Here is a 72,089-nt window from a genome sequence, read left to right on the forward strand (position 1 = left end):
TCTTTTTGTTCCAATACTATAGGCACGATCCAATTGAGAAATACGTCTGGTCCATTCCGTTGACATACCTTCCATTCTTATATAGTCGTATACTTTCTTTGCCAACCTGGTTTGTGGTAGGAATTTCAATCTTCCCAAGAAACAGATTTTACTTCGTGCTTCTCGCGTTTTCATTTGTGACCAACCCATTTCCCCTTGCACGGCACTACTGGCAGCGAAAGGGTCTGCATTCAGCATTGTTATGCCAACGTTCCTTTGGATACTCTCAGTGGCATCGATCACCTTTTTAGATAGCTGTAGAGGTATTTAGAGAGTTTTGACGCGTAAATAATGTCTCTCTTAAAATTTACTAGGATGTCTCAAAATCCGGAGCCGGCATTCTCGACAAAGACTTGAGCGGAGCGTGGGCGCTACGATAATCGTGAATTATTAGTTAAATCTTTTTACCTCTCCGAGGGGACAAAGTCCCCTAGGAGGGGTTATACAACGACCGTGTCTGTCTGTGGGTCTGTGGGTGGGTCTGTGGGTGGGTCTGTCTGTGGGTCTGTCAGGCCTGCGAACGCGTTCGCATTTTCGGTGCAAAGTGTAATCACTGCGTACGCAGTTTCTCAAAGGGTTGGCAAAACACCGTGTGACGGTGAGCGTTAACGGATGCATTTGCGGTTTGGTTTGGATGGTGTTTTTTCGCTCACCGTCGTGACGGTTTGGTGTATTTCGTTTTAGTAATGTTTATGCGTAGGTTGTGAGTGTTGAAATTGTTGTGTTTGTGTTCTGATGGTTGTGCATGTTGAGCCTTTTGTGTTTATATGGGCGTTTTCTCTCCAACTTCTTCTTAATGACTTTGGGACGGACCGAGTGCTGAGTGTAATGCTACCTCTCAACGTCCAATGGCAGGGTTTCCACCAGTTGTACACGGTTTTCGTCTTAGTATCAATTTGCGATCGCATCGGGCGGGATATGAACCCGAGACCTCCTGATTGACCGGCGGACGTTCTACCACAGAACCACCGACACTTGTTACGCCTTATTGAAAATTAGACCTTCAGCTTTATCGGAAGCGTATTTAATAGAGTACGAAATTTTGGTTTAATTGAAATAGAATTGAAATTGAAATTATTGCATCGAAGAAATTCTAATTTAGCGTTTCTCTATTGATTATAAAACAAATGCGCCACCCAGGTTTCGAACCCAGACCATTCGGCTTGGCAGTCGAGCGCTCTATCACAGAACCACCGATAGCTGCTTAGATTCACTGAAATTAAGACAGGCATCGTAAGCATAATAGGTAATAAAGTCTTTTTTATTAATGAATTTATGAAGGCCTAATCTGGTATTTTTTAAAGGTTAAATCTTGTTTTAGCGCAGTCAGCCGAGATTAGAGGGTTAAAGGGTAGACCCGGTGGGTGGTCCACTTTCTTAACGACCTATATATAGTTCTGTTAATTCAAAGGAGATAATTTAACGTTAATTGCTTTAAGAGCTGGCGGTTAGTCAAGTGGCTCTCTGTGCTTTGTTGATGGTAAGGTTTTTGCTTCTTGTAAATACATTTGGTGTGGATATTTGGATATCTACGATTTCTAACGCAGTCAATGATTTCTTGGGTGTGCGAGTCATTATATGATATTGGAAATTGGACGGCATTGGTCTTTTTCATGTGGTATGTGTCACAACGTCAACAGGAAGTGAACGAGTCGTCCACTACCAGATATCTACGGTATCTTCATCAAGGGCGAGTGTTGAAATAAAATGAGCGTTAAAGATGCGGCAAGTATTTCGTAAGCGAGTAATTCCAAAAAGCCTCTGTAGATATTTCTTTCATTAAAATTTGCTTCGTATTATATTTAACTGATAAACTTGTTCTGTAAAAGGGTTTAATTCAATTGTGCATTGTTATAGTACGTCTAACTTACTGTTGTAACTACTTAACTTATGATATTCTGAATAAATTAAAATTGGTCGTTTCGTCTCAATTATTTTAATTATAATTAAAATTTTATACCGGGCGGGATAGAACTGGGATAGCATTTTTAACAAATAACTCTAAATTGCGGAGATATGTCTTTAAGGGTTATCTCGAGAAATTAATACTGAACCCGGGCCGTTCAGTTAGGCCGTCGAGCGCTCTACCACAGAACCAACGATAACTTCAAGCTATACTGCAAATAAAACACTCATTGTAAGCATAATAGTTAACAAAGTCTTGAATTTTTTTACGAATGAAATTGTGAAGGCCTAATGTGGTTTTTTTACGAAAAAATTATAAAGACTTAATCTTGTTTAATATAATAAGTTGCTTTATTTCAATTTGATACTTTTATTTAGTGTTTTTTTAATGAATGGAGTTAAAGATTTTTTTCTTCTATTATTTGACGTTTTATTTTAATGAATGGAGTTTAAGATTGTTTCTTCTATTATTTGATGTTTTATTTTTGCGGTTGTATATTTGTTTTATCTTTTATTCTTTTAAAATTATTTACTTCTTCCGCAAACTGGTTCATTTTTTGGAGGAACCTTTTTACTTATTTTTTGTGTATTAATGTTTTGAGAACCTTTACGTTTGGGAAAGGATAATTTTTGACGGAACCTTCAAAGTGTATACGTCGCATTTTCAAAAAATTTAATGGTCAAATCTTGTTTTAGCGCAGTCAGCAGATAAGATAAAGGGTAGAACCCGTTAGTTTTTTGTAATTTGTTTAGTTTTTTCAGTCGTATATTCTTATCTATTAGGTTTAGCGTATTGGTTTTCAAGCTTAATAATTCATTTATTAACAACATATCGAGTTGGTCTGGTTTTCAGCTCGGTCGTAATTTATTTTAAACGTTTTCTCGGCTGATTAAGATGTTTAATGCAGTTCATCAATTGGGTTCGTTTGTGTTTATTTATAAAGAACCCTAACTATTCCCTCTACGGTCATTTATTGATATACGTTTAGTCAAGTGGCTTTCTGTGCTTTGTGAATGGTAAGTTTTTCGCTTCTTGTTAATAAGTTTTTTGTTGGTGTGGATATTTGGATATCTACGATTCCTAATGCAGTCATTGATATCCTGGGTGTGCGAGTCATTATATGATATTGGAAATTGGACGGTTTTGGTCTTTTTCATGCGGTATGTGTCACAACGTCAACAGGTTCCGATAGTCTACGAGTCGTCCACTACCAGATATCTACGGTATCTTGATCGGGCGAACGTTGAAATAAAATGAGCGTTAACTATGCGGCAAGTATTTCGTAAGCGACAAAAATACAAATACCCTCTGTAGATATTTCTTTCATTAAAATTGGCTTCGTATTATATTTAACTGCTAAACTTGTACCGTAAATAGGGTTAAAGTCAATTGTGCATTGTTTTAGTACGTCTAACTCACTGTTGTAACTACTTAATTTATAATATTCTGAATAAATTAATCTCGGCTGTTTCGTCTCAATTATTTTAATTCAAATTAAAATTTTATACCGGGCGGGATTGAACGGGGATTACGTTATTAGTAAATAACTTTGAATTGGGGAGATATAACTTAAAGGGTCATCTCGAGAAACTAATACCACTAGGAACAATGCTTCCGAGGAGAGGTATATTTTGGCTTGCCAACTTGTTTATAATTTATAATAAGTCCACTCTTTATTAAAAGTGGAAAAAATAGAAAAATAATACGGTAAAGAATACGGGCGAAAAGCTAAACTCGCTAACTTTCAATGCGCGAACGAATACCGAAAAATAATACGGTAAAAAATATTTGTTGGCCCGAGACTATTTAGCGGCTGCGGGAGGGCGAAAACGAAGAGGGACAACCGGAACGGGTTCAAGAGAGAGCGAGAGACCGAGAGCGAGGGGGGAGAAAACTGGGGGGCGGTCGTCTACCGCGAATTTCCTTCTCTTTTCTCCGTCTCGTTCAGAGTCCCTTTCTCTTCTCCCCCCAAGTGCGACACACACACATACCCACACACACACAGCCAACTTTCCCATTGAAGTCACCACAGTGAGAACTCCACTCACTCGCTTCGCTCGTTCGCTCCGCTCAATAAATCTTTAATAATAACAAATCTTTATTAATAGTATATATACAGGGTCTTTTTTTTGCTCGGAAAAGTGTTTTTTTTTCAAAAACTATTTATAGTACCGATTTCAAATTTGGAAGGTCAATTCTCTATACCGGGGGACATCAGTTTGAGAAATTTGAGCGTTTTCGGTAATGTTTTTCACCAATTTTGAAAAATTATTTTTCGACCACTAGGTGCGAGATAAAAAATTTCTATTATAAAGTTGTAGGCCGTCATCGAAAACCCTTAAAAATTGTTCACTCGACGAAAAACAATTTATTTATCAGTGAAAATTCGAGCTTGAAAAATTTACAAGTTGGTGAAGCCAAATTACGATTGTTTGAAACTATAATTGAAACCGAATTACCTAATCCAGTTGAAACTTTGGTTAAAAAAACGACCGGATTTAAAAAACACGAGGCTATAGGTCAATCCTAAACATGCATTGGGTATTTAAAGGAAAACTTTGGGAGATTATTATCAGTGTTTGATAATATTTCGAACAATGCCTCGTTATTCAGTAGCTGAGCGTACCGAGATAGTTGCCATTTACTATGGAGAAGCAGCGCAAAACCTTAGAAGAGTGACTGAAATCTTCGCAGAAAGACATCCAAATGGAGCACCATCTGTAAATACAGTAAGACGAGCAATTCACGATTTCAATCAATTTGGTAACTTGCAACCTAGGTTTCGCGGATTGGGTCAACCGAATTTAGACTTCGAGAACAATGTACTCGCGTACTTTGTGGCATATCCTCGTCACAGTTGCGCTAACGCCGCTGCTGATTTGGGTTGTTCTGCAAATCGTGTGTGGAAAATTCTTCGTAAGAATCGCTATCACCCATACAGAGCTACGCTCCACCAAGGACTAATTGACGGAGACCATCAAAGACGTTATGAATTTAGCAACTGGTTACTAAATGCTGTCCAAGAAGATAGACAATTTTTGCGCCATGTTTTGTTCTCCGACGAAGCGTCATTTTCTAGAGATGGGCCCTTTAATCATCAAAACAGCCATCTTTTGTCTGACATCAACCCACATTGGGGTTTTGAATATCATCACCAGGTTCAATTTGAACGGGTCAATGTTTGGGTTGGACTTGTTGGAAACCGTTTGATTGGTCCCTTTTTCCTGCCGACGAACCTCAACGGCCAAAGGTATTTACATTTTCTACAGAACGAACTGAGTGACGCAATCGACGACCTTCCATTGGCTGAAAGACGTCAGTTGTGGTTTCAGCAAGATGGCGCCCCTCCGCATTTTTCCCGGCAAGTAACTGAGCACCTCAACAACGAGTTTCCTGAAAGGTGGATAGGGAGAAATGGTCCAATGCATTGGCCAGCAAGGTCACCTGACCTAACACCGCTGGATTATTTTCTCTGGGGATTCGTTAAAGCAAAGGTATACGCCACGCCCATTGAAACTAGGGAGGAACTCATTAGACGAATAATCAGTGCTTGCCGAGACGTCACACCAGAAATGGTAGAGAAAGCGTTTGAGAACTTAATTGTCCGCGCACAAACCTGTGTTGCAGCCAATGGTGATATTATTGAAAATGTTTTGTAAAAATTTATGTGAATAAAATATCTGCATTTAAAAACCAAACGTGTACATTTTTTCAAGTGTGAAAACTCTACTACGTTTGTATTAGACTTGTTCCCTTTTCAATTATCGTTTCAAACAATCGTAATTTGGCTTCACCAACTTGTAAATTTTTCAAGCTCGAATTTTCACTGATAAATAAGTTGTTTTTCGTCGAGTGAACAATTTTTAAGGGTTTTCGATGACGGCCTACAACTTTATAATAGAAATTTTTTATCTCGCACCTAGTGGTCGAAAAATAATTTTTCAAAATTGGTGAAAAACATTACCGAAAACGCTCAAATTTCTCAAACTGATGTCCCCCGGTATAGAGAATTGACCTTCCAAATTTGAAATCGGTACTATAAATAGTTTTTGAAAAAAAACACTTTTCCGAGCAAAAAAAAAGACCCTGTATATAGCAAATTCACGAGTTTATAACCGTTCTTAGGTAGTATTTTCTGTAAATCTAATTAGTTTTAAGAGTAAGAATCTTAAAACTAATATAATTGAAGATAAAAGATGCTTAGGTATGGCTCGGGGATTGGTAAAATTTTATCCATAAATAAAATTTTCCATATTATCCGATAAATTATTATTTGAATAAAGCTGTTCGTATTATTCGATTAATTTTATCCGAATAATTAACCACTTCATATTTTGATTAATTTTATCACCGTTTATTAATCGTTTAATACTTTTGTTTATCTAAGGAATTCTATAGTCGTAATTAAAAGTTATTTATGTCAATATTTTTTTACAGTTAATTTTTGAACCAAATGAAAACTAATGTGTAAATTTATTTTATTTCGTAAATTAAATGAACTGTTTTATGATTTTCCGTCAAGTTCTTTAGTTAGATAATATAGCTATTTTTCGATAAAAAGAAACGGCAATCGTACAAAAATTATATAAATTAGCTTTTGTCGATAAAAAGGACTTTTGAACTTTTGTTACTTATAACCTTTCTAAAATCCGAAATTCGAACAATTTAACTACATTTGTCAAACGCCAGAATTATTTAGTTTTCGGCAATTAACTGCGCGTTACGATGGCGGAAGCTTCGGTTCAAGATATAAATAAAGCTACTGAGGAAATGGGCCGCAACCTGGTTTCTTCAAACAGTACAAGTACCACCTGGTTTCTTCAACGGTACAAGTACCACCTGGTTTCTTCAACGGTACAAGTACCACCTGGTTTCTTCAACGGTACAAGTACCACCTGGTTTCTTCAACGGTACAAGTACCACCTGGTTTCTTCAACCGGTACAAGGACCACCTGGTTTCTTCAACCGGTACAAGGACCACCTGGTTTCTTCAACCGGTACAAGGACCACCTGGTTTCTTCAACCGGTACAAGGACCACCTGGTTTCTTCAACCGGTACAAGGACCACCTGGTTTCTTCAACCGGTACAAGGACCACCTGGTTTCTTCAACCGGTACAAGGACCACCTGGTTTCTTCAACCGGTACAAGGACCACCTGGTTTCTTCAACCGGTACAAGGACCACCTGGTTTCTTCAACCGGTACAAGGACCACCTGGTTTCTTCAACCGGTACAAGGACCACCTGGTTTCTTCAACCGGTACAAGGACCACCTGGTTTCTTCAACCGGTACAAGGACCACCTGGTTTCTTCAACCGGTACAAGGACCACCTGGTTTCTTCAACCGGTACAAGGACCACCTGGTTTCTTCAACCGGTACAAGGACCACCTGGTTTCTTCAACCGGTACAAGGACCACCTGGTTTCTTCAACCGGTACAAGGACCACCTGGTTTCTTCAACCGGTACAAGGACCACCTGGTTTCTTCAACCGGTACAAGGACCACCTGGTTTCTTCAACCGGTACAAGGACCACCTGGTTTCTTCAACCGGTACAAGGACCACCTGGTTTCTTCAACCGGTACAAGGACCACCTGGTTTCTTCAACCGGTACAAGGACCACCTGGTTTCTTCAACCGGTACAAGGACCACCTGGTTTCTTCAACCGGTACAAGGACCACCTGGTTTCTTCAACCGGTACAAGGACCACCTGGTTTCTTCAACCGGTACAAGGACCACCTGGTTTCTTCAACCGGTACAAGGACCACCTGGTTTCTTCAACCGGTACAAGGACCACCTGGTTTCTTCAACCGGTACAAGGACCACCTGGTTTCTTCAACCGGTACAAGGACCACCTGGTTTCTTCAACCGTACAAGGACCACCTGGTTTCTTCAACCGTACAAGGACCACCTGGTTTCTTCAACAGTACAAGGACCACCTGGTTTCTTCAACAGTACAAGGACCACCTGGTTTCTTCAACAGTACAAGGACCACCTGGTTTCTTCAACAGTACAAGGACCACCTGGTTTCTTCAACAGTACAAGGACCACCTGGTTTCTTCAACAGTACAAGGACCACCTGGTTTCTTCAACAGTACAAGGACCACCTGGTTTCTTCAACAGTACAAAGACCACCTGGTTTCTTCAACAGTACAAGTACCACCTAGTTTTTTCAACAGTACAAGTACCACCTGGTTTCTTCAACAGTACAAGTTATCTTTGACTCCAGGCCCTAGGCTATGATAGGGTCTCTAATTTTCTGGTCTGCAGATCTTCAACACCAGTTCAGCCACTTTAGCGCGACACCTGCTTTATTGATTTGGTGGGTGTGTCAGTATTTAAAACTTTAGAAAGTTCTAATGTCTCCAAAGACTTCGTTTTCATAACACGATATTTAAGGATAATGTGTCAAGTTCATACATCTTATTTCATTTCTAGCCTTTCTAATTGGAATTTAAGTCTGTTATTTGCTTTGAGCCGAAGAATATTGAATTTAGATCTAGTATTATTACCCGAATTATACGATATAATTGAAATAAATTTAGTCGAGTAATACAGAATTTGGATAATTACATATGTTTTGTTGTTCGTTTAAAATAGCATTCTTTCTATTTGATTTGAAAAATATTTTTGATTAATTAATGACGGTAAAATTTGTTCAAAAAGACGATGTTTTCTTTTCTCGAAAATATGTTCAATTTCTTTCTATTACGAACCTATAATCTGTATGGTTATTTCTAAAAAATAAAATAACAGTTACAAAATAAAATTGCTAAAGCTCTTCGTGGTTTTTCGGGTAAAATATATTTTTGAAAACATAGGCAATGGTAAACTTATTATGTTTAAAAAACCAGTTATGTGTATATACATAAAAACTTAATCAGCTAAGCAATATGAAATTTATTTGAACTAAAATGTCATCGTAGAAACGTGCGATAGATTTATTCGGAAAATTATCTGTAAATTGTCCGATTATTTATAGTTCACTGAATTTTTCGATCGAAATTATCAGAAAACCCCGAGCCCTATGCTTAGGTACATCTTTGGAACTAAATAGGTAAAAGATAGATGGTCTTCAGCCTGCATTTCAAGGAGGATGATTTCTGTTCAGGTTTGTACCTTTATTATGCAAATAAATTTCAGTCAGATAAAATTACAAACCGGCCTTTTCTAAATATACAATATTATTCTAGGTTTAAAAAGATGAAAGCTTAAAACTTGTTGAAACCTAAAATTAAAATTTATTGCGCTTATAATATATTTTAACTTAATATTATTTAATAAAAAATGTTAAAATAATATATTTACCCTGAAGTTACATTGAATCTTCTTTTCACTTTTTGTTTTATTTATTTATTTACATGTGTTTCAAGTATTAAACAATAATACTATGTTGCTGGCAGCATCTAGAGGATGTTCTTGGTTTCTGTTTAACCCTTTTATAATTTATAAACACCGTTAAAAAATTTGAATCATGAAAATAATATTATACTATTAGTTAAATATTAGCCTACATTCGGTTTAATTCAATGTTCTTTTAAATTTATTTAAAAATAATTGTTTTTTGTGGATTTTTCTATCTGACTAACGTTAAATTTTGGTCGTAGCGAAAGCCTGGTGGGAAAATATATACACGGTAAATTCAGGCGCGGTACGCGTGATCGAAGTTGGCCGTGGGCCAACAATAATAATAATTTTATTCATCGTGTATAAAAAGCTATACACTTATTGTACAACGCGAATACAAGCGATTAATACACATACATTGGGAATATTTATTTAGTAGGGTAATTAAGACAATGTTAAGTTAAAAGGAACCACTTATGGACTGCTTTATTTAGTTTTTCAATCTATTTGGTCCGAGTTTCGCACCTTTTTGTTTGCTCGAAGAGGTATTAGTAAGTTTTTAAATTTCTTCAAATTTGTTTAGGGTTTAGCTTTAATATCCCTTTTCTTAATGGACTAATCTACTTATTCACTAATTAAGACAATAAAGACTAAAATAAGATAGGATTGACATAAACTGGTAATGGGGCAGGTCAGTGGCGTAGCTAGGGGGGGGGGGTGAAATTGGCCATTATACGTTTTTGTTTAAATATAACTTAATTATAGTCAAGGGGGTCTCGATCAAGAAGATGTTTGAAAAATATCTGTACGAGTTAAAATTGATGACGTCATCCAGATGAGACTCCGTTGATTTTCAATACGATCTCATCTGGGTGACGTCACGATTTTACATAGCAACGCAAAACCCGTAATATTTTGATAAAAAAACGATGCGATCGAGGCAACCTTATAGTCCCTTTTTTTACGAACCTTGGGTTCTAGTCATGGTTTTTTTTATTTTTTTATTCGTAATTGTAACGTGTGGGACAATTCAGTCCGCTCGTCCACCTGATTAATTAACGGCCACGCCAACGGGGGTATACGCGGGGACACCCATGGCGGAAGTATTCCGACCACCCGTTGGGGGATTGGTGGTCGTCCTCACACGGCCATCCTCTAATTCTGCCTCCTAGACGCTTTTGATTACAGGAGAACGCCCGGGCTTCTAGTCATGGTTAGGTCATGGGGTCATGAATCTCGTGATCACAAAACTCGACTACCCGAGAAAGAAGTCATAGCCTAGACTTGCAAACCACGGAGCTTCCTCCGTGTACAAACTAAGGTTGGTAAAATCATGGGCAAACTACATTGTAAAATACTGCGTGTTTACAAACAAACTCTATCGCTATGCAATGCACTAGCGCCATCTCTTATCGATAAAAACAGGGATTACATGACAAGGGTGATAAATATTGCTTTCATAAGATGTTTTTATGAAGAGGTCTGTGCACTGACGGGATTTTTGAGCAACTCGTTCCGTTAATTTTAGACCGAGGAAAAACTTCTTACCTAATTGCGCCATCTACAGGGGCGATTTTACCCGTGGGGGAAGTAACATTTTGTATTATAGTCCGTTTTGTTATGTCAAAAAAATCCTTCTCGTGTGCCCGTAAATGGTAGAATATAGCGGAAGGTGTCATTCTCTTCAGAAAAATGAGCTGAATCCGAATATCGATGGTGACAATTCGGGAGGTGCGTCAGAGGGGCGCTAGCGCACCTAATCCTTTTAATTAGAGTTAATTTTTAATTAATCAAGTTTAAGTAAATAAAATATTTCTTTAGCATTTAACTTGCTAATACTAAGTGTTTAATCGACAAAAAAATTAGGCATCTCAAATTGTATATTTCTCCCGCTAGGGGGAACCAAATTCAACCCCGCCCACCCATATTGAAAATATTAAATATTTTCCGAAACAAATGGCAAGTAATGTATCAAACCGAAGCTAAATACCCGTAGAACAACGCTGAATTACCGTATTTAACCAAAAATAACCATAGTAAAACAAAATAATTACATAAAACGTTTAGCAGAAGATATCCGTTCTTTTAAAAAAATATTCAAAAGTAAACAAATTGTGGAAACAAAAAACCTATATAACCTATATATGATATATGATTTTAAAATATATGGGAAAAGACGGGTCGGTTCAAGGTCGGTTTTTACAACCGGGTATGAAACTTCACACGAGTAATTACGCGACAAAGACCAGCTTCGACTTGTGTCAAAGGCGTACCGCCAGGCTTATAGTTCTGGGCAACATGGCTTTAACAGACCAATTAGGTACATTCGCCTATTATTTCGGTGAATATCCCCAGATCGTGGTTATATTTGGATTCACACCAGTCGCGATAGAATACGTTACGGTGATTTTTAGTTCCACATCGATATATATATATCGAAGTGGGACTATTGCTATGGACGGAATGTCGTTAAGTGTTGTTTGTTTGTTTGGCGTCTGTGTGGAAAACGACTACACGGTAGATGGAGCTGCGAAAAATAATTTATATTATTGGCGACACCGGGATTCGAACCCAAATTTCTGGCCGCGTAATCTAAAAAACCAACGCCTCTACCAAGTGAGCCACGCCGTCCTATTTCCTCGACTACTCCCTCTGTCCTTACTCCCTGGTGCGATATCGTACGCCACGAAAATTGTAATACGCCCTAAAAATTGCGATGAAATCATCGCACTGACGCGTCTTCAACTGATTTCCTATTTTCCGCAAAATAAATTCATGGGTATTTTTTTTATGAATTTCCGAATTTACATGACTTTTGGTGCCTAAACTACCCAAATGTTTGATATAAATTTCCTATAATAAACACATTTGAATCCCAGTTTAATAATTTCTTTAAATCTGATTTCCACTAATTTCAATAATTTAAAAGAATTATGTTCGTCGTGTTTTGCTTACCTATTTCACCTTTGATACTTTCCGTCTATCTAAGGATAGGAAATCACCTGGCCTCAACAGCTCTTGTATTGGTTTGCCCACCCGGGTATCCTGAGGGTGGGCGGTGGCCACTCTTTAACATAGGATGGTAAATTATATATCAAACGATAGCAAGGGCGTATTTAAGGGGGGGTTTTGGGGGTTCAAACCCCCCCGAAATGCTGATTGACGGGGGGGGGGTGCATAATAAAAATCAGTGAAACTTCCGTCAGCACCCCCCCCTTGAAATTTTCCCGCAAAAACCCCCCCTGAAATAAAATCCTGGATACGCCCTTGAACGATAGAAACTCACATGGCCTCAACAGCTTTTGTATTGCTTTGCCCACCCGCGTACCTTGAGGGTGGGTGGCGCCCAAGTTTTAATCCTTCAACTTAGGATGGTATTTTATATATCTAACGATAGGTAATCACATGGCCTCAACAGCTTTTGTATTGGTATGCCCACCCGCGTATCCTGAGGGTGGGCGGCATCCACTCTTTAACTTAGGATGGCAATTTATATATCAAACGATAGGAACTCACATGGCCTCAACAGCTTTTGTATTAGTTTGCCTACTAAGGGTGTATGGGTTTGCCCACCCGAATACGCCGATGTGGAACTAAAATTAAGGCCTGGGCCAACTTGTTTAGCCTGGGATTGTTGTTTTAATTTGTGAAATATGTTAAGTGTATTGAAAAGAGAAAATTGCATTTTTTGCAAACAGAAAACTAAGGATAAATTAGTGGAAAATCCGGGTAATCAATCTTTACAGAAAATTTCTCAGTTATTTTTAGAGTTTGCGGCTCTAAAAGATGATAATTGTCAAACATTATTTCTAACTTTGATGAACGACGATGTGTCCGTAGAAAACCTAAAAAAAAATGTTCCTGGCATTTATCATGCTACAAAAGGTTCACTCATGTTAGACATAAACAAAATGTCGAAAGGAACTTTAAAAAATCAATCGAAGAGCAGTCACGTATGGAAAATGTAGTTACCGAACTTTCAAGTTTCGCCACCAGTAGTAGCAAAAGTAATTAGGGGGAGAAAGTCTATCACTGTCTCCAGATTTTACCTTCCACTATGCTTGACACCCTTTTTTAAAGAACTAATGATCACGTGATATTTCTAACCAATAAGGTTTGCACATTACGCGCGAAGTAGTGCATTTGTGGTATTCCGGTCCGCGCTCAAGATGAAAGTTTTAATTTTATTCCCTGGCAACCATGTCACCGTCTCGTGATTTCAAATAGTCTCTCGGTCAAATGCTGACCATTATTTCCTTCGAGAACGGTTGATTTTAATTAATAATTACTATATCAATTGTAAAATAAACAAAAAAAGCTCGTAGCTATAGCTATTATTTCAGTTAAACTTGCAAATTGTTAGGCCTTAACATCGTAGATTTACCAATTAGTCCCGATCTCTGCTCTTAGATGGCGCCACGCTATCCACGATTTAAGTGAGCTTTATTCTAGTTACGGTTTATTTCTTTTCAAAAGTCGTGTTATTATTTTTAAAATGTCGCATTTTAGTTTCTATCATATATCTACTTTATTTAGGAACTAAATTAACCAAATTATCGAAAGCAAAAGTTTAATATTCACGTATTTTATAGAGAACTATTTTTCATCGTGGCGGAGTACAACCGATACCTTTGTGTCCCTGTAAAGAGGCGAGGGGGAAGTCATTTCCGAAGCCCAAAAATTTTAACCCTCAAATTAGACGTCGTGCGGTTGGACCCAAGTGCCGTACTTTCTCCCCCTATTTACTTTTGGTAGTAGTGGAGCATCATCATTTACTAGAAGCAAAACTACCAAGTGCGTAAAAACTCAATGTTTTTTCTGCGATGAAAAGGGTTCAACAAAATATCCTTTGCTTATAATATCTTATGATCGAAGCGGGGACAATTTGAAGCAAGCGGTTGACTTGAGCGATAATGACATTTGGCGAAAGCGCTTAAGCGAATGCATAAGTGAGACGGACGCACACGCGCTAGATATTATGTACCATGTAGGGGATTTTCTACTAAACCCAAGTCGCTATTCCTAGCGTAAAGGAAACCCGGCTACCAAACCTACATTCAAACAGGGTTGCCACAAAATTTTCAGATTCAAATTCTTTTTCCCTGACCATTTTAACAGATTTTCCCTGACTTATAGGGGCCAAAATTTTCTTTTATATTTTACTTTTATCAGTAGTTAATAAATTTAGATGAACTTATATTTCAGTAAAAAGGTTATGGCAATGTTGAAAAAATTAGCCAAACATTCAAGGAAATAAATGATAATCGTGGAATTTGTCATAGATCTAGAGTTGAATTACCTTCAAAAAGTGCCAAGATAAAATTGAATTCCCTGACTTTTCCCTGAATTTTTACCAATTCTTAAAATTCCCTGACATTTCCCTGACTTTTTAGGCCCATTTTTAAATTCCCTGACTTTTCCCTGATTTCCCGGTTTTCCCTGACGTGTGGCAACCCTGTCAAATGGTCCTCCCTCTCGCTTCACTTTACTGGTGGGGTTAGCGAGGTGGAATAGGGTGTCTAGGGGTAATGGTATGCTTAGATATTACATTGAGAGTTGCCATTTAAGGAATCAAAGAAATTAAGAAAAATTTAATTAACAGTAATCATAATAACGAAGGTTAACCTTTTAAAGAAATAAAAAGAACAGATAATATAATGTACACTAATATTAAACCGCAAGACCATTTTAGCCAATATAGTACTTATTTGGTGGATCCGCTTCCTGGTCCTCACAGGTGATTTCGATACACGCACTCCGCGTCAGCTTGGTGACCCAGCTGCGACTCAAGCACATTCGCGCTTTCATTTCCTCGGTCTTTCACTCGGACACCCGGTACTGATTGCCGAGTCATTTCGTCGCGGGTTAAAACTTTTATTTCACCTCCGTGACTATGTCTCGCGTCCGACTCCCGCCACTTGGTCATAGAACCATTTAAAAGAATAGGCCATCGAGACAAGTTTACTCGTTCACCTCTTGCCCCAGCGAGACCCGAGCAACCTCTGTCTTTTCCATCACCGACTCCTTGGTTTTTTGGTTCTTCACCATGTTACGTGGTTTCTGGTGTCACAAACGTTCACCCCAATCAGTGACCTAGTTAGCCTAGTTTCCAGGATGACTGGCCGGACCCAACCAATCACAACCATAGCGTCATGACCATAGATAAAATAACTTCGTATATAGATAGGAAACTTCATGTTGTAGAAGTGATGCCAGAATTCTGGCCGACATCGGGTGGCGGCACCCGAATAATATTATTTGGTGAAGTTCGCACTACTCGAAGTACGTACTAGAACCTTGGTGTAACGCAATCCCAATTGCAAAGGCTTAAGCGAGCTATATGTATTAAAAATATTTTTTCTTGAACTGAGAGAAAATTTAAAAAATAGCACTAAATAAATAGCATTCAGTAAAGATTTCAAGATTGTTTTAAACGCTGTTTCTGGTATATTTGAAGACATTTACCTTGCAAAATACGTTTATTTCCAAAAATCCGACCTCAAATTTGTCAATACGTTCTACGCTCTTGAGAACACAGCCAACTGGCGCAGTCACTAGATGTCAGGGCAATCTCGTAAAAGTCAGTTTGCCCCATTGAAGTTTCCTATCTATATACGAAGTTATTTTATCTATGGTCATGACGCTTATTAGCAAACATTTCGTTCGCAACGTCGGGGAGGAACAAAGGGTCAGCCGCAGCTTGACCAATAAATCTATGCTAAAAATAATGTCAAGTCTGGCACCAACAAGGCGCCAGCAATGCATCACACTATAAACACGACACTTTAAGAAATATTTTACAATAGATAAATTCTCCGAACTTGGTAATTGGCAACCCTCAATTCGGACCGACAATAAAAATAGTGGACGGGGTTCGCGAAGGGGTTAAAACAAGAAGTCGGGGACTCGCTAATCCTAAAAGCGAGAGAACGGTAAAGGGAGAACACAACGGAGGGGGAAGTAAGGATACCTTTGGCCACAAGGATTCCCAGGACACCCCCTAATTCCCGTGACCCGCGCGTCACCTTTGACAGGCGAAAGTGGTCCACTTTGAAGAAGCCAGAGAGCTTCTCACGAACCCCCCGGCTCACGATGCTGGTCATCGTGAGCCGGGACGACCCAGAAAAACCCCATCTATCAATAAGAAGAACGCAGGGTGGAATTCGAAATGACGTGGGAAAGTAAAATTTTTGAAAACTTTTAAATGATGTGAAAAATATCTGGAGAACTACTAAACAAAACTATATTTAAAGAACTGGCTAAAATTGGTTGCTACAACCATGGAGGAAGAAAGTACTTCTGGAGAGGTAAATACGATACCTTTAGCACAGGCCGATTGTTCGAAGTACGGCACGAAAATCCGCTAGAGGCGCCAGACGTTACGCCTGGTTCGTAGGCTTTTAGCGCCTCCTATTTTAGGACAGCCATTACGGAATTTTTATAAAGTTATAGTTATTCCGTTCATCCATAGGTGGAGACACTCTACTAGGCACAAAGGTCAATTGAGCCACTGTTCGCTAGCCTTCTTTTCCTCTCCAGTACAGTAGTTTCTTCCTCCATGCTACAACCATCTCAGCTGTTGGAGTAAAAATTGAGTTTTTAAACTTGGTCGAAGAATGTCTCGAAGGGCAAAATGTAACTACAATGTTTGACCTACACAATGCTTATTTAAATATTTGTATTTCTAATGGGCTGGACTCATATAGAGACGATCTTATGCCACGAAGAAAGCTAAAAGAGTTCCTAAAGGAAGAAATATTGGGAAAACATAAACGCGAATCTGAACGCGTTTCACTAAAGTCCACTAAGGATTCCGCATTGATAAGATTGGAAGAAGAAAACAATGCAAGATAGTAGAGGCGTACGTAGAACTAGAGAAATGCCATTACAAATGGGAATAGCTTGAACTATTCACAGAGAAACACGAAGCGCCAAGCTAGTGGACTTTTTAAGTCAGATGGGGATGGCTGAAATTGCGAAAGAAGTTTTATCAAGAATGAAAAGGAAGAAAAGTTACATATGCTTTTGACAATTTAGATTTTCAAGAAGATACTCCAGATGGCCAGCGCACCATGCACGGCACGGGAATGGTACTATACCAAAGTACGATATTTCCGAAGGATTCTCCTTTTCGGAGGGTTCTGAAAACGTTCAAATCCCGAGTTCGATTTTCTATCTATCCACGTTATAAACTCGAGGATGGCGTTTCCAAAAATATGGAACGAGCGTTTTACCATGATTTAGCTTGGATTATGTGTCGACTTCGTGGCTTAAGAGAAACTGATTCTGAAGGAACGAGATCAACGAACCTTACGTGGTAAGCTCATAATTATCTAATTTACAAGGCCAAACCAATTACCCGTATCAATATCCTTCCTCTTCTTGGTTCATCTCCAACAGAAAGATCGGTACAGCTGACGGTAATGAAAAACTTTGAAAAAATAAACAGAATAATAACGCAGTCTAATTCCAAGCCAATTGTCACAATGAATTTTTTGTCTGTACCGCCCTATGAAACAACTCGAAATGTCACTATTAGTCGACAATTGGAATTTGTTACCAGGAGAACTGCACATTGAGATGGCCGAACTGCGCGCGATTGGAAAGTTTGTGGAACTTACTGGAATACCGGAGATGTGGATAGAAGCCGGTTTATACACTTCTCAAACCGTGAAACGGACTTTGGAAGGGAAACCACTACGAAGAGCCATCGAAGCCCATTTAACAACGTTACAAGCACTGTTTGCATTGTTTTCCGAAAGTGTTTTTCTAAAATTCCCAGAAGAAAAATCACATTGCGATGAACAAGTCAACTATATTTGCAATGCTTGGAATGAAAGAAACAATAAAGAGGTTGGTGCTTTGAGCAACCAGTGCCTAAATAAGCTAGAACAATTAGAAATTTCAATGAAAATGGAAAGCTTTTCCAAAGAGCAATCAATGAAATACCCTTCTTTTAGTATGGTTAAACAATATATGAACATGGTATTATCTCTCCTTGCATTTATTCGATCGGTTCGTAGTGCCGATTGGGAGCTCCACCTCGAGTCTATAGAACAGTTCACAAAGTATTTCTTCGCTTTGGCCTTACGGAATTACTCGGCAATGTGTGCTTGGCATTTGGCGGAAATGAAGGCGCTAAAAGATAAAGACCCAGAGACCTGGGACCTTTTAAAAGCGGGAGATTGGTTAAGCCCCATTTTCATGCTCGCTGGTAGCAGGTAAAAATCGACAAAATCCGCTTCAGCTATACACTTTTTCACTTTCCGCGTCGATCTGTTTCAAACAGATATTTTAGCTTAATTTTCACGCTTGCGAGTGGCGGAAGCGAATTTTGACGATTTTTATCCGCTACCAGCGAGCATGAAAATGGGGCTTTAGCGAACAAAAATGTAACTCCTTTCTGTAGTCTAGGTGGAGATGAAGGTCTTGAACAAGAAAATCGGAAAATGAGGGTCATTGGAGGATTGGTGGGAATAACCATTCGACCAGAGACTCTAACGAAATTTTTTCTGGCTCCTCCCCAATTAGCAAAGTTAGCCGAAGAAACAAAACTGATGGCTGGAACGCGCGTTACATCTAGTCAAACACTGTCGAAACATCACGAGGATAAAATCTCTATTTCGTCCCGCAAATTGAACAATGTTTCAAAACTCATTTCGACAATGAACACATTTACGAAAGTACAAAAAGACGTTTGTGAAATGACTGCGGTTGGGTTAAAGCCTTAAAGGAGTACGAAAAGTTTGTTAAAGAAAGAATCATCGATGGTAATGTAAATCTATGGGACCCTCTTCGCAACGTTAAGCTTCAGATTTTCAGTACAACTGCGAAGAAAGTCAAAGTTAAAACCAAAGTGGGCATTTTGGAGTTAAAGTGTTGGTTGCACGAAATTTTAGCTATGGCTAATTAATGATTCATTAGAAAGAGCAAACTATTTATAGCAAGTACAGAAAATTTCATCAAAATCGGTTAAGTGGTCTTTGAATTATTATAAAAAGAAGTCGAAATGGTGGAAATCGAGTTTTTCGGCGAATTTCCAGACTTTCTCGGCACCCATGACGTCAGAAAATGCGAAGCGTATCATTGGCTAATTTTCTGTAATACAGTAACATTTCTTTACATCTGGGATTAAAAGCAGGTTGATTTAACACCCAGGAAAAAGTCCTACGCAGTAGTAATTGGCATACACAAGCCTACGTAGTAGTCTAGTAGAAAAACGATATGAAACCGAAGGCTCCTCGTAAATTTTTTGTTAAACGTCGGGTCGCGCGCGCCTCGTAGCGCGCGCGTAAAAAAATATTTTTTATTTCAATAATAAGCCTAATATTCTGATTAAAAACCTCTGGTTTGAAAACTTCTACAAGTAAACAGAATCCCTCCACTTCAATTCATTCATTCTATTTTCGGAATAAAACTACAGCTTTGATTTGCCCCAAATTGCTCGTGCTACGGAGGAGAGAAATTCGCCGAAAATTTCAGGATTTTGAGGAGCGAAAAAGGTCAGTTTCGGACTCAAAGTTAATACACTTAGGCTTGGAAATTTGTTTCGACAATGACATTTTTGGAAAGAGAACGTCCAGGGCTTCAAAACAAGCCCGAATTCATTCGTTTTTATTACTATCGATTTTTCGTGCAACCAACATTTAAAAAAAAGATCGAAATCTATTCACCCGTCTAATTCTATTATGTCGATCTCGACCGGACATGGACTTGCAGGTAGTGGTTAGCAAGTACGAACTTACTATTGTACCGAGAGCTTTATTCAGCGCTGATGGAACATTGAACCACAACGACGATAAAGCAAAGCTTCTTCATTCTCTCGTTGCTCTGTCAAAATCTTTCGAAAATATTGAAGATTACCCCCGTTTAGAAGCGGAGCGTACCTTTAATGTAGCTATAATTGATGGAATGGCCAAAGTCCAGTCCATGAATATAAAGACCTTGAATACGTGCTCCGACTTAGCGAAATATTTCTGCAACAGGATCTTTACCAAATATGGTCAGTTCACAGAAGTTCATGTAGTATTCGATACTTATATCGATAACTCCCTTAAAAACGCTACGCGTATTAGAAGGCAAAAAGGAGCTACATCAATAAGGTACAAGATCGAAGGTAACACTCAGATCCGTTTAGTACCATTAAAAAAATTACTCTCACATATCAAAACCAAAGACGAGCTCACCGTCTTTTTGAGTCAAGCTCTGATTGTGGAAGCCAAACGAAGAAACCAAAATATGGTGATCGCGTTCAGAGCACAAGTCTTATCGACGCATTTTGATTGTTCGGAATTGCCGAGTTCTCACGAAGAGGCAGATACCAAAATAATTCTTCTCGCTGTACATATGCTTCCAAGAGAGGAGCAACCGAACTATCAATTTTTTCACCGGACACGGATGTTTTAATTCTGGCAATTCGAAGATACCCTCCACTACCGGTACGCTCAACAATCATTAGAACTGGACCTAAAATTATAAGAGTAGAAATTAGTACAATTTTTAACGCGCTTGGCCCACTGAAGGCTTCCGCATTGCCTGGCTGGCACGCTATCTCTGGTTCCGACGTTACTGGTTAGTTTTCAGGCAAAGCTAAGACTACTTTTTGGAACAACTTTATTGTCGCTGAAATCGATGTTCTTAAAGCTTTAGCGTCTCTTGGGAGTGAACCAATTAACCTAACCGACGATATTGTTAGAGGAATTGAAAAATTCGTGACATCCGTTCGCTGGTGGATGTTTTCGAAGAAGAATTCTCAAGGAGAGACGCTTCCTCCAACCATGGGAGTACTGATGTCCGCTATTCGGAGGGCCCATTTCCAGTGTATGGAGTGGTATCGAGACTATCTTCCGAACCCAGATTTACCACCAGGCACAAATTACGGGTGGATATTCGAAAACGATATATTTGAACCAGTACTCTGCGACTTGCCGTGCGCTCCTGAGGAAGTACTGCAGTTCATCAAATGCAATTGTACCCGTGGTCGATGTAAGCCGCTCTGCAAGTGCGCGTCGCAAACACCGCGTCTGCGTTGCACAGAAATGTGTGTGTGGAGCCAAAGATAATTTAAACTCATACCCTAGATTCGAATACTGACAAGGAGAGTACCCGAGGTGTTTATTGCAGAATTTTTTCAAAGTCGGGCGTAATGTAGACCTATATGAGGTATGATATTTCCCAAAAGGATACGTTGCACTACCCATTCGATTTGCCATGGCAACCGAAAATGTTTTTGACCACTTATAACAAAAAAATCTCCATTTAAAAAAGCATGGGGTTTTCTCGGTTTCACAGGGTCCTAGCTACGAAAATTTAAAAAAAAAATTAAAATCACGAAATGGGTATTTTGTACCACATTTAGGTAAATTTCATCATTTTTAGGTTAATTGGAACAATTTTGAGGTATATTTGTATCAATTTTTATGTAAAATAAGGAAAAAATCTTATTTTTGTTTTAAGTGATCAAAGACGTTTTCGGTTGCCATGGCAAATCGAATGGGTAGTGCAACGTCTCCTTTTGGGAAATTTCATATCTCATATAGGTCTGCATTACGCCCGACTTTGAACAAAATCGGCAATAAACACCTCGGGTACTCTCCTTGTGAGAGCTTTCCCATTGACGGTTTTGTTACGAAGCGTTTACCCTTTTCCGGCACGTGACCTCAGAAAAATCGGGCTCTTTCGGTTGCGGCAAGGCGCAAACCATGGAGCGAATTTTTTCTGAGTTCCGGCGGGAAGTGGGTAAACGCTATCGGCAACGCGCGAGAGTGATTTCGAATCTAGGGTACGAGTTTAAATTATCTTTGGTGGAGCGGACGAAGAAAAGTGCGATAACGCGTATGTTGAAAATGATAATGTCCGGAGGGTCATACCATGACAAAACGCCTGACGTTGAACACCCGACCCCTTTCGATTTCACCCAAAATTTGCGTATATGGTTTTTTGGGCCTAAGAAAACGATTTTGAAAGTTTCATAAAGATCGGTCGAGCCGTTTACGAGATACAGCATACGTGTTTTTTCAAAAGTACACCTTGACCCCCTAAATGTTTTCTCCTATATCTTATGATGTAATTTTCGCAAAATCACATATAATATCTAATTTTAAAGATAATGCGTACCCTAATATGAAGGGTGGGGTGCATTTGGCCGACTCCTCATTTGACCGACTTTTCATTTGGCCGACTGTTCATATGTCCGAATGCCCATTTGGCCGACAGCTCATTTGGTCGACTTTTCGGTCGGCCAAATGAGCAGACCATATGGCCGACTACTCATTAGGCCGACTACTCATTTGGCCGACTACTCTTTTAGCTGAAATTCTGGTCGGCCAAATGAGCAGCCCGTTTGACCGACTGCTCATTTGTCCGACTGCTCGTTTGGCCAACTGCTCGTTTGACCGACTGCTCGTTTGGCCGACTGCTCATTTGAACGACTGCTCATTTGAACGACTGCGATTACATTTAATAATATAATTTTTTTGTGTGAAACGTCCGTTCGATTTCAACTCATTCCATTGCAGACTCCATTTCACGTAAATGTCCGACCACTCAAAAGTTTGAATGGATACGCGGTCTTTATTTACTACCGCTAATTGCTCCATCTACTCTGAAACATAACTATCTAAAAAGCAACTTGAAAAAATAAAATAAAAAAGACATTTATAATGAGGTGTTCAATTAAAGTATGTGTATCACAACAAATGTAAGGGTATGTCACGTTATACCAAGAACCCATAGACGTACTAAAACACGCAATTGTAGCTTTAGGCCATCGTGAAGCCTCCTAATTTATATTGCAAAATAAGCTCCGCCTTTTCCTTTGTCTCCTTTCGTAACTTCTTCCGCGCCATCTATTTTGCCAGAATATTAAAAGTTCTGGCAAAAATGAAAGGTCGCTAATTCAGGAACAAAGCATGAGCCTTCTTACAGAACTAACTTCGTAATCAGTTTTAATAGCAATACAAGTAACAATAGTGGTAGAAGCTAGACTATAGCTTCGCCTCCTAAAAATTATAGATTAGGAGTCGATTTAGGAAAATCCCCATTCCCTTGTTTTTAGTATGTCTATGGGTTCTTCATTATACTGATTCAATTGATTTAGAATAATTTCACAATGCAACATTTTTTGATTTCAAAGAGTAACTCAGTATCCTAATTAGTTAGTTTATTCTATATAAAAAAGGATTGACTTATGTAACAACATCTATCAGTATTAAATATAAATCCTTAATTATCTTATCATATTATTGATATCTATCATATCATAGCATTTATTAATAATGATTTTAATGATCTACTTGTTATTAGCGTTCATCTAATATATCATATGCCATATTTATTGAAAATTTTGAATATTTTCAATATGGTGGGCGGGGTTGAATTTGGTTCCCCCTAGCGGGAGAAATATACAATTTGAGATGCCTAATTTTTTTGTCGATTATACACTTAGTAATAGCAAGTTAAAACCTAAAAAAATATTTCATTTACTTAAACTTGATTAATTAAAAAATTTATTATAATTTAAAGGATTAGGTGGGCTAGCGCCTCTCTGACGCACCTCCCGAATTGTCACCATCGATATTCGGATTCAGCTCATTTTTCTGAAGAGAATTACACCTTCCGCTATATTCTACCATTTACTTGCACACGATTCCACAAAAGACATAGCAGAAGGGATTATTAGGTCTCGAATGGACACGGAAACCTTTGAATTTCAGAAATAAGTCTTGAAAATTCCATAATTTGATTGGTGGTATCTACTATCACGAGACGAGGAAGAGTTATCTGAAATTTGGGCCGAATTTTCAAATGATTCTATAGCGCTTTGCTATCTAAAATATATTTAAAAGAACACCTGGCGGGAGTCTATCCGCAAGACCGATAGATGGCACTAGCTTCGATTTTCAAAAATAAACTTTCATACCTCAAAAGCGGAGTTGGCTCTCCTTCATGGTACATGCTTCACTTTTAGAGCGTAGTTGGACAGGGTTGCCACAAAATTTTCAGATTCAAATTCCCTGACTATTCCCTGACTATTTTAACAGATTTTCCCTGACTTATTAAGGCCAAAATTTTTCTTTTATATTTTACTTTTATCAGAAGTTAATAAATTTAGATGAACTTATATTTCAGTAAAAAGGTTATTGCAATGTTGAAAAAATTAGCCAAACATTCAAGGAAATAAATGATAATCGTGGAATTTGTCATAGATCTAGAGTTGAATTACCTTCAAAAAGTGCCAAGATAAAATTGAATTCCCTGACATTTCATTGACTTTTTAGGCCCATTTTTAAATTCCCTGACTTTTCCCTGATTTCCCTGACTTGTGGCAACCCTGTTGGATACTACTTCACCCGTGAGACATTGTATTACCTACCTTTTAGGTAGGAAGTATTTAGTTGAGTAATATGATGAAAAAATAACGCATTTGATATTTTCCTCGGAATACGCACGAATGCTATTTTCCTAAGTTATGGACCGAAAACACATTATTGGATATGTGACCTAATCAATAAAAATACATACGTATCCACTCCCGCCCCCAACCAAGTCCTGGTTTTAAGAACAGACCCCCCTTCTGAGGCAAAGTCAATACGATTTCGTATACACGTACAAATAAGGGAAGGAGGAGGTACGCTAACAATTTTACTACCACGCTTTTCAACAGGCCTATAAAACGTTACCAGGCTATTTCTATAAATAAATCCGGATACGTGTTAAAAAATACGCAATTACATTTTGGTTTTAAAGTTTTTATTGATGACTAGAATATACTATAAACATCACAGAAAAATCAACACAACATGGGTTTTATTTTTTCCAGTATTGTAATAGTTTTTTTTTCTTTTAATCCAAATTTTCGTTTTGCTATTTTTAATATTTTAAGACGTCGTATGTTAGCCTTTTTTAAATACTAACATCAAAAATGTTCATTTTACATCCCCCACATTGTTAACATTTATTTTATCCTATTTCGTTTTATTATTTTGGCAAACATATTCATCAATTAAAAGCAGCCTAAATATACCAGTACGATCATAAAACGTTTCACTGTTTTACTGTTTAAAAATATAAAAATATAAGGACTAAAAAATGTATATGGGAGGGTATAGTTTTACTTTAATATACTATCTATTAACTACTATAAATATTTGTAATTTATTTAAAAATAAAATATTTCAAGATAATATTCTATATTAAGATATTAATTTTAAATGTTTAAGAAAATGCATTAATAGGGTTTTGATAATTCTTTTTTCAAAAGAAAATCGATTAATAAGGATCGGATTTTATTAATCGATTTACTTTCTTTTAATTTAAAAAAAAATACGATGATGGTTTAAGGAGGATTTTAAAATTTTAGTCAAAGTTTCCAAACATCATTAAAATTTCGTGTTAGGCTTAACTAAAAAAACCTACGTATGGACAACATAATCTTTCTTCCTTATAATTAACATAAAACTGTGCAAAATGACGAATATCTACCGCGCGATTTCATGTTAAAGTGGGGAATATTAATTTTTAAGCCCCCGGCGATTTGATCTGATAATTGTTGAAACACCATTTTGTTATTTTTTACACCAAATATATACACACATTTTTATAACCCATAAAGTGCGAATATTGTTTCGCCTAAATATACAAACCAGTGTAATTTTATCTGAACAAGTTTTTTTAGCGTAATATATTTTTATAATTATTTTTAGCGTGTTTTTTTCTTGAAATTCCATAATATTGTCTTTTGAAAATATTTCTACGTATACCACTTTCATTTTTTCCTATTTTCAACATTAGCTTGAATTTATATTTGACATGAAACTTCTATTATCAGTTAGACACACAACATTTTTAACATCTTTTTTTGCAAAATGTTTTTTTCCACGTATTCATGTGTATTTTTTTATTTTAAGAAATCGCGATTTTTTTATGCGGTTTAAAATAACTTTAAAATGATCTAAAAACCGAAGCCCATCTTTTAGAATGTTGTTATTAAAATATTTTGCGAAAAAATAAAACGCTGGAGAGGAACGTTTTTAATTTTTCTAAAAAAAATTACATTTTTCATTTTACCACGGGTGGGTGTTCAACTTTCTTATACCACACTTTTTCTGGGCAATAAAAAAAATTCAGGAACAAAGACCGAAGTAAGCCATTTAAAAAGGCTTGCTATTTATTACAACACGAATGTAAAATAAAAGGTTTATTTAAGGACCATATTATCGATGGCAAAGGGGCTAGCTTGAGTTAATGAAACTTTTGTAAATGCTAAAGTCAGGCTGATATAATTTTTGAGAGCCTCAAATGTGGATCAAGGTCTTTGGTTTCTAACATAATTGACTCTTAACCTTTTTTAATTTTATTATAACCATTTTCAAGCTTTTCTATTTAGAGAGATGTTATTGCCTTCCCCATATAATGTCAACTCTTATTAATTCCACCATAAATTTATAGTCTTATGTAAATAAAGGTTACACCAGCCAGCTAAAAGGCATCATATTAATACTTTAAATCATTTTTGAACTACAAAAGTAGAAAACCTTTTATCTGAACTGTTGACTGCTCCTTGCGCAAAATTAATTCCAACACAGAATTTTCCTAAATTCAAGGTTTGGGCAGATTTTATAGTAAACATATTTCAAGACTCAAGAATAGCTATGAAAGAACTTATGACCGATCTATCAGTAGGGTAGTAGCTCAAAAATGGATTGTTAATATAAGCTTACTTTTATTTTACCTTTGTTTTTTTAGTTAATAAAAACTAAAGTGCTACATAAAATTTTACAAATTCTAAGAACTATCACTAAAAGGTTGGTTTGCTAATTTAAGTATCGTTATAATGAAACATATTAAAACTAAATTGTTTATGAATACCTGTTTTTGACAAATATAGTCTATTATATATATATATATATATCACAAAGTGTATTAAGTTTTATTAAGAGGAAGTTAAATACTACGAAGAAAAATATTGCTATATTTATGGGAAAATATTTTTAATTTAAAAAAAAAGTGGCTTAAATTGTATTTTACGAGAAAGGGGCAAAGTTAACAAAATGCTTTGAAAAATATTAAAACATTTTTGATATACAAGGCCCACCGCCCATTGTTTTTTATATAATATTTATGGATATATTTACAGATGATGAAAATGAAAATTTTTGTATTCGAAAGCATTGGTGCATTATTAATGGAGGAGGAGGGAGGTTTTTATACGAAGACTGATAATTAAAAAATGGAAACCTAGATTTTAGATATTTTTTCCCCATTTTATATACAACGCTACAAACCTACTTCGTATACTTATTGCCAAATTATTTATCTAAAATGATCTTTTCTATGTATTTTTCTCGAAAGTATTTACGCTTTAAACAAACTTTAAATTCTATTCAGATTAGTAAATTCACATTTTTGTTACGTGTTGTCAAGCTCAAAACATTTAAAAGTGTTTACTCCATGTTTTAAACTACACTAGACCTAAAAAGTTTTATTCAAGACAAAGGTTTTACTTAATTCTTAGGCTAAGTACCGTTACTTTTTTCAATAAATTTCTAAGTTTTGTCATGACTAAACACGATAGCACTGACAGTTTCTTTTTTAACTTTTTTTCCACCAACGAACAATTTCATTTTTTTAACGCTTTGAATAAGGCAATTAAATACGTGTTAACATTGGTTTGTCTGCCTAACATTACTGTTTTTTTGCTTTAGTTTTTAATACTTTAGTATTAGTTTAAGCCCCACATTGATTTAAAAAATAAAAAACCCTAAAGATGTGCGCAATCTTGTTCTCAATATCATTCCAAAGAATGGCTGAATTATCTATTACTAGTGCGGAAAAAAAAACCATTTAAAAATCTAGACAATTTCCACAGAATACCAGCATGCATACGAACCAAATTACTGGTATGTCACATAATTTTGGTTTGGTAATTACAAAAAAAAAAATTAAATTTGCACATATTAAACTGGGAAAAGTTTATCCCAAAGAATTTTAAAGAAATATACAATATTTTTTAAAAATCAAACATGGCCATTCGTGGAATGTTATAATTTCAAACAGCATCCTTTCAAAACTAAGATATCCTCCCACAAAAATAACTTTCGCGAATTTAAATTTCTTGTTTATACCAATAACTCTTAATTGAAAATAAATCAATACTGTTAACATGTTATTTTTGTCACCTTTGCGATAATAACATAATTATAGTAATAATAATTTAAATTAGCAGTTTCTCCTCACCTCAGTAGGCGGGAGCCTGAAAATTTGATATTCCAGAGGGTATTTTTTCGGTTTGTTGGTTACCACTATTGAACGGTGGCTCTTGGTAAGTCTCATTCATATCAGTACCTCCGGGGTAACTGGAATAGGGAGATCCACCTGGTATGGCGTGTGGATCAGCTTCGTAGCTAGGAGCAAACGCCGCATCTGCCCCCTGGCGGTAGCGTTTGAATGCGAAGAATACGCAACCAGCCTTAAATTATAAGTCCCATGGTGGTTCAACCCCAAAGAAATGCACTTTTAGATGGTTGTCAATATTTTGGGTTGCAACAGATTACTCCCAACCAGTACAAGGCAAGCATTTTTAAGCCTCAGACTAAGCAAATTATAGACAAGCCTACTAACTAAATGAACATCAGCAATACGGTTCAGGAAGGTAGTAAAAACTTACTAAGATAAGCGCAGGTTGTGAAAAAAATTCAGTAATTAAATAACTCAGGGTATAAAACAAACCCAAAAATAAAAGGGATTATACTAAATCACGCTTCTCAACATTTTTTCCATAGAATGCTATAGCTTTTTGAATGCAGAAAACATCGATGATGAAGCTTCAAACAGAAAAGTTGAATCAAACAAGACTTACCCAAGTAAAGATTGAAAAGAAGCTGAATGCAATTGCAGCTCTAACATTGCTAACCCCATAACCATCAAGGGCCATTTCAGATTTACGCCACGCATCAGCCAGATAGCAAAAGCAGACAAACCACATGAATGCCCAGAAACCTGGAGAAAACCAATAAGGTAAAGTAAAAATTTAGACAAAATCTTTTAAAAAAAAAGAGGGGGAGGGACATTATAAGACTCAACCGAACGTACCAGAAAAAGCCATATCTCCCATTACTGCTCGCCTTCGTAGTTTGATGCTGGACAAGTTATCAAACATTGCTTCAAGAATTAGAAGAGCAATACTGGCCAAAAATGCGATCACCCCAACACCAACACCCATATTACAAGCGTGGGGATCTTTGTTATATTGGCAATAATCATCTAGCCAACCCTCGGAGGCAATGCAACCAAAGACCACTACTGCAAAGAGCTGCAATTATTATAAATAAGTATTACAACCGTTTCATTACAAATTAAACGAGTAGGCTTAATAATGAAGGGGGTGTTGCCCTTGGCTAGGTCAAAGGTCAAAAGTATCCAAGGCTTAGGGGATAGATACAAGTACCACATATCAAGCTCAATCTAGTTTTATATTTAAAAACTTAACGCTTATTTTTGTAATTTACGATATAAGAGAAAAAACGTACCCAACATAATAGTCTCAAAATAACTTGTGGTCTCTGCACGAAGGTTATGGGGTCGAAGGGGACACCAGCTCTTCCAGCCCCGTAGGCACCCCCTCCGTTCATTTTGTACTTTTTGGGATAAAAATTAACTTTTCCCCTTTAAAATTTAGCTTTTACTTTGGTTAGCCGATAGCTTAGAGGTTAAATTGATTAAAAAATTTCACAAAAAAGATCGCGGACTCAGTTTTTAGAGAAGTCCGGTCACCGCGACGGCCTCTCAACCCCTTCCGTAACGGTCGACAATGGCTTCCTTTCAAAAATCCATCCCCCCCCTCTCAAAAATTAAAGAGTCAAAAGACCGATTTCATGCCAACATCCATAGAGACAGCCATAGCAAGGTCATTTTCCCGAATTGTGCTCGCTTCAGAAACGAGGCAGAAAATGCATATCTAATCGATTTTTCCACGTGGTATCTCGTTTCCGGTTTAGTTTGCTACGGCCAATTCGAGATATAAAGAATGCGGTTATTTAGTTCTGGATAAAGTTGCCCTTACGCAATACTGAAGGGAAAGAACGGTACTAAAATTAAGACGTCATTTCCTATCATAGTGGTTACATGCGTTCCTTTTTTCATTATCGAATTTTTCAAGGTTTTTTAAAGACAGCGTTAGTTATTTCTAAAAGTTAAAATGGAAGGTAAAAGTTCTAACGAAAACGTGTGCGTCGTTTGTTTTCGTAATATTAATATATATGCGGTTGGCATTTGCGATCATTACGATAGAGTTTGCTTCATTTGTTCGGCCAGGTTAAGAGTTCTGTGCCAGAAATTCGATTGTCCCATTTGTCGTAAAAATCTGCCTAAGGTAAAAATCTAAAGTATTACTCCCATATTAGTTACTAAAACCACTAAATTTAAATTAATAAAAACATTTTTTTTTGATTCACTTAACCATTTTTTTTTAAAGGATTCACTATTTTTTTGCTAGACCTAGTGAAATTCAATTTATTATTTATTCCCTATTAAAATTAAATTTCAAAATATGTTAAGTAACTATGAATTTCTTTTTCCTTTATAGGTTATTTTCACCCATCAAAAACAGCCTTATTCTGTGCTTTTGAGGCAGCCTTACTCGCATATTGATCACAAACCCAATATTTATTTTGAAAATGAAGATGTTGAGGAAGAATATCGCATATTACTCCAACATAAATGCCTCATTTGCGTTCAAGTTACTGTTTTTCAGTCCTTTGGTCACCTAAAAGATCACATGAGAAAAATACATGAAAAATTCTACTGTGAATTATGTGTAGATAATTTAAAAGTATGATAAATACACGAAAAATCCGTTTTACTTTTATGTTATTAAAAATTGGAATTTTTCATAGCTATTTACGTTTGAAAGAAAATGTTATAATCGCAAAGAATTGGCTAAACATAGAAGAGCTGGAGATTCAGATGATACATCACATAGAGGCCACCCTAGATGTCAATTTTGCGATACACGATATATAGATAAGGATGAATTATTCCGTCATTTAAGAAAAGAACATTTTTACTGTCATTTTTGTGATGCAGATGGAAGTTACGATTTTTATGGGTATGTTTATATTATTTTAAGCTAAAAAAGTTTTTAATGGGACAATTTTCAGAGATTATGAGCTTCTACGGAAACATTTTCAAGAGGAACATTTCCTGTGCCAGGAAGATTCTTGCAAAGATGAAAAATTTACATCTGCTTTCCGCTCCGATATAGAACTAAAAACTCACATAGCAGCTCAACACAGCAAAAACTATACAAAACAACAAGCTAAACAGGCCAGAACTCTAGAACTCGAGTTTACAATCACTCCCAGGTCCCAATACGACGAATATGAGGATGGTAGCAGAAGAGGAGGCAGAAAAGGCCCCAGAGGCGCCATTGGAAGAAGTAATAGATATCATTATCAAGACGAAGACTTAACAAATCAGACCCGGGAATCCAGCCAAATTGAACCCGAGGTTTCTTTTGACATTGATCGCAATAGTTCCATTGATTTTCCTTCTCTCGGAAATAATTCTAATGACATGAACAGAGAGCCAGTACGACGTCCACCTCCCCGTAACTACAGAGAATTTAATGCCATGGATGCTGAATATTTTCCACCATTGGGTGGAGCAGGGGCTGTTGGAAGCACGGTTAGATTAGAGATTTATAATCAGGATAAAAAATCTCCCACAAAAGGCCCAAATGTTTTGATCAAAGTATCCAGTAGAGGCCATCCCAACAGCATCTCGGCCGCTGCTATTGTAGCCTCAGCAGCACCTGTTCCTCAGCCCAAACAACATAAACCAGACACCAACACTGGTTGGTTTGCCGAAGGGTTCAAACCAGGTTCCAATGATTTCCCAACTCTTGAAACAAAACCAACCAAGAAATCAACCCTAAGTTTTACTCCCAATGTAAGGGCTGAAACAACTGACAATGCTTGGGTCAAAAACAATGGTAACACTAATATCAAGGACGCTAAGAAAGAATCAAAACCAAAAGATGAAGAGTTTACAGTTGTTCTTTCCAGCAAGGATAAGAAAAAGAAGCTAAAGAATGCAAACAACCAGCTTACAAAAGCTCATAGTCCAGAGAAAGAGATGGCAAAGCCACAAATAAAGAAAGAAGCATCGCAACCCAAAGAAATAAAGACAAACCAAGCACTCTCTGCTAAAGAAAAACCAACTGTTGATCAGAAAATTGATCTAAATGGGAAAACAAATAATTTACTAAGCAATGACAATCAAACTGGCTTTACCAAAGTCAAAAACCTAACTCCCATTGCCTTTGATGATTTCCCACCTTTATTGGGAGTGGAATTGCCCACCAAAGCCCCAGTGGTTCCACCTGGTTTTGATATTAAGAAGAAGCAAGTTAAGGAACCACCTCCTGGCTTTGATAAAACTAACCGGAATAGTACTGCAAATGACAAAGGCCTTAAAACTGCCAACTTCACGTTGAGTTCACTAGCTCGACAATTGGCAGTTTCTACCAACATTTCTGATAGTTCCTCCCCTGAAATTTCCCCCTCGAGTCACTCTTCTACTGTTTATGTTGAACCGGAAGATTTTCAAAATCGTAATCGCAACCTTATTCAAGAAGTTATGGAGCTTTTAGAACATGATGATGATAAATTTGAAGAATTTAAGAGCTATTCTGGAAAGTTTAGGAAAGGGCTAATTTCCGCCTCCAATTATTATCATGAATGTGTAAGAATTTTTGATAAGATAAAGTTTGAAAAAGTCTTGAGCGAACTATTAGTTCTGTTACCAGACATAGCTAAACAGAGAGAATTGCTAAAGGTTCATAATGAAAATTCTAACTTAGGAGGTGCTGTGCCTAAAAACCGTCAAAATTTCCTTGTTTGTGCAACGTGCCAACAAGTCTTGAACCGTTTTGATTTCAGAACTCATATGTTAGTTCACAGTAGTCCAACTTTCATGGCCTAGAAACCTATTAAGTACTTGGGAGTTTTTAAGCATCTTCCCCTCCAACAGGCTTTCGCAATCAGTTCATAAAGGTTTTAAAAGAATGTTAAATTTGATCAGATGTCAATTTTAAAATTATTACTGTTTTGAATATTACAAAACCATGTACTTATTTAATTCTTAAGTTTCAATTTGTTGACATTAAACGTTAAATTTGCCGTATTGTTTTAATTTGAAATAAAACATCATTTTGCTGCGCAAACTTGTCCTTCAAAAAGCATCAGAATTGGAATTGATTAGCTAAAATAATTTGTTAAGATAACTAAGTTTAGTAACGCATTAGTCAATTTATTTTTCCAATAATTGTAATAAAAGAGAAAAAATCTATATATATATATATATATATAAATATACAAAGAAAATTAAAAAATTTGCATAATTACTAAGTGTTGAGTCCATCCATTCACATGCTAAGGCAACTGAGTAAAATGGGATGAGAAGAATGAAGATGAAAAATATACTCTTTCAACCAATTGTCCAGGCAGCCCAGTTATAAGATCCACCAGTGACCAACGCTGAGAGCCTCATCAACTGTTGGTTTTACATCAGCCTTTAAAAATTGATAAAGCTGCTAGCATATAAAACTCCCGCCACTAACAAGTTGTAAGTTAATTTCCAGTGCTGCCTGCTAACCCTTACCAAAAAATAAGTTGGCTAAAAACCACTTAGGACAACTTGTTTTTCAACTTGGTTTTCAGTTTGTATTAGGGACAAATGCCTACTTAATAATAACTTAAATCCTCTTTATTATTCAACTTATTTCCAACTAAACCAGAATCAACATTTACACTTAACTATTTAAAAGCAACTTAAATCCTACTAGGGAAACATCTAAAAACCAACTTAAAATATTATGTAATTTCCTGACTACTAAAAACCAACTAATTATAAACTTAGCAAAAGCAGTATTTTCCTACCAACTGAATAACAACTTATTACCCGTTTAATAGTAACTTGAAATATGCTGACAACTTGAGCCTACTTAATACCAACTCAATATCAACTAATAATGTGTTAACAAACTAAATACAAACTGAAATCCAACTTATTTTTTGGTAAGGGAAGTAGCTCTATGTTAAAAGGAATATAACCTCAGGTATTTGGTGTGGAACACCAACGTTTGAACCTCTGGCAGCTCTTGCCTTTGGCTTTAAAAATATTTGGCGCCACTGTACAGGGAAACTTGAAAAATTAAAGGGGTTTTCCATAAAGATTGCTTTGCAGGTTATACTCCCTTTAACAGAACAGGCTACGTTATGGAAAAAAATCTGCAAAATTAGGCATAAAAATAAGATGATTTACCATAACCAATGAATCATAAGTAAAATTGTTAAAATAACAACTGTTTTTTTCAACCTCACTTCTTACCATTTTTATACCTGAAAATAAATAACTTATGAATAAAAATTTTATGAGTGTACTACCAGTAAGAAAAAAAAGAAGACCAAATTTATTTGACACATAGTACACGAACCTTTTTAATGCCTGAATAACTTTGATACAATACAAAAAATCGGCACATCACATAAAAAGTTGTTCTTTGAAAAGTACACTGCCCACACATGGTGTTTTATGTTTATAATATTTAAATTTTTTTACGTTGAATGTTACGTCATCAAAATTTGAGTTTCCTTTTTGTTTTAAGATTGACATAGCAGTACAACAGCTCATTTTATTTTTTACGTTTAACCCTTTACTCGTGATATAAAGGCCCCTTAAGAAATTTTTAAGATCAGTTTTTTCCTTAATATTTACTTTAGTCCCAAAAAGCTTTCTCGTTTAGTAGCCATACAAGATAATTGTCTGACCGATTATCATTATTATTTTTTCATTATTTGGCCATGTTTAATTACACGAATCACAAGAGCCAAAAATTAAACATAATTCTATGTAAAAGCAGTCAGGGTTGTTGTGAAGTTTCTCTGTTCTATTATTTTTAATAGCTGTATCTCAAAAACCTTTATATTGAGATAGTATGTGACCCCCCCAAAAGAAAAGTTTATTAATATAATTTATATTATTTTCAAAAGTGGCACTTTTTTTAAACTCTTCATTTTGGGTGGATATATTTTCGATAACATATTAATTTTACAGCTGTTTCCGATTTTGTATTTAAGGGACTGATCCGGGATTTATATTTTGAAAGGAAATTAATATCTTTCTTCTAGTGATACAGTTGAGCTAAGGCTTACAACACATTTCAGCCAAGGCTTATTTTTAAGAACCAGTATTCAAGTCAGGAAACCGCCTTTTCAGTCCCTTTAAATATTTTCCCTTTTTAAAAAAACACGTTCTATAACAAGTATTAATAACAACACCCGTTTACATATGAAAGATTTTGGAAAATATTGCGGGGTTGAAAACGTTTAAAAACGTAAAAATATAAGTTACCTTTACAAAAAACTCCAAAGATTTATTGTTGGGAAAAACTTTGGAAAAATTAATTAATTTTTACATAATTTGCACGTTTCAACCCATTATTCAAGTTAACCATTTCAAAAAAGGAAAAATTAATGTACACCATTGATTTTTATTACAAATACTTAAGACAAACCCTTTAAGCCTTTGCTCATGATTTAATAGTATAGTTTGATGAGCTCTATGCCAAAGGGAATAAAAGTTGGGTAAAGTTTTGTTTTGCAATTGCGGGGTAGGCAAAATATTAGGTAAACAAGAAATAATCGATAACTTAGCACAAAAATCTTCGCAACTATAATTCAACACCTTATTTGTATATTTTACACACAACCCATAGCTTTTTTTACGATACAACAAAAAATTACTATTACATTAATAGTAATTATAACGATTAGTCTATAATAACCCCCCAGCAAACAAAAAAATTCATTTCACCTTATATCTAAAACATTTTTTTTAAATAATTATTTTACTCAAAAAAAGGTTTGTGCCAAATTTTTTTTCTCTATTTAAATATTAAACACACCAGCAAATATTTTTGAGCAAACAGGATTTTTTTGAGTACGAGTCTTTTTTAAGTTTTGTAGTTGGGCTGTACTCTGGGTTTTTTTTTTATCATAATATGCACTACACATAAGGAGGTATGTTTTCATTTAGTTAACTGTTTATTTAGCCATAAAGTAGATTAAAAAAATGGATAGGCCTAAATGAAACCTTTAACCCTGGATATACTTAAAAAACTAGTCCTTTTTGTACACAAGGATGAAATTTGTAGTAGCGAAAAGATTTAACATTACTTGAATCTATCTGAGATTTTGGTAAAAAAACGGAAAAATCACCAAATCTGGTCATACTGAAAGCACCTTTTTTGGAGGAAGAATTTAAAAAATACCAATAGACCTAACAATTCATAAAAAAAATCTTCAACAAAAATATATACATTCTTTTTAAATTTTTATAAAAACGAGATTAAAAAACAAAGTTATAAATAAGATAACCAATTTTTATTTTTAAGGCAATTTAATTTTAAATAGATTTATAATTATAAAATAAACAAGCGACCAAATTTGGGTATTCGTTTTTCAATCATTGGATTCAACTAATGTTTTTTAAGCTAACAAATTCTTTTTAATGGTTATTTTCATTTGACAAAAACTTAAAATCTAAAACCTCTGGCAACAAAAATCAATTTCAGGAATATTGTTTGCTCGAGTTTTTTTGAATCACAGTCTAACATTGCGCAGCAGGAGTATAACCATTTTTGGTATGGCAAAACTTTGTTTTAAATTGAACTATCGATATTGATACATTTTTCTACTATTTGAAATTATTAAAAACCACGCTCGTTTATACCGCTTATTTCCAAGGTAATTATTATATCTGAAATACCTAGGAAAAAGGATATAATGTACTTTAACCAGGTACACGATACAGTATTTATTATTATTATTTTAAGATCATAATATTTGGTCAGGCACTAATATGTTAAACTAAAAAAGTTTTCAAATTTTCATTATATCAGAGTAATTTAGGCCTTAAATCAAATAAAGATAGGGGGCAGTACTTACTGGGAGGGGAATTCCATTCTTTCAATTTGTGAGAAATGCTTTCAAATATGTTAAAGGCACAGTTTTGTGTTGGGTAGAACATTTTTACGTTAATAGCATTAATTTTTTTATCCAATTTTTGTTTTTGGGTATTTTTTTATAAGAAGAAACAATCCCTTTGTTTTTATTCAAATTGAATAAAACCACCATGATTATTTTAGAAAAAACATGAAAACTTTGACAGTTAAGGCTGTAGTTTTCACGAAATGGAAAAAGTAAAATCTCAAAACACTTTTAATAAATTTCATCGCAAATGGAACGTAATTTTTCATTTTGAAAAAATAAGAATTTTTTTTATATTTGGACAACTCGTAGTGTGTTTTCTCAAAAAAAAAATTCAAATGGAGGGTCTCTACTGATATTTAATTATTTTTATTTCTTAAATTGGCGAAGTGTCTCTTTTTAATGAGAAAGCATATTTTAGACACTTTTTGCATTTTTACGATTTATTTTAAAATGGAATGAGCAGTGTTGTCAACTGATTTTTGTTTAAGATATGGGTTTTTTTTTATAATTGTCAAATTCACAGCAAACAGGTTTTTGTATGGATAAAGGCATGTACCGTAAATTGTAACACTTTCGTTTCATCTGACTAGCCATTAATTTTTATTTAAATGCATAGAATTATTTTTCTACCCCCTAAAACACATAGGAACAGTTTATATATTTTTATAGATTTTTTTAATGACAGCAATTGCCAATTAAGAACTATCTGAGATTATTAAATGTGAAATGTTGAAAACTTATGACACAATTGCACTCTAATTGATGGGGATTTCAAGGAAAACAAAATTGCTCTTTAAGAATTTTTATCACGTTAAATTAACTTAAGATGTGATATTATAAATTTATTATTAATACAAACTGAGAATTCTTGGTATGCCAGACTAATTTTTTTATTTACTCCTTAATAAATGAAAAAAATAAAGTGGAATACTTAATCTAGATTTTTTATGTGACTTTTTGAGTTTATATATATAATTCCACTATATTTCATTATATTTTTAGTTTGGCACTAAGACACTAAGAATGAATTTTTAGGCGTTATATTTAGCTAAAATTTGATGCTTATTTAAAAGGGGAAAGCCTGATTGTCGATATTACACAAAAATAGGCCCAAAAATAAATGAGAAATAAGAACATTCGTGATAGCCGCAATGTTCTTTTTAAATTAAAAAGTTTCAAAGCAAACCGAAAAACATGTGCGCAAATCCACTGAATGCGGAGTATCACAGACCCTATATTTTTCATTTAAATTATTAAATTTTCAGCCAAAGAATATTTGATTAAATTTATGCTAAAAAACCATCGAATTTATATGAAAAATTGACGTGAGCAAAAAACTGGCATTTTGGTAAACATACAGGGGCTACCATGTGACTAGTTGTCACCTATGAAGTCACTAATACTTGCGTGCAAAATATTTGTACGCTTATAAAATGATCGTGGTTGGCGAGATGCTTTTATAAAGAAATACTAAACGCGTCAATAACTAATTTTATACTAAATAGGCTGTTATATATCGTTAGATACCGTAGTTAACTTTGAAAGTTATCTTTTACACAATAGTTCAAAGCCAAAATACATTTCATCTTAGTAGACCCTAATTAACAAATGCTGTTTGTTTTTTTAATATTTTTCTTTTAATCTGTGGCACATCGAAAAGAAGACTTAAAACACTTTACCCGTTCCCAAAAACCTAAACGTAAAAATACACACAAATATTATACCTAGTACGAGTGTTTAAATTTGACTAATTATGTATTTTACCCAACTTTAAATAACATACACAAAAGTTGGGTTGACATTATAGTTGCAATTAATACAATTAGTTTAATATACTATATATTTATATGCATTTAAAAGAATAAAAAAATGTTGGGTGGTCGAGAATTAACACAAATTGACTAAATATTGTAATTTCTAGTCAATACTTAAAACTGACTGTATTTGAATAATTAAAAACCTGATTACCAAACTTATCTCCACAAGTTAACTACCCTGAGTTTTATTATTAATGAACAAAAATTTACTAGGAAAAACAATATAAAGCCTAAATTAAAGCGAGATTATTGTAAACAGAATTCTTTAGCCACAAAATATTTATAATTATACATGGAAACATATTTAAAAGACCCTTTCACCAATAAACAATAATTATCATAATCTTAAAAAAAAAAATCCCATGTGGAACGAATAATGTGTGGTCTATAGTAAGAGATTCCCCCAAAATAAACTAAAACATAATTCTATATCAAAAAGGGAAAAATAAAGGTACGCTGTATCAGTTCTTGTACCAACAAATACCAGCTTTTCGTTTACGGAAATTCAATTTTAAAATAGTTTATCACAAAGTAAATTTAGATTTAATCTCAATTAATTATTTAAGTTTCTTTTTACATTTCACAGAAAACCTTAAAGTTTTTGAAAATAATAAAAATTCAACTTATTAAATTGACTACATCTGCTAGTATTTCGTTGATACAGTAATTGTACCATTCAAGTAATTACACAGTCATGTTTTTGAATTTGCTATTATATTTACAACACATTCAATCTAAAACAACGAACATTTTATTTTCTATTCGATCGCCTTTGAATTTAACTGCTTTTATTTCGTTTGTTGCCTAGGCCTTTTCAATTTAAAGTTATAAGGGTGGGAAGCAATTTTATCGTATCACTTATTTTATATATTTCCGTGAAGGTACCATTTTGGAAGGCTTTATTTTTCCAATCAACTTATACTACCTAACCATTTGACTCAATATACATTCTTTCCAAATTTTGGCAAATTCCTGAGCAAAAGGAGCTATATGTTTCTTATTTAGAAATATAAGGGGTTATTCTCCTTAACCACTCAAACAGAAGACATCTCTTAATACTTTCTCTAGACCATTCTAGCTGAGATTTCAATGACCTCTTTGGGGAATATGTCTCAGGGTAAACACTACAAATTTCACAGTTTATATTTTGGTCCACGCTCGGAACAATCTCTTTATCTTTAGAATTGTATGAATGGTGATTTTATCTTAAAATAATTCAACTAACATTGGGATTAAGCAGTTATTGATATTTAAGAATTTATAAACTAATTAATGGTATGTAATAATTTTACATTAATATCATTTAAATAAAACTAGAGATAAACCCTTACTGAGCCAAGATATGAGTACTATATTAAAAAAAATTGAGAAAGCGCATATTTTCTTAAAGCCATGGATTACGGTTTTTGAAGCGTTATACAAAAACCAGTACCGTACCTGCACTAGTGGCTAGCACCATTGTATTTACAAAGTTCTTTTATTTTCCCTTCAAAAACCAATTGTAAATTCTTACAGATTAGTTTTTTACATTAAGAAAAGGTTATCCAATAAGATATTCCTTAAATAAAAACTTTTCAGTGTTCGCGGTGATACTTAAAAGGTTTTACATGGATATGAAACATCGGACGGTTAGTTAATCTATTTGAATGCCTTTTATGTCCACTTTAAGATACATTGAAAGTTAAGCCTTACATCGTTGGGAGAATTGTCGTATAGCGTGCCAAATTTAAAAAATTCCAATACACCCATTATGTTCATTATTATTAAGATGCCAGAGTGTGATTAAGGCATAAGGTACGAAGAAACTAAAAAACCATCTGAAGTACATGTTACTTATGTTGTCTATCAAGACTGCCAGCCAATTATACTTTTTCATAATGGCACCATGTATTATAACAAGTTCCAGTGATATCATGTAGCCAACTTTCAATGTGTTAATATCCCCCTTCCCACAAGACATTTTTCAACTATAGCTAGTTCAAAGGTTATACGTATTAAAACATGGCTGAGATTATCTTTTGCTTTTCAATACATCCCAAGAGTTCACATTTTATAAGAGAATTTTATGGTCAAGTATCAGTTTTAAAATCATTCTTTTTTGTTCAAATTTGAGCTATTATATCTTAAAAGAAAACTGGGAGCAGTGATTTTATAAATTTAGCATCTTATGCATAGTTTTCTAAAGAAATGCCCTTAAGACTGAAGATAAAACTAAAAAAAATTTCCTAAATTTGAAAAATTGTAAAACTTGTACATTTACAAATTTAAGCCATAAAAAAATAAGCAAATTAAGGGTAATATTCAGCTTGACTAGCACCAATTTGCTTAAAAATAAATAATAATGTTTGGGCAGGGTCGATTTAGAAATACCATGTAGGGCCAGATTAGTGTATGAATTATGATATGTTATAGAACACAATTTTTGCTGATTACTCTAAACTAATTTTTTTTATATAAACCAAATGCAAAATAAAACCCCCCAATCACTTTTTAACACGATTTAAAATTTTACAATAATTATGAAGTATTTTGTTGAATAATTGCACTGGGTTTAGTTTTTTGTACTAATCGCACATTTCAACATTATCTAACAAGCTCGACTAAAATATACCTTTTTAGGGTACTAATTTACATTGGGTAGTTTTTTTTAAATATTTTTTTAAGCGTAATATGAATTTTTATTCCCATTTTTGGGCAAGTTATCATAGAAAAGAGGCAGTGGGATTTTTAACTATATGGCCAAAACACGATTTTGCTTGATGTATTTTTTTTATAAAAAGAAAATATTTTAGCTGTGTGCAAAAATGCAAACAATATTTAGCATGATAGTTTTAACTTAATAATTGTAACTAGGATTAAAAATTAAGAGGCAATATTTCATGTACAAATTTCATAACGATAAACAATTAATTTCCTTTGTACCCAATATTAATGTGTTTTGGGGAAAAACCATCACTAGCGTGCCAAATATTTTTTGTAATAGAAAACAAAAACAACTTACAATTACTAAGTATTAATCTCCATAATTAATAAATCTACAATAATTAAGGAAACCCAAAATAATCTACAAAAAGACTAAAATAATAAATGGAATGACTAATTAGGGTATTTAAAAAAAAATTATTCCCCCCCTCAAAAAACTGGACATATTTAAACTAATTTGTTCACTTAGTCTAAACTTTGGCAATGCTAGTGATACTATAAATACAAGAGCTATAGAAAACAAACAGACCCCAGCTATTTAGGAGAGTTTTTCAAACAGATAGTGTTAGAAATAAAATTTGGTACAAATTTTTTTAAACACTAGCATGGATTAAATATTTAAGCACCTTTCGGTAGTGTGAGGATATTGTGAGATAGGTTAAAAAATCATTAGTTTTCACCAGTTCATAGCCCTAAAAATCTTCATAATATAGGATGAATTACGTTGTACAATAAAAAAAAAATCACAAAATAAAAAACAAAAAGAAATCACCGAATTCTATCCCATATAATTCACTGAAAACAAAATTATAGCACTTCCAATTTAGAAAATTTCGTGTTCTGGTTGTTTTAAAACCCCAAATAAGTGTCCATTTTTCAGGCACATTCTGAAAGCAGCGGTGGGTTATTTTGTTGGGAGTGGGCAGGGTAAGGGCATTTTTTTGCTGTTTTCTTTAAAAATAGAATACATTTTCGTATTTTTTTTCAATGCACAAATATTATAATGATACGACAATTTTTTTAAGGTTATTATGTCAATCAAAGTTTTTTTTTGGCAGATGAGGAAAACATTGGCTTTTTTTATAATGTGAGGGTTAAAAAAAAGCCAAATAAAGGAATCACAATGTTAATATCGAAGAGAAATCACTGAATAAATCGCGAATATACACTTTGGCAATCTCGGTTTCAGTTCAAACTAGGGAGTGTTTGTCTTTTTTTATAAGCATGGGTATTAAAAAACAAAGGCAATTAAGGTAAATGAACATTTGATAGTACTACTACTTCAACTTTCCAGTATTTGTTTTTAAATGAGACGCACTGAGGAACTTCTAGGCCTAATAAAACTTTTCTTCAAATTCCACAAGGAACCCGCATTTTTTTTATATATAGCAGTTTTATCACAAGTCAATTTTATGAACCACCATAATTCCTTTCTCAACAAGTATATTTTTCATGTTTGACAAAAAATTCCTATAACTTTTTTTGCACTTCCACATCAATACTACCTTGGTGCAAAAGTATAGAGCCTTACAACTTGTCAATAAATATGTACACAGGATAAAAAATCAGACTATGTAATAAAAAAAACGGAATATCACCCAAATCGCTTTCCACTTAGAATATTTTATACGTAATAAAACTGGGACAAGATTTAAGCTTTTTAAACTATTAAGTGGAACAAAAAATAGTTTGGAAGAAATACTTATTTGTAAACATTTTTTTTCATTTCGTAGGAAGTGACATTGTGAGATACAATTTTTTAGACCAGCGTTGTTCATATTATAGTTTTAATAATATTACACCATACGTTAAAGAGTTCTGTAACTCTTTCCCTACCAATATATTTTTCTTTGTCTAGAAAACTCCTGATCTTATTTTTTTTTGGCTAAGAGACTCAATTCCACATTTTTTTTTTAATTTTTATATTTTTTTTGTTTTTTTTTGTATATTTTTTATGTGACTAAATGACAAGATCTTAATCGCTACTACAAACAACATTGATATGGCGGTATTAATATTTTCAATGTATTAAGGCTTATTTTTTAGTTAATTCTGGCACTTAAAAATACTGCACGCTTGCATCAATACTATAAAGTTATTTGATTTCTTTTTAATTTTCTTCCCCCTAATAATATATTTTTTATTTTTTCTTAAATATCTTGGTTGTTTTTTATCATTGTCAAAAAAGAAAAACAACCGCGAATGAGCATATTTTTTATCCTTTTTATCATCAAAAAGTTCCATTGGATTTGTTTTTTTTTGTTTATATTTGAACAGTTTTTTGTTTAATCCCGAAGGACTAGTTTTCAGGTGAGGCAATTCTGATTAAATCGTTGTAGAAAGCGTGTGTTTTCCCCGTTTAAAACTTTCTACACGAAATATTTTTGTATTTGTGTAAAAAATATCACACGAACGTACAATAGGGAGGGGGGTACACTTCTCCAATGTGTTTTCCACGTCGTTTCACTTTTTTTAAATAACCCATTTTTTTTAACCATTAAAGGCATTTGGTAAACACCTTAAAATAGTCATTTTTTATTTTTTATGTAATGGAAGAATTAATAACATTGTCTTCGTAAAAACAGTAACAACTGTTTGGTTATGTTTTTATATATATACTTATAATATTATATCACAATGTCGTTATTTCAAATTTTTCCTCAAGATTTCTGCGAACTCTCAAGAAATATTTATATTGGCTGTGCTAAATATATTCTTTGGATTTTTTGTTATATATAGGCATAAGTGATAATATTTTCATTAGTTCATTTTGCACATTTACGGAATACGGAATATTTATCAATTTTTCACCTTAAAAATAAAGTAACTTAAAAACAGTAATATCACTATCACTGATAATTCTGGCAGATTATTTTTGTTTATCTTTCATATACGTGTTATTTTCCGTTAAGACTCGAGTGGAAAAAACACTAGTTCACTTAATATCGTCCTACTATCCATTGGCCTTCTTCGCTGTTGGCTGTTGAAAATTTGTCATCCAAGGGTGGTAAGATTTGTAGTGAAAACATTGAGCCTTTGCATTTTGTCAAAATAAGTTGGCTCTACGTTTTTTACAAATTCTTTTAACCTTTTTACTATTATAAAAAGTTGTCACCCTTTTTAATTGTCTTTAGGTACAAAAAGTAGGCGAATTGTTTTAATAACAAATCAGCAATTCATTGTTGAACTGTCTATTTTAAAAAACAAAAACCAGCGTTGTTTTTTCGTGACTTTTTGTTGGGGAAGTTACATATTTAAGCGTCAAGGGTCAATTTTATCTAAAGACACGAGGAAGCTCAAACCCAGGTTAGCACAATATGTCCCCATGTTTGTTTTCTAAACTTTTTTCTTAGAAAAAGCGAAAAATGCACAAACTTTGCGAAATGTAAACAAAAACATTTTTTGGACGTTTTAGTGTATTGTAGAGTAGCCGTGATGGTAAAGCAAGGTAAAGAAAATCAAATCTTTCAATTTATTATTGAAAAGTAAACCGGATGTGGGTGGTCGTTATTTTTGTAGAAATTTGCCATTCCATATTCAATCTGTTTTTCTCTGCAATTTTTCTTCCATTCCATCAGTTTTTATTAATGTTTTTATTTTAAAAAACCAAACACAAAAATAAGCAAAATCATTTTTTTTTGACTACCAGTTTTAAATTTTACGCACCATTTTGTTAAATGATTTTGGGGAGAGAAAAACTTTCAACAACATTTATGCAAATACATTTTTTTCCAACTTCTATAGCTCAATTAAAAATAATTAAGAACTTTTCATCACAAATAAAACAAACAAAAAGCTTTTTGGTTAATTTCATTTTAATATGGGAATGATTAGCTTATTTCATTTTGGAAAAAGTTCATTTCCATCTGTAATAATAGTAATATTTTGGTATTCTTAAATAACCATATCTACCGTCCATTTGTTTTAAATCTGAAAAATATCATCTTAATATTCTCTAATTAGATTCTCCACCCAGTAAATCTTCGGGCAAGAACGAATTGAGCGAACTTTGAGAGCCTTGGTCATGGTGCTCCAAGAGGGTAGTGGCGGGTGAGCCCCAGAGACTACTGGCTGACCCGGGGTAAGACCACAAATGATTGCTTTGCATATTCAACGTGGCTGGGCGGGAATTCCAAATAGGCTTATCCATTTTGCCGGTACCGACAGGACCGTTGCTACCCTGAACTCCTCCGAACTGGAAAGACGAGTTGGAACCAGAGTTGCTGCCACGAAATCCAGGAGTGATGGCTTGGTTTCCAACTACAGCAGATGACGAGGAAGTCGAATGACTTTGAGAATTGGGCCAGCTACCGGTGACGCCGGAAGTGACTCCTTGATTGCTCGACATGCCCCCCTGGCCATTAGGCCCGCCGCCATTGGCAATTTGCAAGTATTGGGCGACTTCTGATTCGGTGGGGACGTCAACCATGATAGTGGTGTTGCCCAAAATGCAATTATTCAGAGCCGACTGAGCTTTGGCGGCCTCTTCACGAGAGGAATAGCGGACTAAAGCTATCCCGTGACCTTGGTTAAGGAACAAATGGAAAAGCTGCAAGGGCCCATGCTGAACACACAGGGTTTTCAATGTGGAACCATCAATCTAGTAACACACAAAAGTTCATGAAAATTAGTTCTCTGAAGCTTAGTAAATGGCCTATACCATGGATGTATTTATTTCTACCAGGAATATCACTGTATTTGGCCTCAGTTGGGGTGATGGGAGGGGCTTATTGCGATGGTGATCGTAATAATTTTAATACCTATTATTGGTTTTGTAGTAGTATAGTAAAATTACTAATAAAAGGGAATCATGCTGCCAAGTCCTTATTACAAGTAATTTATCACGCTGGTTAAATCTCATTTTGTGGATAGAATCAGTGACAAATTCCCATCTCATTATTAGCTTAAAAATGATTATATAGGCCCAGATCTTAGAAAGTGTAAAGATATAATTTGACATTTATGGTAGAATGATCACATTCATAAAACTAACAAAATCTTAAATTTAATTATTTTTTAGTTTATTATTATTATTAGGAATTAACAAACTAAATACTAAGTAACAGTTTCAGGCATTAAAATAAAATGATCACATCAATTAGATAATTACCTGAGGTGTAAGATTACGCAAGACAAGAAAATTTGAACTGTTTTGTCTATCCCAACCTACAAATAATAAAACATAATCCAATCAAACGCTCTGAAGGAGCTTCACTTTCACATGTCTACTCGTGTGTGGAAACTTACCGGGTGAAACTCCAGCAGATCTATTATCAGATCCCCAGCTATGGCGACCTCCTGCACCAGGAGTAGCGTGAGTGCCACCACTATTCCATGGATCACCCATATTCTTTCCTTGCCCAGAAAGTCCAGGAGGAGGGCCTCTAGTTTTGGAAACATTGCCACCACCCCACAAATCGGTAGATTCATTCACAGAGTTCCAGTTGGACTTGGAGTTACTTTGTTTACTTCCTGAACTGGTTTGGCTGTGAACAAGTTAAAAATCTCCCATTTTAAGCTATTCTCAGTTTAATGTAAAACTTTATCAAGGTATAACTTACCTTTGAAGTGAGGTAGTAGGCGGCGTGAAAGCCCAAGTACTTGAGGTGAGTGAGGCAGTTAAAGATGAGACTATGCTATCTCCTCCACTGTTAGTAGTTGACACAGGGCTACTTTTTGAAGTGACAGCGCTCCAGTTGAACAATTCGGGTTCTTTAATAGTGTTCAGTGAGAAGGGGCTTTGAGTGATGGAGCCGGGTGTGATGTGAGGGTCATCCTCCACATTTTTCATCTGAGAGTTTCCCTTCCAGGGTTTTCCCGGTTCAAATTCTGGGACCAGATCAGTAATATTGTAAGCGGTTTGACCTTGGTTTCCAGATCCATTGCCGTTATTGCCGGCGGAAGTATTATTGTCTTTGGCGTCACTAGAATTGTAGTTTCCTCCTCCAACACTGCTTGCGTTCATGCTATTACCGCCATTTCCGGGTTGGGAGGAGTTTCCGGAATTTACAGCATTGCGATCATTACTGCCATTGTTGTTGCCAGCTGATTGCCGTTCAACATTGTTGCCACTGCCACCTTGGTTTTGGGAATTGTTCGAATCGGGCCATCCTCCTCCAGCATCGCCTTGGCTCGGAGGTAGACTAGACCAGGCGCTGTCACCCTGAGTCAACAGGGGGTGCAGACTATTCTGGTTGGAATGTGAACTACTCGACGAGATGGCACCACTCGAGGCATTGCCCGATTTTGAGATCGAACCAGGGGCGCGGCTGAAATCGGAGGCAGAGTTGGAGTTGTTCGGTCCAGAGTTTGAGTTGCTGCCATTGGCGTTGTGACCCGGGGGTCTATTTCCTCCTCCTGCCATCTTGGTGGGGTGGTTGGCACCTCCAGGTCCCCCTGGAACCATGCCGCCCTCCTTCTCTCCCATCGAGGACATTTTCCATTGACTGAGACGCGAAGTAGGAACGGAGGAAGCGGAAGAGGGCGACGGCTCTTTGATGGTCATGTTGCGCATGTCGATAGGAAGCTCTTGCATTGGCTCAATATTGGGCTTAAACAGATCAGGCTGGCCAGAGTGCAGACCAGACATATGCTGACCCCCTCCTCCTTGGTGAGGCAGGTGATTCTGTGTATACCATGCCAAACAAGGGACACACATGGCCGGAATTAGCATGTGCTTTTCTTGTCAAAAAATTTCCACAAAAGCCCAACACCAATATATATATGCCTTTGATTACTGTATAATACAATACCTACTACTAAAATCTGTTTTGACATTTATTTAAATTACAACCTAGAATGCGTTGTGGGAAAACACTCAACTAGATAATTTAGTTGTGATATCTACCAATCTAAGAGAAATACAAAACACAATAATTCAGTATTTTCGAATTGTTAAGCGCTTAAATTCCACTTGTAAAAATACCTTGATTTATAATTTCGTTACATAATAGAAATCATTCGTTTGCCCCAAACGGGTCATACATTCATTATGATTTCATGCATCATACTTTGATTGTCGCTCGCTGTCGCGCCATCGAGCGACAAATCAAAGTTGGCCGTGGTCCGGTAAAACTGTGAAAAAAAACCGTTAAGAGTCTTAGAGATAAAAATTGAATCAAGTAGTCAATCAGCACGAGGGAGTCAGGGGGATTATATCATCTATTTTAGTCGGTTTTATTAATAATATCGACTTGGATTCATATTCCTAAAGGTATTTAATATCTTCTTAAACAATAATTGTGTGTGAAATTCATTTATCACGATGATTAGAAGATTAAATAATATTAAGTTCCAAGCGTGTTAAGCATAAGCCTACTCTTCGGTAGTACCGCCAATATTTAAGCCTTAGTCATAATGGAGGAATAACAGCAAAAGTCGCCTTACAAATATGAACAGGATAAATTAAAACTATTATTGTCCATAGAATCGGTATAATGTTACTAAATTTAAATAGAAGACATACGCATGGAAGTCTATTTCAAAGTTTAATTAAAAAAATTACAAATCTTCTAAAATATTTTACAGTAGCTTTCGAGCTACGGGAGGTTAAGTATATCTTATGGTAGTATGAAAATTTCCAAAAGGGAAAAGTTGCAATGGGCTAGGAGGGGTTTTACAATCATCGTGTCTGGCTGTGTGTGTGTATGTGTGTGTGTGTGTGTGTGTGTGTGTGTGTGTGTGTGTGTGTGTGTGTGTGTGTGTGTGTGGGTGTGTGTGTGTGTGTGTGTGTGTGCGTGTGTGGGTGAGTGTGTGGGTGTGTGGGTGTGTGGGTGTGTGGGTGTGTGTGTGGGTGTGTGTGTCTGTATGTGTGTCTGTCTGTGTGTCTGTCTGTGGGCTGCGAACGCGTTACCGGGGCAAAGTCCAAAACGCGTTTTCTACGGAGCAAAGTCGAAAAACCGTTTTAGCAGTTTAAAGGTTGGCAAAACCACCATCTGACGGTGAGCGTTAACGGATAAATTTCCGGTTGGTGTGGTTTGGTTTTTTTTTTCGTTTAACGCTCACCGTCGTGATGGCTTCAACTCAGTTTTATTGGAAATTTTGTTATGGTAATGTTTATGCGTAATGTGGGAATGTTGATTTCGTGTTATGGCGGTTGTGGGTGTTAAGTGTGTTGTGTTTGCGTTTTGTATGTATGGGCGTTTTCTCGCTAACTTCTTATTGACTTTTGGGACGGACCGAGTGCTGAGGGTTACGATAAACATCTCAACGTCCAAATGGCAGGGTTTCCACAAATTGTTTACTGTATTCGTCCAAGCTAAGACCATTTACACCTGGACTGCAATGAAGGTAGGTGTTATTGTTAGGCTAGTGTCACCGCTACCCCAACGCCACCATCTTTATTTAGAGGCAACTATCGTCCACAAGAGAATTCGGGCTGAAACAAGTCGGCCCAGGCCGTAATGTTAGTTCCAAATCAGTGTATTAGAGTGGACAAACCTATACACCCTTAGAAGACACAGGTAGGCAAACTAATACAAAAGCTGTTTAGGATACGTGATTTCTTATCGTTTGATATATAAATTTCCATCCTAAGTTAAAGAGTGGATACCGCCCACCATCAGGAGACCCGGGTGGGGAAAACCAATACAAAAGCTGTTGAGGCTATTTGATTTCCTGTCGTTAGATAGACGGAAAGTATCAAAGATGAAATAGGTAAGCAAAATACGACAAAAGTAATTCTTTTAAATTATTGAAATTTCTGGAAATATGATTTAAAGAAATTCTTAAACTGGGATTCAAATGTGTTTATTATAGGAAATTTATATCAAACATTTGGGTAGTTTAGGCACCAAAAGTCATGTAAATTCGGAAATTCATAAAAAAATACCCATTAATGTAATTTTGCAGAACAGAAATTAATAGAATATGTTATTCTCGATTTTTATATTATCTCGGTGACTTAATTGGTATTTTCTTAGAGCTGATATTTAACATGGATTATTAACAACCGCATTAATCATATTATTGCAAGAATGTATTTATGTACTAAGAATATGGCAAGACGGAGATTCTTTCCCCAAAGTGCTAGCCCATTGAATTTAACATGTAGTAAAGCACACTTTTGCAACAGGCCCTAAGTTTGACTGCTTTGAAATTTTTGGTCTCACTCTTTCATGTAGACGCGAGCGTAGACGATTCCAATCTTTTACTTTTATTGTTCTATCGAATGGGACCAACTTGTTTTCCGGTCACTCTCCCTTTAAGGGGGTTGGTCAGAGTGGGCGGAAATTTATGGCACTGCGTGCGCGTCAAAGAGTTCTATCGAATGAGACCAACTTTTTTTCGGTCACTCTCTCTTTAATAAGAAAGTGCCACACTTATTTATTACTTCTGACCATACAAGGCACTCTCTCTTTAATAAGAAAGTGCCGCACTTATTTATTACTTCTGACCATACAAGGCACTCTCTCTTTAATAAGAAAGTGCCACACTTATTTATTACTTCTGACCATACACGGTTTCGATAAGAAAGTGCCACACTTATTTATTACTTCTGACCATACACGGTTTCGATAAGAAAGTGCCACACTTTATTATTACTTCTGACCATACACGGTTTCGATAGGAAAGTGCCACACTTATTTATTACTTCTGACCATACACGGTTTCGATAAGAAAATGCCACACTTATTTTTAACTTTTGACCATACACGGTTTCGATAAGAAAGTGCCACACTTATTTTTAACTTCTGACCATACACAGGTTTCGATAAGAAAGTGCCACACTTATTTATTATTTCTGACCATACATGGTTTCGATAAGAAAGTGCCACACTTATTTTTAACTTCTGACCATACACGGTTTCGATAAGAAAGTGCCACACTTATTTTTAACTTCTGACCATACACGGTTTCGATAAGAAAGTGCCACACTTATTTTTTACTTCTGACCATACACGGTTTCGATAAGAAAGTGCCACACTTATTTATTATTTCTGACCATACACGGTTTCGATAAGTAAGTGCCACACTTATTTATTATTTCTGACCATACACGGTTTCGATAAGAAAGTGCCACACTTATTTATTACTTCTGACCATACACGGTTTCGATAAGGGGGGTTGAAATTGTGCCCCCTGTTTACCTGACAGACCTGAAACTGGCCATCGGGAAAAGTTGTGTAGCCCCACACTGTAATTCAAACTTCCCGCCACGCCCGTGTCACCCTTCATGAAAATACCCTGGGCTGGGGGCAGGGGGAGGCGAAGTTTGAGGTTAACTTGACCCTGAAACGCCGTAAATATACGTAAATTAACGCGGAAAAAGGAACAACAATTGCGACAACTTAACTAGCCAAATCCCCCCCGCGTCGCTAAAAACGACTAGAAGTTCCGAGTGAAATTAGGACACAGCGGCGTGACCTGGTTGGTAAAGGCGTTGGTATTAGAAGTAACACGGCCAGCAGCTATCTGGGTTCGAGTCTCGGCGCCGCCAATAAAATAGTTAGTATAATTTATTTTTCGCAGCTCCATCTACCGTGTCGTCGCTTTTCCACAACAAACAAACAAACTACAACAACACTTAACGACATTCGGTCCATAGCAATAGTCCCACTTCGATATATCTCGATGTGGAACTAAAAACGCGTTCACTTCGCGCTCCTTTCGTTCATAGCGTCGCCCTTTCCCGACATTTAGCCTACTCGGTCGCCCCGCGAGTCGTGACCAATTTTCGCCCGTTATGTACGGCGTCAAGGCTTAAGTGGAAACCACATGGCAAAGTTTATTGAAATTCCAACTAAAACGTTTTGGGAACTTGTTGAAGGTATGTTAAATTATGAATTATTAATGCGACGAGCACACGTAAAATCGTTTAGGCTGGTTGTTCGAGTATCGACTCTCCAAATCTTTAACCTACCACAAGCCTTGACGCACTTATCACATTTGGCACGTTCCAGTTTTACACTGGGAAACTTAATTAACTTAATATTGTCTTGAATATCGTTTTTGCATGCACCATAAGAGCACCGAATAGCCGGCATTATTGTTGCCTAGGGCCCTAGGCTTAACCACTTAACGGCCGAGAAGTTGCAGACCACCGAAAATTTATTTAGACCCCCGCTAGAAAGGGGGGTTGCTGCATGTTTGTGGATTACTTTCACGGACTTTCTCCACTTGGTAGTGTTTTGTAGTGGACACTCTGAAATTGGAGTTGTAACGTTGGCATTGAAGTCCAGGTGTAAATGGTCTTAACTTTTAGTCTTCAATACCCGCAATTACATCGGGCGGGATTCGAACCCGAAACCGCCTGTATGACAGTCGGACGTTACCACAGAACCACAGATACATATTACGATTCATTGAAAATTATAAGCTCAGCTGAAGTGGAAGAGTATATTAATAGTTTTTAAAGTCTACATTTTTTTACGTATGAAATTTTAAAGGTCAGAAAATATGTTTTAGCGCAGTCAGCAGAGATAAGAGCTAGGTTAAAGGGTACAACCCGTGGGCGTCGACTTAGTTAGACTTTTGTCTATCGGTACATTTGAACTCGATTTGAACCGTTAAGGGTCAGTTATGAATACAATTTCAAGTGGTATACAACGCGCTTTTTCGTTTTGCTTATTTAACTCTTATCGGCTTAAAATGTGTGATACATTTTCATTAATGTGGTTAAGTTGGTTTTATATTTTGAGATATGCGCTGTTGTCTATAGTTAAGGTTTTTTTGTGTGCGTTAGAAGCCGGGAATTGTTAACGGTTAGGTGTTTTTGGTTTTTTCTATTACAATTTTCATTACCGTGGGTATATGTATTGACATTTTCTGGATTTCTAAGTATTTGAATTACCTTGTTGTTCTTGATTGGGTTGTGTGTATTTTTATAATTTTTATTATATGCATACTTCTGTTAATACAATGTCTATTACTGTGGGATTGTGTGTGTGTGTGTAACCAGATTGACTTTCCTTGAATTCCTGAGTGTTTTGATGCTCTTGTTGGTTATTTTTCTTGTTTGTTGGTAATGTGGGGGATTATTCATGTCTACGATTTTTTATTTGCCTTAATTTTTATCGGCTTCGTTCGGTTGTCGTCATGAGCTTATCTCCAACCTCCGACTTCGGTCAGGTGTGGGCTGGATACTGGGCTTCGGCCCAGGCTAATGGAGAGGGGCCGGGCAAACTGGCCGCCTCGGCGGATTGGGTAGCCTGCTGTGGGGCTGCGGGCCTCCGTATGAGGGCATGTTGTCAGAATTTATAGCCCGGTGTATCGGTAAGAAAAGAACCACACCACCGGAGGCCTATCATCAGAATGCCCTACGCCAGCGTCCACAAGCCCGGACAGGTGACAAAACCAGCATGGGTAGCAGAACCCCACTACTGATGGTCGCACCCTCGACGCAAGCCGCTCAACCCAGCAGAAGGTGCAACAATGGGACGACTAGCCCGCCACTTCGCACACAGCAGTGGGATAGAGAACGGATGCTCTAGCAACTCCGGCCGACACCCCACCTACAAAGGCAGGGAGCCAAGCCCTTTGGAGAGAGCTCCTAAAGGGGAACGGCGGGCACACAGCAGCCCGCATAACCCGGCACAGCTGGCACCGTATATCCCGGTGTAGTAGTTACAACAGCGAGTTAGACTTACTAAAACAATGCACAATTGAATTTAACCCTTTTTACAGTACATGTTTATCAGTTGAATATAATACTAAGCAAATTTTAATGAAAGAAATATCTACAGATGGTAATTGTATTTTTCTCGCTTACGAAATACTTGCCGCATGATCTTTAAAGCTCATTTTATTTCAACACTCGTAGACTTCCAGTTGACGTTCTGACACATACCGCATGAAAAAGACCAATGCCGTCCAATTTCCAATATCATATAATGACTCGCACACCCAGGAAATCATTGACTGCGTTAGAAATAGTAGATATCCAAATATCCACACCAACTATATTTACAAGAAGCAAAAACCTTACCATCAACAGAGACCCACTTGACTAACCGCAATAAACGTTAAATTATCTCGTTTGAATTAACACAACTATATATAGGTCGTTAATAATACCCGTAAATAAATAACAAAAAACTAACAAAGTGGACCACCCACAGGGTCTACCCTTTAACCCTCTTATCTCGGCTGACTGCGCTAAAACAAGATTTAACCTTTAAAATTTCATTCGTAAAGAAACCATATTAGGCCTTCATAAATTCATTAATAAAAAAATACTTTATTACCTATTATGCTTACGATGCGTGTCTATTAATTTCAGTGAACCTAAGCAGCTATCGGTGGTTCTGTGGTAGAGCGCTCGACTGGCAAGCCGAATGGTCTGGGTTCGAAACCTTGCTGGCGCATTTGTTTTTAATCAATAGAGAAACGCTAAATTAGAATTTCTTCGATGCAATAATTTCAATTTCAATTCTATTTCAATTAAACCAAAATTTCGTACTCTATTAAATACGCTTCCGATAAAGCTGAAGGTCTAATTTTCAATAAGGCGTAACAAGTGTCGGTGATTCTGTGGTAGAACGTCCGCCTGTCAAGCAGGAGGTCTCGGGTTCAAATCCCGCCCGATGCGATCGCAAATTGATACTAAGACGAATACCGTGTACAACTGGTGGAAACCCTGCCATTGGACGTTGAGAGGTAGCATTACACTCAGCACTCGGTCCGTCCCAAAGTCATTAAGAAGATGTTGGAGAGAAAACGCCCATATAAACACAACAGACTCAACATGCACAACCATCAGAACACAAACACAACAAATTCAACACTCACAACCTACGCATAAACATTACAAAACGTAATACACCAAACTGTCACGACGGTGAGTGAAAAAACACCATCCAAACCAAACCGCAAATGAATCCGTTAACGCTCACCGTCACACCGCCAACCCTTCGAGAAACTGCGAACGCGGAGATTTCGAGAAACTGCGTATGCAGTGATTACACTTTGCACCGAAAATGCGAACGCGTTCGCAGGCCTGACAGACAGACCCACAGACCCACAGACAGACACGGTGGTTGTATAACCCCTCCTCGGAGAGGTAAAAAGCTACGCTTACAATTGGAGCGTACTGGGGGGACCAACGGGTGGCTTGAGAGAAAGGCTAAAAACCGTCTCGACATAGACATTCTCCCTAGGTATAAATAAATACATTTTTGATTATATATTTAATAATTATTAGTGTTTTAATTATATATTTAATAATTAATAGCAAGAATGTAGTTATTTATTTATACCTGAGTACATAATAAGTATGGCATAAAAGCATTTTCGTTAATGAAACCTTGTTCACGGGATATGACGTAAATTACGTCACTTACAACTCCGTGACGAAATACACGACATCAACTTTACTGATGGGAAACGGAAGTTAGTGAGAATTCCTCGCGCGTTTCTGGCTTTGCCCATGTCAAGTTTAGTTCGTGCCTGATCACGATCACATGATTTTATTTCCATGGTAACCTTTTCAACACATGGTGTTGGCAACATAAAATGTTTTTATTTTTAATTTAAATGATCCAAACTAATTAAAATAGGTCTCAGAATTTTTAAGACAAAGCTAAATATTGTATGTATGCTATGTTTAATCTATTCTAATTAAAAAATTAAAATAACGGTCTAATATTTACGACTGTTACGTGACTACGGAGGTGACAGACAAATACCGGTAAACCGAAAAGGTCTCCCTAAATAGAAAGCGATAGCCAGTGACATCACTCGCGTCTGCGCAAGAGGAGGAAGGAAAGAACGAGCGTTTTCACCAGAGGAGCAACTTTTTTTTCGAATGCGCCCCCGTTGCCCGTCAATCGCCTGAATTTACCGTTTATATATTTTCCCACCAGGGTTTCGCTACGACCAAAATTTAACGTTAGTCAGATAGGAAAAATCCACAAAAAACAATTATTTTTAAATACATTTTAAAAAACATTGAATTAAACCGAATGTAGGTTAATATTTAACTAATAACATAATATTTTTTAATTATTCTAATTTTGTAACGGTGTTTATAAATTATAAAAGAGTTAAACAGAAACCAAGAACATCCTCTAGATGCTGCCAGTATTATTGTTTAATACTTGAAACACATGCAAATAAATAAATAAAACAAAAAGTGAAAAGAAGATTCACTGTAACCATAGAGATAGAAAAGAAATAGAGGCACTATTGTATATGACGAAGTTGACCGCGAGTGCCGACCCCCTTTTCGCCAATGTAGGAAGCCATGAGATGGGCAGATTACGTGGCGCCATCGACGCGCGGAGAAATGAATTACATTATGCCTTTTGGAAAATCAACTGTCATTTGATGTAAACAAGAGAAGGATAGATGGCGTTGCAAATTCTGCCCATCTCCGCTTTCATACATGCGTGGGAGGGGATGCATTTTCCCGGTCAAAAACAGGGGTGCCTTAACGCGGTAATCTTCCCTCTATTTCTTTTCTATCTCTATGACTGTAACTTCAGGGTAAATATATTATTTAAAAAAATGTATTAAATAATATTCGCGACCGAAACAGCTCTAGGTGGCGATGCGGTGCCTTAGTTTTCCCGCCACTTCTTGTGTGTGTAGCGTCTGCTAGAGCCGAAAATAAATACATCTGGGGTCTATGACATTCTGTGTTGTATTCTAATAATAAAACTAGTAACTTCTGAGGAAAATATTATATATTTTTATATATTGCAGCGCGATTTAAAACTTTGATTGTTAGTACCGTCTGCTAATGCGCGACCTGTAACTGCTTCCGTCTGCTGCCGAATGAGGGCGTATCCGTAGTTTTCGGTCGCGAATTAAGTTGAAATATATTATAAGAGTAATAAATTTTAATTTTAGGTTTCAACAAGTTTTAAGCTTCAGTCTTTTTAAACCTAGAATAATATTGTATATTTAGTAAGGGCCGGTTTGTAATTTTATCTGACTGAATTTTTTTCCATAATAAAGGTACAAACCTGAACAGAAATCATCCTCCTTGAAATGCAGGCTGAAGACCATCTATCTTTTACCTATTTAGTTCCAAAGATGTACCCATGGGCCAATAAAAGCTTTTATTGGCCCATGATGTACCTAAGCATCTTTTATCTTCAATTATATTAGTTTTAAGATTCTTACTCTTAAAACTAATTAGATTTACAGAAAATACTACATAAGAACAGTTATAAACTCGTGAATTTGCTATATATATACTATTAATAAAGATTTGTTATTATTAAAGATTTATACATTTTAAGAGAGACATTATTTACGCGTCAAAACGCTCTAAACACCTAAACAGCCTTCAAAACTATGTATTCTAATATGGCGCCTTCACATAAAAAACGCGTCTCTTTTTCTTCATTTAATATTTATAAGGTAATATTTTTTTTAAATTATGAATTATACATAAATATATTGCGAAAAAATAGTTTAACTTACTATACCTTGTTTTTTCTAAATAGGAAAGTGGAAAACCGAAGAAAAAATTTTTTTCCGCGATTTCGCTTGTATTCCCCGCCTTTGGTGATAGTAGGTTTTTGGTCGTATGTAGCGCCCCTATCGGGATTATTCATACACGCAAATTAACATTAGATGCGAGGCGATTTACGGGGCCGCTAAAGCGCGATCGAAGTTGGCCGTGTGCCGCGTGTCTCAGTATTGGAATCTAGGGTACGAGTTTAAACGGGAACGACTCATAATTTCTAAAATCACAACTCCGAATACAAAATTCCCATAAATTCCCATATCTCCGAATTCCCATTTCTCCGAATTCCCATAACACCGAATGCCCATTACGTAGAATTCTCATATCTTCGAACCAAAACCCCGAATACAAAATTCCCATAACTTCGCATTCTGATAACTTCGCATTCCCATAACTTCGAATTCCCATAACTTCGAATTCCCATAACTTCGAATTCCCATAACTTCGAATTCCCATAACTTTGAATTCCCATAACTTTGAATTCCCATAACTTTGAATTCCCATAACTTCGAATTCCCATAACTTCGAATTCCCATAACTTCGAATTCCCATAACTTCGAATTCCCATAACTTCGAATTCCCATAACTTCGAATTCCCATAACTTCGAATTCCCATAACTTTGAATTCCCATAACTTCGAAATCCCATAACTTCGAATTCCCATAACTTCGAATTCCCATAACTTCGAATTCCCATAACTTTGAATTCCCATAACTTCGAATTCCCATAACATCGAATTCCCATAACATCGAATTCCCATAACATCGAATTCCTATAACTTCGAAATCCCATAACTTCGAATAGTAGTTTTTTGGGTACGGAAATGCTAATTATTATTCTCAACTCAATGGTGAAGTTTGTTTTCGTTGTAAAGCTCTCTTGCGGAAGTGAATAGGAGAAAGCGTGTTGATTTCAAATAAATGATGAAAAAAGGACTATAATTAACGGAAATAGGCCATATCATAAGTAACATAATAACAGTAAGTATGACAATTAACGAGATTTACAACGGAACTGATCTTCATAGCTATTGCGCAATCCAGATGTTTTATCAGCACAGAGCCCCCTAGTGTCTAAAACACGCGAGACTTCCGCCTAAGCCAAAATATCTGGTTTCCGATAGATCGGCGGAATATTACACTTAATTGATAAAATAAAAAATAAAATTCGGCGGCACGAGCCCAAATGAAATATGTTTTTTGGCACGCGTGATTCGCACGCGGGCTTCAAAACAAAGGCAAAGTTCCTCACGACTCCAGAACGGGCTCTCCGTTTTTTTTATTATATTCTTAAAGAAAATTATTCACCAAGGACGGTAACTTCAAGAGAGTATCTTTGTCGCAAAAAGGTTCTGTAAGGAAATTAGAATTAAAGTAATAGAAAGTGTCCTACTTATTGTAGTTATGGCACCTATGGCTATATCTAGTTATATATTTGAAACTCAGGTATTATAAATATCATACGTCTATAATATTATTCAATACGTATATCACTTTGGAAAATATTTTACTAACGTCTCGTAAGAGCTAATCACAGAGTGACGTCATCATGGTACCAAAATCGCCCGGCTAGACACGATAAGGAGCAGACGCAAAACGTCACCGAAGTCCATTATAAAGTCTCTCGTATCTAGCTCTCAGTAAAAGTTTTGCATGTAAAAGGAAGTGACAGACTTATGTAAAATATTATAAACTTATGTAAATATGTACTGGTGAAATAACATCACCCGAGTTCAACTGATAAATTACCTATACTTGAAAATTATAATTAATGATTATTTGTAATTTAAGATTAAATCTTGTCACATCAGGGCCGTGCCGAGCTTTCGTGGGGCTTCGATTTGCACTCCCCCCCCCTTGAACTTTTCCCGTGGGCACCTTCAGCTTGCGGGCCCCCTAACAGTCCCTCATGGGCCCTTTTCAACGGGACAATGCGGATTTTGCCCCCCCCCACTTTCCCCTTGTCTGCACGGCCCTGTGTCCCATATCAACTCAATCTAATAATCACCCCGATAATCAACCCCGATCATTGCCAATTTATTTGTTGAGAATTTGGAAGACGTTTTATGGACGATATTTTCTTTGTGTGGTCAGGCAATAGACAAAATTTCGACGCTTTTCACCAATCTATTAATAATATTAATTAGAAAATTCAATTTACTTTAGAATTAGAAAACTCTGGTTGATTATCGTTTTTAGATATTAATATTGAGAAAAACAAAATGGCTTATGTTTCACGATGTACCAAAAACCAACTCATCCAAAAACATTTCTAAATTTCAATTCCAATCATCCTCACCAGGTGAAAACATCAGTGATAAAGGGTCTAAAAAGCCACATTGAGAAAATATCTGATAATCCCATTTTAGATAAACAAATTATAACTAATCAATGAGCAAGCTCGGACTATCCTAAAAGTTTGGTGACTTCTATTCTGAACCAAAATATAGTTCAAAATTTAAAACCAGTTGATTCTGAAAAATTAAAAACATTGGTTCTCCCATACATGAAGAACACGACGGAAAAATTAAAACGTATTTTAAAACCATTTGGTATTAATCTAGTTTCGAAAACCACTATCACATTAGGAAAACAACTTTCAAAATTAAAACCAAAAATTTCCGAAGAAAATTTACGAGGTGTAATTTATGAAATTCCCTGCTCGTGTTCTAATGTATACATTGGATAAACCAAACGTTCAATTACCGATAGAATTAAAGAACATAAAATTTGTAGAAAGAACTGTGATTTGACAAATGGTATTGTGTAAACTTTTTACCCTAAAATGTTTTATTCGCCTGTTCTCGGGGTAAGATTTACCCTGTCCCGAATTTTGTTCGCTTGTTCCAGAGCTCAAACGTTACACTTTTTACTCCTCCTCGAAAGGAGGTCTAGAGGGAGTAATCTTGCTTATATATAAAATTCATCTGCTTAAATTTCATTTCACGAAAACATAACGGGTTTTGAAGCTTTTAATAACGAATATCCAATTGTTAAATGCTATTTAATGACTATAAAAGTTGCTTGATGACCACTAAGGTGGTGTCTTGGGTATTAGCCTAGCTGATTATTATTATTATTATTATTATTAAATAAATAAGCCCGGACAGACCCACAGACATACAGACAGACCCACAGACAGACACGGTGATTGTAATACAACTCCAGGGTACAAAGTACCCTCGGAGAGGTAAAAATCATTTAATATGTTTTTGCTTAATTAATTAATAGACCTTCATTCAAAAAAATGCTATTTGCAAATTTGTTACTATCTAGTTTATACCAATTAATGTGTTATTGCACAGTAGTTTTGAAATATAATGACTGATGACGCGTCTATATCTAAAAAATATTCAAGCTAGAAAGGTTTGTTGATTTAATAATAATAATAATATTTCGCAAAATAAAACTCTGCGGGCAACCACAGAGGCCTATACGTGGTGGTTAGATTCCATTAAAAATTAGATTAAAGATTTGAAAGCTCTACAAGAAAGGTTTAAATAGATAAAACCAAATTAAAAAAAAATTAAATTTAACATAAGAAATTAAGAATTTTGCGGAAGCCAAATGCCAAAAAAGAATTCCGATACGCAAGAACGAAATAGCGGAATTGAATTCTGAGTGACATTCTCCCTGATTCCAGCCCAGCACCGTAACCAGGATTTGATTTCGGAGGGAGCACACAATGGGAAACAAAAAAAGCCATACGTTTCGGGGGAGGTGGCTATACCACTGCATGCTCCTCTCTATTTGAACTCTGTTTGAACCCAAAAACGAACCTTTTTCTATTTGACTAGGCAAAAACCTAACTTTTCACCCTACCCCTCTAAGACCGAGGGGTAAGACAGTCTCATATAATCGGTACACCGAGTTCGTGCATTTAGCACTGTTAAAGGTACATATTTTCAAGAGTTCGCGAGTTCCATTTAGCACTGTCAAAGGTACGGCAGTGTACACCGAGTTCGCAGAGTGTCCTACCCCTCGTCTAAGACGAAGCACTTAATTACATACGTTCCTGATTTCCATATGTGACAAATCACAACGTAACTAAAACCAAAAAAAGAAATGCCATAGCACCCACTTAAAGGAAGAAACAACTGGACCATGATTATCCAAATTATAGTTCGACTATTCAAATTTGTTTAATGCTGGGAAAAGGGTGGGGCTACTACCACTCTGCTGAGCGCCTGACACGTAGTCACAGAGTGGATAAGAGATTGGTTATGTAAGGTTACAAGGTAGTCGTTTTGGTACATTTTACCTCAATAGATCACCGTAAAACGAAATAGAGGCTACGCGGTACCGTATTTCGACTTACTCGAATTCGTTTTTTAGTGTTTGTCGAAAGAGTATTTCATATTTCGTTTATACTATAAATATGAAAAATAGAATCAATATAGTTTCAAAATTATTGGTTGTTTTCATTTTGAAAAAGCATGGGGTAAAACTGTTATTCAGTTTAAATAAGCTAAATGTTTTTTCGAACTAGCGTATTGACGTGGGATCTTTCGGGGCCCCCTGATCCAGGAACTCTAAGTCCGCCCCTTTGCGTAATACAGCAAACCGGAAGCTGTCAAACATGCATTGAAACCGGGTAAATCGATATTGTTTCCACATATTACAATTAAAGATTTTGTAAAATTGCGATGTTTAAATCGGGCGTCGAATTCGTGAAGCTACCGGCGAGCCGCGATCGGTGGAATTTATTACGCAAAGAATTGCTATTGCGGTTCAAAGAGGGAACGCAGCATCAGTTCTTCGCTCGCCGATTACCTGGCAACCTTGTGCTAATTTCTTTTATTTTATTTTGGTTCACCATAAACATTCTATGTAACTTTGTTTAAGTGCTTAAAGTGAATAAATCTATTACTAATAGTACGAAGCGCTCTTCTATCACACGTTTAAAGAAGAGGAAAAAATTCGCCATTTTGGAAAATGACGACCAAAGTTATAAACAAGGAAACAAAAATATATTTTTGTAATATGAATCGTGTACCCGTGAGTTTTCTCAGATTGTTTATTGTTAGTAGTTATTTTAGTTTAAAGAGTGTAATTTAAAATTTTTAATATTTTTGGAAATACTACTGAAATTAAATACTATTATAAATAATTATAATTGAAAAATACAGCAATTCCAAAATTCTTGGTTATTTTTATTTGTAACGAGATGGCGTTGGGAGCCCAAAATGAATTAAAATGACAAGATAATTAATTCGAGTAATTTCAGTAATATAAATTATTTGATATAAAAAGCAGATAAAACGTTCAAACTGAAAATAAAATTAACAGAAAAAAATTTATCTAAAATATATGCGGAAGCGAGATTTGAACTGACGCCCGGTAGATTGTCAGAGCGCGTCTTCGGCCTCTTCGCTGAGTGCAACGGCCAAAAAGAAAAATATATATAAATGTAAAAGCATCCAAGTCTTAGCGATAAATTGACAACGAAATAGCCAGAAATAACCGAATTACAATTACATACAGGTCAAATCGCTAATTATTTTATTGCACAAACTCAATTTGCAACTAGATTTTGTATTATTTATGAATTATCTTTAATTTTGACTAGAAACTAAACCCGTTTTGCCTGAATGCTCGTATTTTCTCAACGACGTTCGGCCATCTTTTTATATTTCATTTCTAGCCGGGAAGCCGAAAAGCGCATGCGCGCAGTCGTGAAACGAATATACTTCAACCTGTGTTGCCACGTCAATTTGCCGTTGTATAGGGCTCTTGATGATCTACACGTTGCCTCCGTTATATCAAGGCCTGGGTACGCTTAGATTTTCTCCCCCCCCCCACCGTGGATTTCTAATACGCCGCAATTTCTCGCTAGAGGCACTCTGAACCATTGTGAAATTTGAAATTTAGAGCGTGCGCATTTCGTTTTTTGCAAAGTTGTTCTTTGGATCTTTCTTCCAATGATTCGCCGTGGTGGTCATTAATAAGTAAGTATTTAACTAATTGTATTTTATTCCACATATTAACAAACGTTTAATTACATTTGTAGAAATATAAAATGGTTGTCTGCTCAGTTCCTAATTGCAAACAAAGTGATTGGAAGAGAGTAAAGAAACGCCAAATTGGTCAAGAGGAAAATATAAGTTTCCATTCATTTCCTAATGAAATGTCAATGAGAAAAAAATGGATTTGTGCAATTTTTAACGTCCAACAGGATGACGATCTTTCATTTCATGAGGAACTTATATCAAATAAAGGAGATGCTAAAATCTGTAGCAAACATTTTAACAAGTCTGATTTTAGTATATCAACTAGTCGAAAACGTCTTTTAAACTACGTTGTGCCCCATATTTCGCTAAATGAATTTGAAATTTCTGATTCTCATCCCCAAAAGATGTTTAAGAACTCTTGCGAAAGAAGAATCCCTCTTTCTCCAGTGGGAAATATTCCAAGGACTGATGTACAAACCACACCTGTTATTTCAGCTCGAGAAAAGCTTAAAAAGGCTTTGTTCAGAGTATCAGATATTATTCATTCCAAAGTTGAAAAAAAAAACAGTGCAATGACAACACATCACATATTCGAACCATGGATATGCAACCTGTGATGAATAAAACTTACGAATACACTTCCAGCCCTCAAGTCATTTGTCAAGAGAAAGCTAGTCGTCGAGAAATAATAGTTCCTCAAGACGTAGTTGGTCCTCGAGACATAATAGTTCCTCAAGTCGTAGTTTTTCCTCGAGACATAATAGTTCCTCGAGACATAATAGTTCCTCGAGACATAATAGTTCCTCGAGACATAATAGTTCCTCAAGACGTAATAGTTCCTCAAGACGTAATTGTTCCTCCTTCTAGAGAAGTTCTTGAGAGCTCTTTTAGATAATCACGCTAAAGATGCCTCAGATCGAAAAGAAAAAAAAATTAAACACCAAGCCCTTATCTAGAAAAGTTCTCAAAGTTTGAAATACTAGGAAAAAACTGATATGTATGTGGGTGGTCGATATGGAAAATATCTTTCTACTCCCATTAGTGATATTTTGGAAAACAAGTATCTGATTTCATGTTCCAGTATTAAAAATGTTGATTTTAAAATTTTAATAAACCAATTGAATCAATTATTTGACCATCATGAAACTATCAACTACACATAAACTATATTCTATTTAACATAAGCCTTAATAAGAGTAATACATTTATTAATTCACAAATTATTAAAATTAATAAACTGAAGTTGGCTAATATTGGCCGTGTAGATGAACTAATACATTTTCAGGACCAATGTGAACAAAACTTAAAATTTAAACGCAATGGAAACGAATGATAAATTACTTACTGATAGTCTGTCTCGGCAATGACCATATAGATCATTAATAATAATAATAATAATAATAATATTTATTTCGCAACACAAAGTTTGCAGGCAACCACAGAGGCAAAGCCTATACAGGGTGGTTACCAAAACAGTACAAACAATTAAATAAATAATTTAAAAACAAATACACAATATAAATTATACCAGATATTAATTAAATTATAAATAAATAAATTAAGAATTTTGAATAAGCCAATCCGAAAAGAAGACCGAAAATGTTGAATTGAAAGAGAAGTGGCATTCTACCGGATGTCAGCTGGCAAAAGATTCCAAGTCCGTGCACTTCTGAAGAAAAATGAATTTTCTAAAGCCAAGCATCTAGCAAACTTTAGATTATACGTAGGGCAGGTCTTCCGGGTGCATAATGTCATTTTGTCATCTGTATTAAAGGTCGGTGACTTGACAATTTTCAAGAGTGTGACCATATCCGAAACACTTCTACGAACGGAGAGTGGCCAAAGGTGAAGATTTCGTAAGCGTTGGCTATAAGGAATTTGACCAGGCAAATACGACCGAGGCTACTTAAGGTAGTAACTCGGGAAATTACGCTGTACGCGTTCCAGTGCTGCAATATCCTTATTGAGATAAGGATTCCAAACTGGAGACGCAGAGTCCAGCACTGGCAAGCACATTGAACGAAAGAATGTGGTAGATGCAGGCGTAAAACCAGTGGCTCTACGAATAAGACCACAAAAGCGGCGAGCTCGATTGCTAGCGTAATTAATGTGGGAGGTCCACTTTAGATCTCTTAAAACGACGACACCGAGAATCTTCATAGAGTACACACGGTTAAGTGGAACGCCATTAATATTATAGGTGACATCATCATGGGACTTCCTCCTTGTAATTACCATGACGTTGCATTTTTTAATATTGAGGGAAATGTTGTTGGCCACACCCCAATTGAAAATACTAGTGATATTATCTTGCAAGTTCAAAAGATCCGTGGAAGATCTAATTGCGAGAGATATATAGCTGTCATCCGCATACTGATATAGATAACATTTTGAAGTCAACACAGATGGCAGATCAGACACAAAGACGTTGAAAAGTAATGGTCCCAAAATCGAGCTGAATTCACCACGATAGGTCACTCGTTGAAAGCGATTGGATAAAAAATCCCGAAGCCAAAGCAATACCTCACCAGTGATCCCGATTCTTTGAAGTTTAAAAATAAGCCGCTTGTGGCAAACGGAGCCAAAGCTTTTGACCAGTCAAACGACACCACGTGAATGTCAGTTGGGTTACGCTCATCGAGAAAGGAAGACCACTCGTGGAAAGACTTCAGAAGCTGGTGCGTGCAAGAGCGACCCTTCGAAATCCATACTGCGAGGTAGGTATTAAGGAACTGTCTTCCAAGAACTTATTCAGCTTCTCGTAATCAATCGATTCCAGTAATTTTCCAACGACAGACGTGAGTGATATAGGTCGATAATTTGAAAGATCGTTGCGCTTGCCCGACCCTTTGAAGACCGGCACAACATTAGCAAGCTTCCAACCAGAAGGCAGAGAAGACATCGATAGTGATAACTTAAACATTTTCACCATCGGGTCAATTATGGCAGGAGACATCAATTTAAGAAGCCTAGGATGTAATAACATCCGGTCCACAGGCCGATCCATTCTTCAAACGTTTCAAGGCGTTTTTTCTGGTGTCGAAACGGATGGTAGAGTTGAGGTAGTGTCTGACATGCTAAAGCTTCGGTAGAAGAATTCACCAAAGGCCTTAGCTATGGCCAAAGGACATGATATTTGCCCATTCTTTACTTTAAACGAAGACGGTGGAGGGAGTTCTGACTTTGAGCGGACGAAACTCCAAAACCGCGTAGGATAAGTAGCAATGGTATCATGCCAATTTGACACAAATATATCATGTGCACCTCTAGTCTTAGTTCTCAAAGTGTTGTTAAAATCCCGATACTTCTTCCAATCAAAATCTCTTCCCAACCATTTGGCCTTCCTAAAAAGAGAATTCTTCACGTGGCTTGCGTGAACAAGACCAGCCGTAATCCAGGGCGGACGCTTCTTTCCATGAATGGTTATACTCGGAACATTGTCCCTAACTCATGCCCAAAAGAGATCAAGCCAAAGTTCCCAAGTCTCATCAATATCACTTGAAGAAAAAACAATGTCCCAAGGAGCGTAGTACAAAGTGCCTGCAAGATCATTTTTAGACCGATCTTTGTAATTGAGAATAGTTCGATGAATTCTCTGAACAAAATACCGAGGTAAGTTCAGGCTTCCAGCAACCGCAAAGTGATCACAATCTGGTAGGCTGTCTCTAGTGTGAATCTCAGTGAGGAAACGTTCGTCATTTATGAAAACCCAGTCACGGAAGTTATTTCCGCGTGTGGGATTTGTTATACCGTCTGTTGAAGTCCAAGGCCAAACACAGTATCGCAAAAAATTTGCTCCTGGGCTGTACAAAGGGACGGATTCGACCAGTCAACATGTAGGTTAAAATCTCCCATTAAGATGAAAACATCGTGCGGTGGAAGAGTCTCGTGTAAGAAACCAAGAAGGTCACTTACATCCTAAGGACTGACAAATCTCCGCGAGTTAAATCGGAACATATTTTAAACTTTATTTTTGTTTCTGAAGGTAGTTTTGTTCGAATTTGAGACCCAAACCTTGCCCAAACGTGCTTTGGCTCGTATATACAGCCGTAAAAATAATCTTTAGACGAATTTCCGGTTAGGAATCCTCCCACGACAGACCATCATTAATATCATTAACCGACGTCTTTCAGTTTCATAATAATGGTTATTATGTTAGTTATGATATTATATATTAAATGGTATTTTTTATTTTTAATAATAAAAATATTTTGGTACGCCCTTAAAGCAAAGAGTGTTTATGTACTATCAGGGGATTTTAGCGTATTTTACAATTGTTCTCTTTCTGTAAAATGAATAGCATCGCTCTTCGATTAGGAAAGCCCCAAAATTTGTCATAATTTAGAAAAAAGGCTCCGTTGAAAATTCGTAGTTTTTAGGTTTGGCCCAAGGGGCAGTTCACTCCCATGATTAAATCTGCACTCTTGGTTGATTAAATCTGATTAAATTTGATGTCTGTAGCTTTGGCTGTATTGAATTTAATCCGATTAAATTTTATGTCTGTAGCTTTGGCTGTATTACATTAAATCCAATTAAATTTTTAACCTTGATTACTTCTGCACTCTAAGAAGGAGTGAACTGCCCTTCGGTTTGGCCTCGGGTTTGGCCCCGTTGGGCGCATTTCATTTCGCCGTCTAGCTTACCTGCAAAAAGTTCCGATTCCTCGTCTGCTTTTATTTTTTGTTGACGTGCTTCGGTAAAGCTAAATTGTATCCAAAAAATTCCAAATTCGATTTCAAAGAACAAAATGAGCAGAAATGTTTAAAAAAATTAAGACTCGATGCAATGAAGTGAATAAACGACTACAGGCCAGCTCTTATTTTCAAGGAGTCGGATTCTACCTAACCTAACGTACATAATCTCAGAATGTTATAGCATTTTAGGAACGTGTGAAAAGTATGGGAGACGTCACACTGATACTACTCTATTTCCCATTTTCTGTATTTCTGCTTGAAATACTTTAACACAGTAATAAATAATCTAAACTACTAACGCCTCCTTTCAAGTGAAAATGGACTGCAATTTCTTGAAAACAATATAATAACTTACGAAAGTTAGTTCCGCCATTTAGATCCCCAGATTTAATTTTCATAAACCATGGTACGGATACTAACAAGGAGAGTGAGTACCCGAGGTGTTTTTTCTGATTTTGTTCAAAGTCGGGCTTAATGTAGACCAATATGAAAATTGAAATTTACCAAAATGAAACGGTGCACTATCCATTGGTTTTGCCGTGGCAACCGAAAATGTTTTTGACCACTTAAAACAGAAATGAGATTTTTTCCTTATTTTACCCAAAAATATTTACAACTTTAACCCAAAAATGTTAAAATTTACCCAAAAATGTTCCAATTTACCTAAACGTGGTCGAAATTACCATTTTTCTAGATTTTAATTTTTTTTTTAAATTTTCGTAGGTAAAACCGAAAACATTCCATGCTTTTTAAAATGGAGATTTTTTGTTTAAAGTGGTCAAAACATTTTCAGCTTCCATGGCAAATCGAAAGGGAAGTGCAACGTCTCCTTTTGGGAAATTTCATATCTAAGATAGGTCTACATTATATCAAAGATAATTTAAACTCGTTGTTAAGAAACTGTTTAAAACTATGTGGAATGTTAAAATTAAGAATTAAAAGTTTCAAAACTAAATGTCAAAAAGATAAAAATTAAAGGTTTTCTTAAAAAGTATTTTGTATTTTTAAACTTGTCTTTCTGTCGTTAATGATGTATTCGTACACGTTTTCAAGTTCGACAAGCCCTTGTAATGGCTGCCAGATGAGACCCGGGACTCCCGCATTGTTCGCGGATGCTCCTTTTCTAGAAGGCCCAAGACACGTGTTAAGTGTTATCTCTTGGGGGGAGCGGAAAGCAGACGAGCGGGGTTTAAACGGTATCTTTGGCTTTTCGGACGCCAAAGCGTTCACCTTGTAAAAAATAGAAGTCCTAAAAAATAAAGCTATTTTTCTCGGTTTTAAATATACTTTGTTTCACTAGTTATTTCACCAATTCGATCAAACGATAGTTTAGTGGATTGTTTCAGTCCGATTGCTAAAATCAAACGCTCTCCTAAAATTAAAATTGTTACGAGAAGAAATAAACCGAAATTCTTCACTCGTACCCTAGATTCGAATACTGAGAGCTTTCCCATTGACGGTTTTGTTACGAAGCGTTTACCCTTTTCCGGCACGTGACTTCAGAAAAATCGGGCTCCATCGGTTGCGGTAAGGCGCAAACCATGGAGCGAATTTTTTCTGAGTTCCAGCGGGAAGTGGGTAAACGCTATCGTACACGCGCGAGAGAGTGATTTCGAATCTAGGGAACGAGTTTAAATTATCTTTGATTATATACGCCCGACTTTGAACAAAATCGGCAATTAACACATCGGGGATTCTCCTTGTAAGTGCGCAGTTTGTACCCTTATTAGATACTCTTATATTGGGATAATTACTTAGGTGGGGAATGAACTAGTGGCGACATGGAACCTAATCATCGCCGATTAAGTTCTATTTCGTCGCTAGTTCAATTCGCCACGTAATTATTCTAATTGTACTGCTCTAGCTTGTACCAAAATATTTTTATTGTTAAAAACTTGTTATTAAAATAAGCTGATTACCACTCAACTGAAAAAAATATATGATTTAATATAATATCATAATTAACATAATAATCATAAGTATGACTGAACGACGTCGGTTAATGATATTAATGATGATCTGTCGCGGGGTGATTGCGTAATCGGTGGATTAGAAACTGCAAATTCGTCGAAAAAATGACACCTACGTATTATGTACCAGCCAAAGCACTTCCTTCAAACACCAGGGTAATGTTTAAAATTTGTCCCGATTTAATTTGCAAAAATCTGTTCGTCCATAGGATGAATGGTAATTGCCGAGACAGACTATCATTAACTAACGTAGCATTGGGAGAATAGGACGTGTCATACTTATAGTTATTATGTATTAATATAAAATTGCAATTATAATTATAAACTAAAATTAGGTTAGGTTTTTTTAAGGCTAATATAATTCTCAATAATAATATGGTAGATAACTATACTATACGTTCTAAAGTATTACTCGTTATGTTAAAATGTAGCTTTTTTCGCTCGACTTTTTCATAACTTAGGTCGCCAGTAGAGAAGGACTAAATATGAACGCTTTTTTCCAAGATGGCCGCCAAGATGGCCACCAACCCCACATCCCCCAAAAATATTTTCAAAAAATTTTTGTCCTTGGAAAAATATTTTATTTTTTAACTTTAAATTTCACCTTGAAGATGATCTTTGACCTCGACGCCTGACACCTGTACACAACCACTAAGCCTCGGTCTATACTCCCAACAAGTTTGGTCACGATCGGACAAGGTCGAACAGAGATATCGGCGGTAATATGTAACCCCACCAAATACTTCCACTTATTTACTTTTGATTTCGTTTTTTCGTTTTTTTCGTTTTTTCGCCGTTTAAAATGCTAATTAGTTATTTGCGAGATGGGGAAACGAATTCGCGACCTTCGCTTTATACCCTTGGCGGTTTTGGCACCACCCAAAATACTTTAATCAACTAAACTAATATAAATAAGTTTTTTCATTTTTCGCAAATATTTTATTATTTTAAAACAATGCTAGTTTAAGTAATCAAAAAAACACAATTAGTTATTATAATATTTAATAACTAATATTTTCAATATATTTTTTTAAACACTTAACAACATATGAAACACTACAAATAAAACTAAAATCTAACAAATTAAATTAATAAATAATAAAGAATTAAAGAAGGATATATAAATAATTTAAAGGCTGAAAAAATATAAAAACACAATGTTAAAAATATTTTAAGTGTATAATAAAAAATAATTATAATT

General features: G+C 35.9%; 3 protein-coding genes across 4 annotated transcripts; 1 reads left to right on the forward strand and 2 right to left on the reverse strand.

The window, feature by feature from the left end:
• Positions 1 to 25,060: 25,060 nt before the first annotated feature.
• LOC149969127 (synaptogyrin-1-like) lies at positions 25,061 to 30,215 on the reverse strand. 2 transcript variants are annotated; one of them, XM_090155505.1, is made up of 5 exons: positions 29,817 to 30,215; positions 29,380 to 29,599; positions 29,147 to 29,286; positions 28,525 to 28,756; positions 25,061 to 28,420 (listed from the first exon to the last, which is right to left on the reverse strand). In XM_090155505.1, exons 1-4 carry the CDS (start codon positions 29,916 to 29,918, stop codon positions 28,526 to 28,528), a joined length of 693 nt encoding a protein of 230 aa, XP_090011631.1. In that variant the 5' UTR covers positions 29,919 to 30,215; the 3' UTR covers positions 25,061 to 28,420; position 28,525. The 2 variants fall into 2 exon arrangements, with proteins under 2 accessions (XP_090011631.1, XP_090011622.1); XM_090155496.1 differs by having other exon boundaries at positions 25,062 to 28,756.
• On the forward strand, positions 30,187 to 33,601 carry LOC149969128 (E3 ubiquitin-protein ligase ZNF598-like). Its single transcript, XM_090155485.1, has 4 exons — positions 30,187 to 30,658; positions 30,872 to 31,117; positions 31,182 to 31,393; positions 31,446 to 33,601. Exons 1-4 carry the CDS (start codon positions 30,485 to 30,487, stop codon positions 33,268 to 33,270), a joined length of 2,457 nt encoding a protein of 818 aa, XP_090011611.1. The 5' UTR covers positions 30,187 to 30,484; the 3' UTR covers positions 33,271 to 33,601.
• Positions 33,602 to 34,758: 1,157 nt separating this feature from the next.
• LOC149969129 (uncharacterized) lies at positions 34,759 to 48,568 on the reverse strand. Its single transcript, XM_090155516.1, has 4 exons — positions 47,422 to 48,568; positions 47,108 to 47,346; positions 46,971 to 47,026; positions 34,759 to 46,460 (listed from the first exon to the last, which is right to left on the reverse strand). The coding sequence occupies exons 1-4, from the start codon at positions 48,531 to 48,533 to the stop codon at positions 45,816 to 45,818; spliced, it is 2,052 nt and encodes a 683-aa protein (XP_090011642.1). The 5' UTR covers positions 48,534 to 48,568; the 3' UTR covers positions 34,759 to 45,815.
• Between the last annotated feature and the right edge of the window lie 23,521 nt (positions 48,569 to 72,089).

This window comes from Leiobunum rupestre, chromosome 1 (genome assembly GCF_980474605.1).
Source record: "Leiobunum rupestre chromosome 1, qqLeiRupe1.1.hap1, whole genome shotgun sequence".
NCBI lineage: Eukaryota > Metazoa > Arthropoda > Arachnida > Opiliones > Sclerosomatidae > Leiobunum > Leiobunum rupestre.

Bases quoted from the DNA above. Each gene is read 5' to 3' on its own strand.
- LOC149969127 (XM_090155505.1), bottom strand. From the start codon at position 29,918: ATGAACGGAGGGGGTGCCTACGGGGCTGGAAGAGCTGGTGTCCCCTTC. The intron at 29,600-29,816 runs GTACGTTTTTTC...TAATAATTGCAG, and splicing joins TTTTGAGACTATTATGTTGG to CTCTTTGCAGTAGTGGTCTT. The intron at 28,757-29,146 runs GTAAGTCTTGTT...TTATAATTTAAG, and splicing joins TCTTTTCAATCTTTACTTGG to GCTGGTTGCGTATTCTTCGC.
- LOC149969129 (XM_090155516.1), bottom strand. From the start codon at position 48,533: ATGCTAATTCCGGCCATGTGTGTCCCTTGTTTGGCATGGTATACACAG. The intron at 47,347-47,421 runs GTAAGTTATACC...ACTTGTTCACAG, and splicing joins CCTACTACCTCACTTCAAAG to CCAAACCAGTTCAGGAAGTA. The intron at 46,461-46,970 runs GTAATTATCTAA...GTGTGTTACTAG, and splicing joins TGCGTAATCTTACACCTCAG to ATTGATGGTTCCACATTGAA.
- LOC149969128 (XM_090155485.1), top strand. From the start codon at position 30,485: ATGGAAGGTAAAAGTTCTAACGAAAACGTGTGCGTCGTTTGTTTTCGT. The intron at 30,659-30,871 runs GTAAAAATCTAA...TTTCCTTTATAG, and splicing joins GTCGTAAAAATCTGCCTAAG to GTTATTTTCACCCATCAAAA. The intron at 31,118-31,181 runs GTATGATAAATA...AATTTTTCATAG, and splicing joins TATGTGTAGATAATTTAAAA to CTATTTACGTTTGAAAGAAA.